Consider the following 66,712-nt stretch of genomic DNA (forward strand, 5'->3'; position numbering starts at 1 on the left):
GTGGTGTCCAATCGATCATCAAGGGAACGAGAGCGAGTTTCAGGTGGCATGGTTCAATGATGAAAGCACCAAATTGGTAGAATAGAGATGCAACTGAGAGAGAAAAGGGGAGAGAATAATTTCTTTATTTCAAGACTAACTGAATACATGCCCCTTGTGTAGTTCCACTTTTCCTTTTATTTCCTATGTAACCACCGACTCTACTAACATTCACATGCTTTATTACTGTTCCTAATTACACGTCATCATCTAATACAAGTCATCTCTAAATCTACGTGGCTTCCTTCTTTCCCTTTCAGCTATGCTTGGTTCTGTTGTTTATTTTCTTTAGTTGCTGTAGCAGTTACCTGTGTTGCTATAGCAGTTTCAACTTCCTTTTCCACCGCTTGATTAGCTTGTGTATCACTTTTTATTTGCTAGAGACTAAAGTGGGCATCGTGAAATTTGTTGAGGACGAAAAAAGATATTTACTCTAATATTTATTTTGAGCTATCGATCTTGGTCTGAGTTAGAAGAAAGGACATAAGGGGAAATTAATATAATTAGAAACCTATGAAAAGACATAATGATGATAAATCTAAATTTTTAAATCATGTATATAATTATAAAATATTCAAAAAAATAGAATAAAAAATGTAATTATGCCTATCTTATTTGAAGAACTAGAGGGAAAAAATTTGATGCTAAGGTCTTTTTCTCTATTGCATTTTTGTAGTTTTTGCGATGAGAACGCAAATGACACATATTTAAAAAATCCTATGCTAAATTTCAAAAATCCCTAACCACAAAATTCACCTATTATGGAAACCATATTTACACTAAAATTTATACTATTGCTCAATTAGATTTTTGGTATGCTCAATTAAATCTTGAATATGACTCATATTTCACATACTTACAAGAGTCTTATTGACGGAATCAGTAGAAACTTGATTGTGTTATAGATCTCTAACTTATCATAGTTTTATTTTTTTTAATAATTTGGAATTGGTAACATTACATCACGTCGGTTTCCTTAATTTAATGAATAGGTACAATTTCTTACTACTGATGCGTTTAATTCTGCCACATATGGCTATAAGGAACCAATATTTGTGTTAGTGAACAACCTTCGTACACAGAAGCACGCTAGTGTCCGCTTCCAACTTAAAGATAGAGAGGACACTTACCTCCCACTGACAAGGATGGAATCAAACTAAATCTTATGATCTTATCTCTGCAACCAACTTTAATTAATTAGGCGAAATCAGTTGCTTAGTTTTTCAACTGCTAAGGGTCAAAAACCAACCCTGTCCCATGAAAAAACTTTCAGAAAAATAGTATAGCGACAACAATGACTCAGATTTGTAGCATATTTGGAAACATGTATAAAGCAAAAGGCAAAAGAGCTCTAAAACTGAACCATTCCACTTTAATGCATCAGATATGGGTGTCTTATAAGAAATTTAAATGTACTGCATGCCCAAATTTACGTTTCTTCAGTGAAAATTTGTTTTTGACTAGTACTTGTAATCGAGCTGGTCATGGAGTGGTGATATTAAATTATGGGAAGAATTATCTTTTTAAGGATTTTTTTTTTTTTTTGTAATAAATTGGTATGTAAAATTATATGTATTTTCTTGATTCTGTTATTTGAGAAAATAGGCTGTCATAATTGCAAGGAACAGCGTAAATATGTATATAACAAAGAATTTGACGGTAAAAGAAAAAAGATTTCTAGAATTTCACTTTCTCACTCAGCCTTGGGAAAGAAAAATAAAGAGAATACAAAGCTAAGAAAAACAAAGTGCTTTCAGAAAGCACGAAAAGGCAGAGGAGTACCACACGGTATTTTTTTCACGATTCTTGTATTATTTAATTTTTGTTTCCTCTTATTTGTATAGATAAATATTGAATAATTATAATAAAAATTATATTATTCAAACAAAACTTTTTAACAATTAAAGGAAGTCCATAAAATTTATTTTATTTTATAGGAATATATCTATTTTCCTCCCTCCTTTCACCTCTGCTTTGTCACGTTATCTTTTAAATATTTGAATTTTATAAAAACATTCGAAGAATTATCATCGAACATTTGGTCCAGAGGTGGACACTGGACACGGAAATCTAGCCTGGCTGGCCAACTTAGAAGAAGCTGTAAGTAAAGTGGACAATGACGTGCAAAATATTCCTAAATATTTTATCATGCAAATACGAATTCTTATAGTAGTATTTATGCACGTCACATCAGGGAAGAAGAAAAATTAATAATACATTTCACATCTTAATTATTCATTAATCAAAGTCATAGCGTGTTGTACTTGTACCCCTCGAATTTGGATTTGGAATTCAAATCATTGTAGAATAACGGGAAGCATTTTGAGGGGGAAAAGGGGCAATTATATATACGAAACTTACATGGTGCACAAATTCCCTAGTTCTAGGTTAATAGTACTCAATGGCGCAAGAGTCCATGCACATATAATTATAGGAAAATACTACTCTCATTTTACATGAGGTAGTTATTTTCTTTTTTCTCATTTCGAAAATCGTACTCTTTTTTTTTTCTTTTTCTTTTTTGCTTTTATATAACGGGCCCTACTTGAATTCTCTCTGTAACATGAGAGAACTATTCTCATGTTACATGAGAGTAATATTACCCATAATTATATATACACCGTTTCATTGTCACAAAGTCAAAAATAGTTCTGACATAAAATACCATATACAACTAGAGCTAGCTGTGCGCAAGTTCAACAATCGACTGCTAAAAATATCACCAGAATACAAATGCAAACACCTGTAATGATTACAATATTGAATTTTGAAATTCATTTTCATGGAATTTTAATTTCCACGTCGGTGGACGAACTATTCTTTTCTCATGCTCACAATAATGTATGAATGATCCCCTTAACTGAGATATTCCATCAAAGTCAATTAAAATTTGACCTCTTAATAATGCCCCACTTAGAGAAATTAGCGTACAATGTTGACAAATCTATATTAGATTTACCTAATGACCAACGAGAAAAACCGACTCAAAAGAGCCACCCATGATGCTCGCGCACACGGCACATGGTGCCTTTGTTTTAATAAGATAAGCACGTGACCTGCAGCAAATGGACATGCAAATGGCAAAGCTAGGTGTATCTATCTCATCTACCTCTCCCTTTGTTTTCTTTGGGGAGGAATATTCTATTCTTTGTTAAAGAGAAATAATTAAACAAGAGAATAAAGTAAAAGGAAATAATAAAAAAATAATAATAATAATAAACAAAAGTGAATGGTAAAGATAAAAAAATGATGAAAGCCCCTCTTAGAAGAGAGACAGGTAATAAGTGGAATTCTCTGTCCTATGCATGCTCACCAAAAAATAGAAAAAAGAATACTACACAACACTCATCACATTCATTGATAGCCCCATCTCACTCAGCCTTCACTAGCCTCCCACCCCACTTCATTTTGTCTACCTTTTTCACCTTTTCTTTTTCCCTAAGCTTTTTAATATATACATCGTAATCATAATCATCATAATTTTTTTCTTTTTTTAAAAAAGTTCCAAAACTCCATTGCCACCTCCAATGCAACGAGGAATTACTCATCGAGGTTAAGCCTCAAACACTTGTAAAACGCGTCGGCCTCGAAAATCTCCAAAAAATAAATAAAAAGATAAACAAAAGAACGATTCGTGTTGACGAGTGAACTCAGTCGAGTCCGCGACTGGGATGAATGTCTTTGAGAAGACCCAACACCTGCTGCATTGTGGGCCTCTTCGCCGGTGACTCGGCCGTACACAAGTACGCGACTCGGAGGCTCTCCACCATCTGACTCACCGAGTCGCCGCCACCGAGTTTGAGCCTCTCGTCCAGCGTCCGCACACCGTGACCCTCCCTCACCAGCTTCCTCACCCAAACCACCGTCTCCGCCGTGCCGGATCTTCCCGTGAGCAGCTCCATCAGAACCACCCCGAAGCAGTACACGTCCGTCTCGGTGGTGCAATTCGGGGCGGCTATCTGCCCGATCTTCCGGAACCCGAAATCGGCGATCCGGGGCTCGAAGTCTTCGGCGAGGAGAACGTTTGACGTCACCAGATGGCCGTGCACGACGGGCCTCGACCCCGCGTGGTGGAGGAAAGCTAGCCCACGCGCTACACCAACGGCAATACGGTGTCGTGTTGGCCAACCCATCTTTTCCGGGGATGAGGCTCGCGAAACGACGCCATTTTGAATCTCCCACGTGTCACCACTCCAATCCTCCACGTTAGTCTCCCCCGTTGGTAGCTCATGTAGCCACCTACCCAAATCCCCGTTTGGCATAAATTCGTAGAATACCAACTTCTCCTTACCTGAAATTTCAAAAAAAAAAAAAAAGAAAAAAGTTCAACTAGTATTTCACCAAATTAATAAATTAAAAATGTTACAGGAGCATTTTAACACTAACCAATAATATCCAAGTGTTATAAATTCAAGTAGTAATGTCTTTTTATATAAGTAAAAAATTAAACACATAATTTAATACAAAATTTTCTTAATTTCCGATAACTGACCAAATCTAGTGGCATATATTTTTTTATGAATAAATACCCTTTGGTCCCTAACAAAAAAACTAACAAATAAATACGGTCCCAACTTTAGTCCTTTACAAAAATAAATTAGTCAACAAATTCAGAGTGGATCATTTTAATCTTTTTGAGGATTTTAGTTCTTTTGAGAGACTAATATAGGTCTTTTTTGAATTTGTAAGGGACCACGATTTCAACTAAATGGGTTCACTTTGAATTTGTTAGGGACTAACTGACTAATTTATTTTTGTAAGGAACTAAAATGAAAACCCTGTTTTTTTTGTTAGCCACCAAAAAGGTATTTACTATTTTTGATTTCTACGTAAGTTGAAGAGTTCTATTTTTCTCATGTTGTAGGAGATAACTACTATAGATACATAATATGGTGGAGTACACCATCCATTAAAAAAAGAAAAAAGAAAAAAACGATGTCACAACTTTTTATGTGTTATCTCATATAAAATAAAACAATGATTTCCCTAAGTTGAAACATAACCTTGCTGAATCAATTAATTTATGGGATTTAGTAATCTCATGTTGTAGGAGAGTGTTATCTCCTACCATAGACACAATTATAGGTGGGGTCCACTCACTTATAAAAAATAAAAAATTACAAATTAAACTACACGGAAATCAATGGGTGTGTAGGAAAAAGATGTTATCTTATGTTGCATAAGAATAATATTTCCCTTAATTTATACATTAAAATAACATGTGAGTAGACTGTTTTCATATTTAATTTTTGCAATTTATGCCCTGTCAAAAATTGAAGACGGGAAAGTACACGCATGACTTTCCACACGTAACCATAGCTAGTGCTAGATTTAGGTGAAAATGGTTCCGCAATAGGTCTACTTTGTACGACTTACAAAAAAAAAAATTAAAATTAAAATTAAAACCCGTGAAAGCCATTTAATGAGGGTAGGTTAAATCAAAGGACACTGGTACGCAAAAATCAGAATTTTGAAACCATTTGAAAAAAATTTAAATGAAAAAAAAAATCCCTCCAATTTAGTATACCTGCAATGCAGTAACCGGAGAGGGGCAACAGATTGGGATGCTTGAGCTTGGAGAGGTCAACGAAGGTGGCAACCGCGTCATCATGATCAACGTCTCTGGCGTTTTCGAGGACCTTGATTGCCACGTGGATATCTCCTGGTAAGACCGCACGATAAACGGGACCACACCTTCCCTCTGCGAGTTGGGAGTCCTTGCCAAAGTGTGACGTGGCGGCGATGAGGTCCATGAAGGTGAGGTTCATCAATGGCTTCTCGAACATGACCACGGGTGCAGAAGATGGTTCCTTTAGGTCAGCCACCCATGATGTCCCTGACTCGGTCTCAAACGCGAACGGTCCTGATTTCTCCAGCTTGATGGTCAATGGAACCGGTTTCGAGATTGCCCATTTGTTCCTTTTCGCCAATCTTCTCTTCTTTCTGTAACCGCAGAATGCACATGTGCACAACACGACAAGTACTAGGGCTGACGCAGAGCACACTGCCGCAATAATTGTTTTGTTTTTGGGTTTTGACTTACGTTTCGGTCTCTTCTTCTCGGTGTGAACGGTTTGTTGTTTTCCCATGTGGGGTTTATGTGTCGGGGTTGAATGAAGGTTTGGGGTTTTGAATGCATCGTAGTTGAAGTTGTTACCGGCATGAACGAATGCTGATTTGCCAAATTTCTTGAACCTGTCTAAGGCAACCGATGCTTTGAAGTTGTTGTGGGAGATGTTCAAGAATTTGATGGCGTTAAGAGAAGGGAAATCAGAAGGGAAACTACCATTCAAAGTGTTGTTTGACAAGTCCAAGTAGGAAAGTGACACAAGGGTAGAAATGGGTTTTACGTTTCCTTTGATGTTGCAGCTAGAGAGATCAAGGTGGTGTAGGTTGGTGAGTTTTTCGAACCCAGAAGGCAAAGTGCCTAGACTGTTGTGTGAAAGGTCGAGGCTTTTCATGTTTGAGAAACCAGAGAGCTGAACCTGATTGGTGAACCTGTTGTGGGATAGATTGAGCGTTTGCAGTGATGAAAAGGAACCATTTTGTGAAGTGGGTTTCAACGCAATGCTCCCTCCAAATCTGTTCTTGGACAGATTCACTACCAATAAGCTTGAGCTTGTCCAAAACCAGTTTGGGACCTGGCCTTGCAGAGAATTCCCAGACAGATCGAGAACCTCTAACTTGGACATGTTCTTCAGGTGCCTCCATGAGATGCTCCCGCTCATGTTTTTTGACGGAAGATCTATCCATTTAATCTGAGCCTCTGAACAGTTGGAACCTTCTGTTTGGAACCAGGAATCGTTGAATCCAGAGACAGATTGAAAGGCCTTTGACACCAGGTCCCTGTCTCCACCGTTGCATGAAGATTCCACAAGAACAACCACCGCCAGGAGAATCAAGAATCTGAAAAAGGGCTTCATTTCTTTAGCTCCACAGTCTCAATATTTGTGTCCTATTATACCTTGATGCCTCCCTAACAAAGAAAGAAAGAAAGAAAAAAGAAAGAAAAAAGAAAGAAATCTATTGTTTTTGGGCGTAGTGGGACAGTTCGAGGTTATAGTGAAGTGGGAAGCAACGGCGTCATGTGTTTTGACGGAGGAGTTAACGGCACGTGACCGTGGTTATGAATGGTGAATGACAATTTAATGGAAGTTGTACAGTGGGTGTTGACTGTTGAACTTACTTCATGAACTAGAAATAAAAGAGCTTTAAGGTGGCCGCTTACTGAATGGTGATGCAGTCAATGCGACTTTTTGTTTTATTTTCAAATGTTTCTTATTTAACGTGATTGCCAGCGGTGAATTTGTGAAATTTACTGGGACCAGTAACTAATGAGGATGTTTGTAATTGAGGGTTGAGGAGGGAGGTGTGAAATAAAATATATATATATATATACATACTATGGTCCTCAACTCAAATAGATTTGAAGGTGACTGGAACTGATGGGGTCCCAGTTCTTTAATTTGGGATTCAGAGTTTTCGAAAGATCATAGAGTAGATGATGTAATGCCACAGTTGATCCTATCGGCATGCAATAAATTATCCAATACCAAACAGCAGTTGACAAAACCTTGTGCTGCTGCTACCAACTATTTCAGAAAGTGCTTCAAATACCCTCACAAGATGAAGGCAGAAAACATCAATCTTAGTAAGGAACTTGCCAATATTGCAATTTTATTTATGCACAATATAGGAAAATAAATAATACTTTAAATATTTACAGTTTAAATGTATAGTTTAAAATAATGCATAATTATATTATTAAAAAAACTATCCCTATCCTTTGTTTATAATTAACTATGACTGTGACCGAAAAAAAACTTGGAAGGGAAATTTGTTGTATTTGGTTACAATTACATAAAAAGAGCTAGTTTAGACAGATAATGAGGTGAGCGAAATTTTAAGTGTAGGTCATAACTTTTAAGTTGTGGCAATTACTTTTTGACATATAACAAGTCTTGAGAAGGAGTTATATGGTTGTAGCTATTTCTATATCCCTAGATGTTTGCAAACAATACTGTTCAAAATTTGTTTTAGCTGTTTACATAGCCATTAGAATGTGTCTCGCAAAATCATCTACTCAAGTTTAGCAAAAGTTGCAGTCTGCAGAATGCAGACTTCAAGGGATGGGCTACAATCTTTTTTTGGGTTAAAAAAGTAGTTGTTCTGATGGCAGAGTCAGAGGAAATTGGCAATGTATTTGTTTAGTTTGTCTGCACGCTATTTTGCTCTTGACAACCACTCCTAGTTCAACAAATGCTCAATATTCAACATGCAAAGTCTCCTATCCTGAGGCTCAGAGATGGGGTTTCCTCTACAAATTAAATGATTCCAGCCCTATCTGTAATTTTGCTTTCAAAAGTCGAGCTTCTTTCTAGGCTAACCTGGAGCATACAATTCCGTATAAGTAGTAGGTTGCATTGTATCTAAGAAGCAGATGATAAAGTGGTTCTTGGATTAGTCAAGGGTGAAGAAAATAGAATAATCATTAGAGAACAATTATAGTTTGATTGCAGCTATTGTGCAATAAAGGGTGCTTCATTTTCCTTTTGACTAAACCAGTTTTACTGGTTTGATCAATGCCTAATCGATTGATTGCTAGAGCTATAAAACAATAACAAAAACAAATTGGAAACTCATTGATTGCTATGGCTGAGTAAACAATACAAACTAGGATTGGCAAATTTGCGGAAGAGTCCAGAACAATTTGGGACATTCCTCTCCATCATCTAATTGCTTGGAAAAAAACAAATCACGTGCAAATAACTAGGACCTTGACTCAATAATGACCATTCAGTCAAGAAAGTAGTTTTTGGGGTGTCCCTCAATTGGTAAGCATTACCTATATTATTTGTTTGCACATGTTATATGCTGAAACAAATATGTCTGCAAGTAAGAAAAAAGCAAAATGCACCCACCCAAAATTAATTCCTACACTATCTCTTGAAGGAAAAATAAATAAGAATAGCTATTTGACCTAAGCCTTTTAGAGTGTTAGGTTGAGTAAAATGTAGTAAGATGATTTTTGTTCAAAATAAATATTCATTAAAAATATAATGTACTAGGAAAAATAAAATAAAAATTACCTTTGAAAAGGAAAAGGACAAAAATGAAACTACCATCTTATTCAATTGTTTAATTTCCTTGCCGTTCAAAATCAAGCCCTCACTTGGAAGCTGGAACTACAAAATCATGGAAATTACATCTCAAATGAATCGATAGAACATATTCTCTTTCAGAAAATGACAAATTACATGAAATGATGCATAATTCAAACTAAGACAAACCGAAAGAGGATATGCATACATACAGGTAAAGTGGTTCAAAATTGTGGTGGTGGATTTGGAAGTTGGCAAGTTGCTTGCTCCACAAATTCCAAATGCTAGTGGCTATCTCACCTGCTCCGGCACGTGGTTTTGGCTTCTCTCTTTTGCCATTATATGCCTATTAATTTTATGTTAATAAACTAAACTACGTTTGGAACAGTTATGGAGAGCAAGTTAAGCGGTCATAGAATCGCCTAATCCACAAACATCCAAACCAGAATTCCAAGAGAATGACAACTCAGATTTGGAATATAGTATTGAACTGAAGGGACTGGGATTTGGGATCATTATAAAATAGTATAACAACTTACACACTTCTACCTGAAAGCGATTCACCAGTGTGGCTCTCACTTGTGGGGAATGTGAAAACTATTTGATTTTTGAGTCTGTATGACTGTATCCACAAAGGCTGTTATGCCCGGACAACTAAAATTGAATTTAGTATGGTGTCATTCCAGCATTTTTTGTTTTCTCATCAGTTTAAGATAGTCGAGCATTGTTTTTGTTCTTTTTTTATAATTGATGGGAATAGGGGTGAAAATAGGTCAGGCTGGTCTACAGGGCCTACGGCCTAACCTATATCAGGTCAGACTTAATCTATTACATATATTCAAATAGAAAGGCCTAGCCTATTTAGAAAGCAAGTGATAGGCTTTTTTTTATATGTCGGGCCTATAAACTTACAGGCCGGTCTATATCATATTATTTATTTTAAATTAAATAAAATAATATTATTCATAATAGTACCAAATGGTGATAGTTTAGTTGGTGCATGTGAACTAAGTAGGTGGTGGAAAGACTTAGGTTCGTTCCCTCACCAATACTATCTTTGAGAGTAGCATAATATCTGTATCAATCTCTACAGTACTATCAGAATCAACATTTAATACTAGAGAAAGAGTTATTGATGCCTATCGTTCTAGCTTGGTTGAAGATTCCATCCAAGCTTTAATATACGAAGGAGATTGGCTACGTAATAGGTATAACTTGAAGAAAAAAAAAGATATTACCTTTTAATCAATTGAAATTATTTTATAATTTAATTATATTCGATTAAATTTTAATAGAAATTTGAATTTTTTTTATGTAGGAGGAACCAACATCTCAGCGTATGAGATTGCCTATATGAATCTATTAAAAGATTTTTTATTTCTTAATCTTTTTATTTCTATTCTTTAGTCTTGTTTTTTGTTTTCTACATTTACAAATTGTTTGCCAACTTATGTAATCTTGGAATTGTATTTGTAGGGGAGAGAAGATGAAGAGTAATTTTTGGCTACTACAAGCATCATGATGTGTTTGTTGGACTCATGTAGTTATTTTAATTTATATAATATATATTTGTTTGTTTGATATGATGAAATATATGTTATTTAATTTGAGCATTTTGCTTTTGAAAATGACTTAAATGTAGATTGTGATGAGTTTTGTTGTGATTCATGGTTCTGTTTAGACGTAGAAATTGTGATTTTTGTTTTAGCAACAAAATTTGAGTACTTTGTGAAGTTAATTCATGGTTCTGCTTAGAAGTAAAAAATTAACATACTAACGAGTTAAGGCAGGCCATTTGTTTCTTTATAAACGAGCCGGCTAACAATTAGACTCGTACTAGGCTCGGGTCAGGTCAAATTTAAAATTTTTTGGCATACACTTGGGTTCTTCGGGGCCAAACTCGGCCCAGCCCAATCCACTTTCACCCCTGGATGGGAACACTAAGGGGGTGAGAGTTTTATATTGAGATACCCATGCAAATGAGATTGGTATTCTAAGTTATCCATGTTTGGTACAAGTTTTTAAAAAATTTATCCAGTAAACTGATTTGACATTATTTTTCGTTTCTTTGAAAATTGTAATGAAAAACACTATTTAAGAATACCACTTCGAAGGTGATATTTGAGATAACCGACAAAATGGAAAAATGAGCGCGAAGTAGATGACGAAAATGACCCTCTTCTAACTCTATTCGTGTATTGTGCAATATTATTTAGTCAAATGTTGCTTTCATAATTTCATCCCATTTTTTCAGCAATATTTAACCTTTAACCAAATAAAGACTCAAGAAATTTAAACCAATTTTTCTTGTAATATTTTGGCCTATCAAACAATTTTTTTTTTTAACTTTCGTAGAAAATACACTTTTACACCATATTCCCAGTAATTATAATTTCCTGGTAAAAAAAATTTTTCTTCTACCAAACGTCCCCTAAATTTTTTTCCTTAACCCCGCCTAACACCATCAAATTACAAATCATTTTTCATGAAGGGAAAAAATATAAAAGTATTCAATTCTTAAGCATTCTATACATTTCATATTTTAATTTAACATATATCTTCAATACTCGTATTAATTAAATTCGTACTTGAATTTTGAAATTATGGCTAGCTGTTTTTTTTTAAAAATTATTTTCATAAAAAGGGTATGACCTTTTTTTAAGTAAATAATGCTAAATAAAGGGTAAGATCGTCTAACAATCTTAGCTCTAAGTACATCAAGTTTTGCTAATTGTTTGGTCTAGAGATAAATCTGCGTACCGTTACTTATTTTTATATTATCCCCATAATTTCATGAGTATCATCCAAGATTTTCTGTTATATATTAACCCTTGAAATTTTGTTGTAATTTTACATTTAAAATGTAAACATCAGTATGTTATTTGTGCAGCAATAATTATGTTATGCCCCGAATAGAATCGATATCTCACTTGACTGAATAATAATTATGGATGTAATAAGCATTAGAGTCGAAAATGTCCATTAGGCTTGTATATACCTGCTAGGAAATGTCATTTCATTTTTACAATCATGTTAAGCTCAATGGAGTTTGATAAAGGTGGTGTCACAAAAGGACCAAACTTTACATAATAGCCCAACAAATTGTGTAAATTGGACTAACGAAATTAAAGTAAAAATAATTTGAGCCGCACCAGTTAATAAATTTAAAATTATCATAATTAATTATTATAATTATTAAGCTTCATTTTTTTAGATTAATGTAAATATTATTATATTATTTCTCTACAAATTTACTGATCGATCGATTTGATTTATTCGAGTACAGGGTATCTCTTTCAATATTATATTTTTCATTTATAGGATTTGCACTCAAAACTTCTAATTAAGAAAAATAATAGATTAATATTACTAGATTTAATATTAATTTTAATTTAAAATATATTTAAGTAAATCTAAAAATATTTAATAATTTTTTAATTGAATTAAATTGAATAAATGAAAATCATTTATTTATTTTAATTATATAAATGAATAAATGAAATGCTAGCCTAGCCCAGTTCGAAAGGTCCATAACACGCATAAAGCAAGGTTATATTAGTAATTTAATATTTATTTTTGTTCAACTCATATAATTACGGAACTCTGATTCAATTTTTTTGTATTGGACATCATTTGGGCCCACTCTTGACCAAAACTTTTAAAAATACATAACACTAGAATAGCATATTCTAGCCATACGCATAAATTAATAGAAATTCATAAAGTAACTAAAACACAAATGTGGTGGCTCAAGATAGCATATTTTAATGGAAATGAGAAACACAAATTGAGATTGCAGTGACTCCTTAATAGCAGTATTTCAGTCATAATTGCAGAAGCGGTAGGCAATTTGAAACTCGTGACTCTTTTGTTTAAGTTTAGAATATAAGAATGCCCTCTGATTGCAATTGAAATAAATCATTCACTGTTAAGGTTGTTGAAAATTGGAATCCATGCCGTGTGTCAACTATGACATCTATAAAGTGATATCCATCCAACCTTAATTCGCAGTATATTCGGTGAATTGTAAAACCTGCAATTCTAATTAGTTAACAAAGATTCATAATTGTTCTTTTAAAAAATATAAATAGTAGTAGTATGCAATTAATTTGCTCGGAATGAAATACCTTTAATTAAGATGTAACCTAGGCGTGCTTCGTGTCTTCAAACGCTGTTGAACCCAGCTAGCTAATTTCACATGTTTTTGTTTTTATAATAGTCTAACCCTAACCTAACCTCTGAGAAGTCTCATACTGGGGATTATATTGTTGATGAATATGGCTGCATAAGATAGTTACGTTGTCAATTATGCTAATAGATTATTGAATTTGATGACAATCCCCAGCAAAAGGCATGAGGTTAGGTTAGACTATTATAAAAACAATGAGAAAAACAAAATGCGTTGCTCTTCAATGGTAATACTCTTTTGGAGGGTACATTCCTCATCTTGCTGTGTATATTAATGTTATTAAAATCGGCTCGGTGATTGATCCGGCCGATGTAGTGGACCAGTGGGTCACTGGTTCAATCAGTGGATCACTGGTTCAACCGCATGACTCGGTAATATATGCAATTTTATAATATATATTAAAAGATTATAAATATACTCAAATATCTAAAAAAAATAATAAATATTTCAAATATTTTAATATAAAAATAAATAAATAACATACTATTTTCCAATAAAGGATCAAATAAAAATATAATGATTGTGATACGAGATTTTAAATTCAGAAAATGACATCTCTAGCTATAAATCAAATCAAAATTTTCTGCATAATGCACAATTAAGATAATATTAGTGTTGTAGGTACATAACTTATGTAAGTCAATAAGCAAAAAAATATTCAAATATGTCTATTATGACTTTTTTTTTTTGAAAAAAAAATTGGATTTTTTTTTAGGATCGGGCCGGGTCACCGGTTTTCATGAAAACTGCCCGGGTCGCACCGGTTCTGATGCATGACCGGTCCGTTGCTTCAACCGGACCGGTTATATGACCGGTTTACCGGTTCTCGGGTTGATCCGGCCTGGTGGGTCCGGCTTTAATAACTATGGTGTATATATAAAAGCTTTGATCCCAACCAGGTTTCTATGTTCTCATTCAACAATTGTCTTAGCTTCATTTTAGCGTACTCATAGTAACAGATTAGGAGAGAAAAATATTTTTCCGGCAACTTGAGGTAAGTTTATCTCCGGCCATCTAAAAAATACGTCGTTTTGTTTATTTATTTCCTTATATTAATTGATTCACGTTTGAATGATTATGATTCCTTTTTCTCTCTCTTCCTTTATCACCATTGATCCATCTTTGTACTGTTATGATTTAGTAGCCAGAAATAAAATTATCTCAAGTCGCTTGAGAAACGTTAAGCCCTAAAAGCTCTTAGCTGATCCGTTGTAATGGTTTTCTACTATATACACGGTCAATTCCACACTGGGCTTTTCGGCTGGTTGGCCTTAGGTAGGGCTGGCAATATGGGCCAGCCCGCCCCGGCCCATCATTGGCCCGCCCCGGCTCGTTTTGATAAAATGGGTTGAATTGAGCAACCCGGCCCGTTTTATGAATGAGTTGGCGGACTACGGGTCAGCCCGCCTAAAATAAAAAAAATACAAAAAGATACAAAAAATTAAATTCTGCATAAAAACACATAAAAAAAATCCGCATAAAATCCTAATGTGCTTATGAAACCAAGAAGACCAGTGTTTAATAATCTACATATAAATTTGCATCTTTCAATCCAAAAATAATAATAAAAAATAAAATCATATCAAGGTAAAACAGAGTAACAAAACAGGTAACAAAGTGTTGTATAAGCAGTCCACAACAATTCGAAAAAGCCATTTGCATGCAGAGAAATCTAAGGTAGGAGCTACATAACAATTGGATAACCTAAAAAAAAAAGGGGCTTGGCGGGCTAGCCCGCCCCGTGGCGGGCTGGTGGGTTGAAAAATTCAACCCAGCCCGCCCTGTTTGGCAGGCGGGGCGGGCTCAGCTCATTTTGCCGGCCCTAGCCTTAGGTATATTGGATCGCATTTATTAGTTATTTATTAATTTTTAATAAATTCAATAAATTATAATCGTTGGATTGACAGAAATCAACGGAGATTAGGTTGGTTTTAAAGGTGGTCAATTTTTTTGATGATAAGTATATCATGTCCCTTATAATAATATAAAATAAAAAAAGAAAATAAAAATTATTATTTATTTGTTGAAAAATGTCTTATTATGTACTAAAAACTATGGGGAAGGATATACTTATCACAAAAAAAATTTACAACCTTTATAACCCACCTAATCACCATTAATTTCCGTCAATCTAACAGTTATAATTTATTCAAAATTATTGGGTCGTATTTATTAATTAATTATTATTTGATAGGTATATTCTGCCCCCTAAACTATTATGTATATTGTTTAGATGTGGAGAAAATCGAATTGAGTGATTTAATTTTAATGAGAGTCAAAGAGCATCCCTTCCTCTCTCTCTCTCTCAAAACCCAAAATTTATTTTCCCTAAAATTAGGAGGTAAGGAGGGAAAAATTATAAGGCATGAGCTAGATGTTTTTTTTTTTTTTTTTTTTTGGTAAACAGATAGATGCTTCTTAAATCATATATCTGGCTGCATTTATATATTATAAAGCACTATTTTTTATATAGATGCTTCATAAATCATATATCTAGCTACATTATTAGGCATGAGGTTTGAGGCCTATAAAGCCCGTGAAAATCCCGTCCTTAATGGGCTGCACATAATGGACTATATTGAATGAATCTTGATTAAAAAAGATTCTCTCGTTATCCCCTACCTAAATTCTCAATTTCTCATTCTCCTGAAAAAAAGGACATGTTTAATAAACTGTGTACTTAAACAATAATAAACAAGAAATTAGTACCAAACAAATATATCTAAAAAAATTATGTCAATTTTTTTAACAAACATGATATCCTCACTTAAAAAATCTTACATAATTCTTCATTTCCTTTTTAAATAACAAAACAAGAAAAATTAAATTCCACCACAGTTTTTGTACTCTCTTTTTTCAAACAAACAAAGTATAATAAAAATAGTGTACGTCTTTTGTGTACAAAATCATTACGCTTTCAATTAAACCGTATGTTTTATCATCTACCAAAAGTTAAAAACAGTATGCTTTTAAAAATGTCGAGCTTTCAAAATATGAGACAAAAACACACACAGCTGAACACATTTTCTTTGTCTATAAATAAATACCTTTAAAAGAATTTACTGACGAAGCAGCTTGTAGTTTTCTGCTTTTTTCATGTCCAGAAACATTTCTCAGTAAAAGACAAAAGTCTTAGAACAGAGAGAAAAAACTATCTAGATCGGAAGAGTATCAAATTCAAAGGATAGTAGACGTCCAAGAAGACACAGCAACTAGCAAAAAGGACAAAAATAGCTGGTAGATGGTTCTTTCGATTTTGTCACACTCACACAAGAATCAACCACTATTAATCAATAAAGTAATTTTATTTCTTTAAAAAGTCTTTGATATGGTTGGTTTAAGGTTTAACAGCTTATTATATAAGCGTCTTTGCCTGTTGTTCCAGGAGGCATGCTCTTTACCTTGACAATATATGTTCCAACCTAGGCTAGCACTTAAAATAACTAATTGATGCTTCTAAATATGCATTATGTGCTCTTGAAATCAATATAAATATAAAATAAGTTATTTAAATTTTATCCACCAGTTCAAAGACTTTCGAAATACCAATACAATTTAATTTAGCATTTTTTTTTTTTGGAGATTATTTAATTTAGCATTTGCATCACACGTGCTTGACTTTTTAAAGAGATACGTTTTCTATTTCAAATTCTTTTCCCTTGATTTCAACAGATTAATAGCAATGTTGTTTTCACAGGTTATAATTTCTATAGTATTATTGCTTTTTTAATACAACCATTTATTGCTGAAATAAAGTGTCTACTATGCATACATTAGGCATACAGTCACTCCAGGATAGAATGGGGTGTTGTTTATTTACATCAGCCCCGCCCATTCATTAAAAATTGGAGTCCAAATCAACTAATAAACTAATTGTTAATTAATACCATATAAAATTTGAATTCAATTTAATATTTTTTTTATTAAGCTCTTTTATTATATTATTGCGTGTGATTTAATCACCACCGACCAAAAGTTGACTTTCTGAATTGCGTTGCACTGTATTCTTCACCTTATTTCCCCGCTTGACCTTCACAAAGCGACCGACTTTGTAGTACTTTCCTTGTGACGCGATTAACATGTTTTGACCATTATTAACATTGATATATGGCGAAACTTTTTTTTTTTTATTTGAGGAAGATTACACTTACAATTAGGGGTGTTAACGGGTCGAGCCGAGCTGATCTTTGGTCTTAAAAAACTAAGTCTGTTATCTTGTTATAAATATAATTATCGGTTTGTGGCCTGACTTATTTATAAAAAATAAAAGTCTGGTTTAGCCTTTAAAAAAAAAATAAGACAACAAAAATTTATTCAAACAAAATATACAATCAACAGCACTAGTAATTCCATAAATATTCATAAATTCAATTTTTATCCAAATAGCATAATATAGAACAAAATCATTTAAAAAGTCTGTTTAACTAATAAAATGAGATGAAATAGATTGAGGAGAAAGAGATGACTATTACAAGTAATATAAAAAATATATAAAAAAATGATATACTAGACCAGCCTAAGAGGCTCTAAGACCGAGCTTTTGAACTGGAGCCTGAGACATTTTTATTAAACGAGCTTTTATACAAGTTCAAACCGGGTACCAACAACCAGTTTTAGACATGTAAGCTCAGGCTTTCATGAGCCGAGCCAAAGCCCCTGAAAGGCCCCCTTGTTCATTTTACAATAAACACTTTCACAATTCTCTATTTTCTTTCATCTCTTTCATCATAGCTTTAATACCTTACATGGTATCAGAGCTCAATAGATCCAAGGAGACCAACAACAACAACTCTGTGCTTAACTCTGTTCATACATTCTCTAATCCTGTCTCCTTCAAGCTGAATGAAGATAATTTCCTGCCATGGAAGCAACAGGCATCGGCTACAATCACTGGTTACAATTTAACAAGATTCATTACTAAAGAATTGCAAGATTTAGCTTCTGCAAGTGCTGAAAATGAAGCTATAGGTACTGCTACAGTTCAAAATTCTCAAAGATCTAGTTCAAAGGATCTTGATACTCAACAAGATCAACTTCTTCTGTCATGGCTCCTATCTTCCATGTCAGAAAGTCTATATACTCGTATGGTGGGATGCACAAGCTTATTCCAAGTTTGGCAAAAACTTGAAGAATTCTTTGCTTCACAAACAAGAGCAAAGATTAAACAACTGAAAATTCAGTTGAAGAATACAAAGAAAGGATGAGATGTTTCCAAATACTTACTTCAGATCAAGAAGATTGTAGATTCTCTTGTTGAAACTGGTTCAAAGATTGATACAGAAGATCATATTGATGCTATACTGGATGGTCTAAATGAAGACTATGATTCATTTGTTACTTCAATGATTTCCAGATTTGATCCCTACACTATGGGAGAAATAGAGGCACTGTTCATGGCTCAGGAGCAAAGACTTGAAAGGCACAAAAGAAATCTTGCAGTAACTATGCAAACTAATATGACACAACTGTAATTCAGGAGACAAAATAATTTTCCAGGAAATTATAGAGGAGGATTCAATCAAAATAGAGGGAGATTTACTGAAACAGAGGAGGAAATAGATTTCAAAGAGGAGGAGGAGGCAGATTCTATGGAAATGGAAATAGGCCATAGTGCCAAGTGTTGGAAAGTATAGCCATATTGGCTGGGAATGTCATCACAGGTATAATCAAAATTTTCAAAGCCCTTTTACTCAAAACAGTAGCAGTAACAACACTGGAAATGGAAGCTTTCAAGCAAATATGGCTGTCACCAACAGTGTTAATTCACATCAACAAGAAGATACAGTTTCATATACTGCTTCAAGTCAGTTTGGTACTTCATCTGACTACTTCTCAGCCACAGATTCCAGCTGGTATCCTAACTCAGGAGCTACCAATCATTTTACACCTGATGCAAATAATCTAGTAAACAAAATAAAATACAATGGTCAGGAAACTGTTCAAGTAGGTAATGGTTCTAACTTGAAAATCAAAAGTATTGGACACTCAATTTTACATTCTACTATCTGTCCTATATCATTTCAATCATCAAATTTACTACATGTTCCTAGCTTATCAAAAAATCTATTAAGTGTTTCCCAATTTGCTAAAGAGCATAATATTTTCTTTGAATTCCATGCTAATGTGTGTTATGTTAAATCTCAGGCTACCAAGGAGATCCTTCTCCAAGGCTAGCTTAAGAATGGACTTTATGTTTTCGATGATGGTCCACAAAACCTCAAAAGAAACACTGCTGAAGTTGTTTCAAGTCATGACACTACTGCTATAGCTCTAAATACTTGTTCAAATATTCCTTGTAATAATACATCTAGAAGTTCTACTCTAGATCTTTGGCATTCGAGATTAGCTCATGCCTCTCTTCAAACTGTAAAGTTGGTTCTTAGGCACTGCAATATACCATTTATAAATAAAACATATTCAAAACTATGTTGTGCTTGTTGTATGGCAAAAATGCATCAACTACATCTACCAAATACCACTACTGTCTACAAAAATCCATTAGAACTTGTTTTATCTGACATCTGGGGTCCTGCACCAGTAGAAAGTACTTCTGGTTCAAAATACTACATCATATTTGTAGATGCCTACTCAAATTACACTTGGATTTATCCCATGCAAAACAAATCACAAACATATGAATTTTTTTCTCAATTCAAAACTATAGCAGAATTACAACTTAACTCAAAGTTAAAAAATCTTCAAACAGATAATGGAAAAGAATACTTAAAACCAGTGTTTAAAAACCCGGCCCGACCATCGACCCGCCTGAGGTCAGGGGTCACGGGGTCACGGGTTCAACCGGGGGGTCAGGGGGTCACTACGCTGACCCGATTTTATATATTAAAAAAATATAAATTCATATATCCTATATGAAAATATTAAAAAACAAATCACCAATCATCAAAGATTCAAAATATACTTAACATAATTCACCAATTATAACCACAAGTCAATATTACACAACCTAATTAAAGTATCAAGATACCAAAGTACAAAACTCATATTCTAATGGGGTCACTACACTGACCCGGTTCTGCCTCTTTTGAGAAGGTATCTGACAAAGGAAAATTTAAAGGAAGTAAGAATGAGTTTTTGTTTTCCATCGGCAACCCGTAAGGATTTCATTTGAAGGGGTAAAATTCTTACCTTTTCTAGAAGATTCACGGCAGTGAGGTGAAGATTGAAAACATTTAGGTCACTAGGAGAGAAGAGAACAATTAGATTTAGGTTTGCAAGTATTTTTATTTATTTTTTAATAAAACAATGTTGTTTCATGGGAATTTTTTTTTTAAAAAAAAACATGCAATGATCCCCTTTGACCCCTCTGACCCGAGAGTCACTGAAACCCGGCCGGGTTTTGGGGGTCGGAGGGGTTGATATGCATATAGGGTCCAACTTGTGACCGCAATCCTCAGAGGGGAGGGGTTAGGGTTGACCCAGGTCAACCCGGGAGGTGGGGCGGCGTTTTAAAACACTGTTTAAAACTATCATCTTTACTAAAACAACAAGAAATTCTTCATAGATTAACCTGTCCATATACCCATCAACAAAATGGGAAACCAAAAAGAAAACATAGACACATAGTTGAAACTGGTTTAGCTCTATTGGCAGCCTCAAACTTACCTACCAAATTTTGGGAAGATGCATTTCTCACAGCTACTTTTGTCATAAACCAATTACCTACACCTACTCTCAACCATAAATCCCCATCTGAAATCCTATTTCACAAAACCCCTGACTACACCTATCTAAAAACATTTGGTTGTGCTTGCTATCCTTACTTAAGACCCTACAACAGACACAAAATTGATTTTAGATCAGCCAAATGCATCTTCATAGGATATAGTCCTAAACATAAAGGTTATAAGTGCCTAAGTCCAACTGGTCAAGTCATAATAGCTAGACATGTTCTATTTGATGAGTCTATTTTTCCCTACAAAGAGTCATCGAATTCTATAGATCCCATATCAATTTCTTCATCTTCACCACCTCATACTATTCCTTTTGTTACTGTTTCTCTTCATCAAACACATATATTTCCTAATTCTCCTATACTGAGTGTTCCTACTGCTGATTTTTCTGTTAGTGCCACTAACTCTACTTGCAGGTCCTCTATTCCCATTAATACTGCATGCAGGTCCATTTCCACTGAAACAAATAGTCATCCACCAAATACAGTCCCACTGATCAACACTCATAATATGACTACTAGAGCTAAAGCTGGTATATTCAAACCTAAAGCTCTCACAACCTCTTTGGAACCTAATTCTGTATCTCAAGCTCTAACTCAGCCACACTGGCTTCAAGCTATGAAAGAAGAATATGAAGCTCTTCTCAGAAATAACACTTGGCAACTAGTCTCTCTCCCTCCTAACAGATTACCTATTGGCTGCAAATGGGTATTTCGTACCAAGTTCAAACCTAATGGCACTGTTTTGAAATATAAAGCTCGACTTGTGGCTAAGGGTTTCCACCAACAAGAAGGCTTTGATTACCAAGAAACTTTCAGTCCGGTTGTTAAATCAGTAACAATCCGGATTGTACTTACTATTGCTCTATCTAAAGGATGGCCAATTCACCAACTTGATGTGAATATTGCATTCCTGAACGAGGATCTTCAGGAAGAAGTGTTCATGCAACAGCCACCTAGCTTTATTCATCATGACAAGATTCTTGTGTGCAAGCTCACTAAAGCCCTCTATGGTCTTAAACAGGCACCACGTGCCTGGTTTGAAAAACTCAGCACTAATCTTCATCATCTTGGGTTTACTACAGCCAAATATGACTCCTCTCTGTTCATTTCCATAACTCAGAACACTATTCTATTTGTTCTGGTTTATGTGGATGATATTCTTATCACTGGCTCTTCCTCTTCAGCTATCAGATCATTAATTCACTCTCTAAACAGTACTTTTACTCTCAAAGATCTTGGACAACTACACTACTTCTTAGGAATTGAAGCTCACAAAACAAAATTGGGTGGCTATCATCTCAATCAATCTAAGTACATCTCAGACCTCTTGAAGAAAGCTAACATGGTTGACTGCAAGTCTATGCCTTCACCTATGACATCCAGTCCTAAACTGTCATCTCATGATGGATCCCCACACCCTGATCCAGCTCAATATCACTCTATTGTTGGAGCTCTTTAGTATGCTACTATTACAAGACCAGACATAGCCTATAGTGTCAACAAAGTGTGTCAGTTCATGCACAACCCATTAAACACACACTGGAAAACAGTAAAACGTATATTACGTTACCTCGGTGGTACGGTGACTCATGGCTTAATAGTGGAACCCTCAAATAATTTTCATCTTACTGCATATTGTGACTTGGATTGGGGCTCAGATCCAGATGATCGCCGCTCCACAAGTGGTTTTTGCATTTTCTTTGGATCTAATCTGGTCACCTGGTCTTCAAAGAAACAACATGTGGTTAGTCGCTCAAGTACAGAGGCAGAGTACAGATGTCTTGCAGCCACCGTTGCTGAAATAACTTGGATCCAATCTCTACTTTCTGAGCTTCATATCAAAGTACCAAACCCACCTGTCATCTACTGTGATAATCTTTCTGCCGTGCTTCTTACTGCAAACCCCATCTTTCACTCACGCACCAAACACTTTGAGCTGGATCTCCATTTCGTTAGAGAGAAGGTTGTCTCAAAACGTGTCTCAGTTCACCATGTCTCAGCGTTGGAGCAAGCTTGCGGGGGGAAGTTAGCCATAGAGGCTCAATGAGTTCAGCCCAATGAATTCAGTTGTAGATCTGATTCTGTTATTCAGCTATAACAAACTTCAATTACACATCACAGTGTATATATAAGACAATAGCTTTACTGTAACAATTTAATTTATTCATTATGCAATAAACACTTTCACAATTCTCTCTTTTCTTTCATCTCTTTCATCATAGCTTTGATACCTTACAAAAAGAACTGCTATCTTACAAGAAAGAGGTGTATACCAAATCTGATTCACCACGGGACAACAAGTTAAACCACTTGCGTCGTAGTTTGGTTTTGGCAAATCAGTTATTTCATAAAATATTGTCTGGGCTTCACGACACTTTTTAAATTTAATTTGTGAAAAATATAGGAGAATGCTATATAGTTACTATTTTATACCTATGATCACATGATGGTAGCTCAGTTAGCATTAGGAAATTGAGTATGTGGGGGTAAGAGTATGTGTTCGATTCTTCTTAGTACTATTTTTGGATGAGGTTTAAAGCCTTAATCGAGAGACCCGCTCCGAATTAGACTAGTCTTGAAACAATGAATTGATTAGAATATTTAAAAAAAAAACTATTTCATAGCTAACTTTCATTTGAATCTTAGCGTCTCTTCATAGCTCTTTATATATTATTTACATGACACCTAATCTTAAAACATGCCATAACTACATAACGTAAAAAAATAAAATACAATTATACATTTAATTCAAATACTTTCCAAGATTTTAGTTAATTTTTACGTTTTTTTTTAATATTCTATTTGATTCATCGTTTTGCAACTAGTTTGATTTGAGGCGTATCTAAGATTAAGACTTTAAATTTATTCCAAATATAATATTGAAGAAAACTTTTACCTTTTTAAAACAGATGATATCATTGACATATATTGTTTTGCGTCAAACGTGAGAGAGAATCACAACTGTATTCTAAGACGCAGAGCCACAGGGGTTATTGTGGCGAATAAACAAAGTAGAGAAGGTTGCAAATTGCAATTGCATTTGAAATTTTCAAACTGAGTTTAATTGCTTACTTGTACATGCAGTGCACCACTACACGTTTTGGTGAACAAGAGGGTACGTTCCTGAGCTTCCAGCTACTTCTTATGTGCACCACTAAACAATAAAAAAGGAAAGATCCGTTGGTTTGTCAAATTAATGATCCAAATTTCATTCCTATCCATCAATATTGATTTAAAAAATAAAGATTAACGAAGATACCGAACTCATAAATAGAAGATTTGAAGAATAAGATATGATACGATTCACCGGTAGTTTACGGACGTTTAAGTTTTAGGTAAATTTTTAAAATTATAAATTGAAAGAAATAATATTTAAGATTATAATAGATGTATGCAGAATTGATTCTGGTAGATTTTTTTCAAAATAAATTGAAAGAGAAATCCTAAAACTATAATAGAAGACATTGCATAATAATTTTAAAAAAGAGATGTTAATAATGACAAGCACCATTTTTAAAGGAGAGTAAACTAAAATATTAAGGCATTCTCAAAAGAGTATATTTTAATTTAATATAGAAAGTGAAGTAGCTCAAATGTGGTGAGGAACAATAAATTTAAAATAAAATTAAGAATAATTATTTTGAGAATATAAGCAACTGATGTTTAATAAAAAATAATAAATTTTAATAAAAATAATAATATGAAAGTAACTAATAATTTAAGAACTTTTAAAAATGTAAAATCGTGTATTTTAAAATGAAAGAGAGTGTAAAAAGAAATTATAATTTAATGTAATTATATCCGAGTGGATGGGTAAAAAGGAAAAAAAATTGTTTTTTTTAATCTAATTTTAGTGTGATTTTTTTGAACAATTCTCTTCAAGTTACTAAATAAGAATATATTCACTGTTAGTTAAATTTAAAATATATCATAGTCTTAGCTTACATGAATTTAAAGATTGTTACACTTTTATATATTCACTTTAAAAATATTTCAGTTGAAATCTTTTTTAATTTTTATTCTGTAATATTATCATGCAAAGCATGTGACTATATTACATGAAACTAAAAAAAAACTATGAGACTAATTAATAAATAAAATATTTTTTCTTATTTGAAATTCATCATGCAAATCTGAAATTCAATGCAGATTTGAAGATTAAATAAATTTGTGTAAATATGTTTAAAGGGGAAGGTTAATAAATAAAAACGTAAAGATCTATCACAAAGATAAAAATTAAACTTTTGTTTTGAACAAATACTTATAAACCAGGTATTGAATCTATTGATAGCGATCAAGAGAGATAAAGGAGAATAAACATAGCTCAAAATATGAGGTGTATTGTTGAATGTATTCTCTAATGTTGAATTTTAATATGATGAGATCATGAGATTAAACTCATGATTTTAAAACGGAGTAATAACTAATAATTAATTCGAATTATTTTTTTGTTTTGTTTTATGAGCTCTGTCTTTAAAATTCAACATTAGAGAATAAGTACAAGATATTTTTCTCATATTTGGAGACAATTTGAAAAATAAAACAACCTAGAGACAACCGAGTGCGCAACTCTTTTATGTAATAAGAAATAAGTCATCTTATATTATACGACAAATAAAATAGAATCTATCAATTTTATTTAAAAAAACAAAAACAAAAAAAGACATATCTTTTTATGTTATTGTAATATCATATATGAATCTCATACAATATACTAGAGTATAATTTCTCTTTGGGTGAATCTCAAAACGCACGGAATTCAATTAAAACTAAAATTGCTTTCCTCCAATTAACGATGCCAGGTGGTAACTTGCTTATGTGAAATAGAAATAGTTGTTGCAAGTTGCAACTTTCAGGTCGATCATTACGTGATTGAGTTAATCATTGAAAACATAAAAAAAATATCAAAACGATTAACAATGCCAATAAATTTTAAAAAAGAAAAAGAAAAAGAAATAAAAAAGTTAGAGAAAATAGCAAACGAGTTAATGGCGGTATATACTTTCCCTTATAAAAGCATCTCTCAATTTAAGCCAAATGCGAATTATTTGTCAACACACATAATAATACAACACAAAACACAAAACACAAAACACAAACACAAACACAAACACACCCTCTCAGATAAAAAAACCTCAAACGAATCAAAACCACACCCTTCTTCTGTCCAAAACAATTTTACCTTCAATGGAGGCCTATCACTAGAAAGCCCCTCCTTTTTTGTTATTGTTGTTGTTGTTTTTGAACAAAGGACAAAACTTTGAGCTCCGAATTCCAAAATTTATTGGCCAATCCATGGCGGACGTTGTTTCCAAGAAGGTAAACACGAACCCCATTAGCAGCAACAAGAAGGAGACACCAAATCTGATACTGGGTCGCTATGAGATTGGGAAGCTCCTTGGCCATGGAACCTTCGCGAAGGTTTACCATGCGAGGAACATCAAAACCGGTGAAGGGGTGGCCATAAAGGTGATCGACAAGGAGAAGATCCTAAAGGGTGGGTTGGTGGCACATATCAAGCGCGAGATCTCGATCCTCCGGCGTGTTCGCCACCCCAACATCGTGCAACTCTTCGAAGTTATGGCCACCAAGACCAAGATCTACTTTGTAATGGAATACGTTCGTGGGGGTGAGCTTTTCAACAAGGTTGCAAAAGGGAGGTTGAAGGAGGAGGTTGCAAGGAAGTACTTTCAGCAGTTGATCTCTGCTGTTGAGTTTTGTCACGCTAGAGGGGTGTTCCATAGGGATCTCAAGCCTGAAAATTTGTTGCTTGATGAGAATGGTAACCTCAAAGTTTCTGATTTTGGGTTGAGTGCGGTGTCTGATCAAATCAGGCAAGATGGGTTGTTCCACACGTTTTGTGGGACTCCTGCTTATGTTGCTCCTGAGGTTTTGGCAAGGAAAGGTTATGATGGTGCAAAGGTTGATCTTTGGTCTTGTGGGGTTGTCTTGTTTGTGTTGATGGCAGGGTATTTGCCATTCCATGACCAGAATGTCATGGCAATGTATAAGAAGATTTACAGAGGTGAATTCAGGTGCCCTAGGTGGTTCTCACCTGACCTCTCTAGGCTCCTCACTAGGCTTCTTGATACCAAGCCCGAGACACGGATGGCTATCCCTGAGATTATGGAGAATAGGTGGTTCAAGAAAGGGTTCAAACAAATTAAGTTTTATGTTGAGGATGATAGGGTTTGTAATGTTGATGATAACCTGTTGGACAATGAAGATGATGCAGCATCCATTGCATCCCTTTCAGATTACTCAGTATCAGAATCTGACTCTGAGGTAGAGATTAGAAGGAGGAATGCTCCATTGCCAAGACCAGCAAGTTTGAATGCTTTTGACATTATATCATTCTCTCCGGGTTTTGATCTTTCTGGATTGTTTGAGGAAAAAGGGGATGAGGCCAGGTTTGTGACTGCAGCCCCAGTTTCCAAGATCATATCAAAATTGGAGGAAATTGGTCACCTGGTTAGATTTAGTGTAAGGAAAAAAGATTGCAGGGTCAGCTTGGAGGGTACTAGAGAAGGTGTAAAAGGGCCGTTGACAATTGCTGCAGAGATATTTGAATTGACACCTTCTTTGGTTGTGGTTGAGGTGAAGAAAAAAGGAGGGGATAGAGCAGAGTATGAGAGATTTTGTAACGATGAATTGAAACCTGGGCTGCTGAATTTGATGAAGGATGAATCTGCAACTTCTTCTGGCTTGCAGACACCTACTGAGCCTTCCCTAATACGTGTGCTTTCTGAACCTGGGCACAGCATAGCTTCGGATATTGAATCTTCACTCTATGAACCTGCAGATATTGAACCTCCACTCTTTACAGTTACACCTTCTGAGATTTGAAGAGTGAGATAGAGTAGAGAAAAGGGTATGTCTTTTGTTTCTTTTATTTATAGATTGTGTATGGTAATTCGTAATTCCCCCCCCCCCCCCCCCCCCCCCCCCCGGATTGTCCTGCTTTTAGGGTTGCTCCTTGACTGGAGCATTATATGCTACTACTGTATTTTAATGTCATTTTGCTATACCAAGAAGGCTAATTCAACGGAGTATATATTTCTACATTTCTTTTGCTCTTTATAGCGAGTAATGAGAAAATAGCCAAACAGTTTACTGCTAATCCATGAAACATTGCACTAGCTTTGGCTTGAGTGCTACATATATCTATGAAATGAATCAATTTGAAATTGGAATCGTTTGGTTATTTTGTTTACTCTGAATAGTAAAATTCAGAAATATAATAAAGAATGATTTAAAAATATATAATATCATAATAGTTATCTGTACCTAGTCTGAACGTTTTTCAAGTTATTCTTTGTTTTCCCGAACGTTTGAAACTGAAAGTCTCTGTTCTAGTATTTTCAAGTCTTTATTCCTGAATAATCTGAGGTTTGAAAGTTCTAAGTTCTTAGGTGGTGTTTGGTTGAGGTGAAATTTCTTTTGCTAGGGAAATGCAAATATTAGGGATCTGCGGGGAAAATGAGTTAGATAGGAAAGTTTTAAAAAAGTTGTTTGGTTGGGCAAAATTTTACCAGAAAAGTTGAATAAAATTCCTGAATATGTGTTTGGTTGAAGATAAAATATTGATGGGAAAATAACCATTTTGTACCACAAACCAAAATTTAGCCGGTTTTCTCATAGAAATACCACCGAATCGGAGGGCATCTCAACAGTGTTTTAACCAGTTTTCCTCGATTGCTAGACAAAGTGGATTGACGGACAAAACTACCGAATGCTTCAACCAAACGTGGGTTCATGACATTCCCACATGCAGATCGCTAGGAAAATTTTCGGTTCTCCCGAAACAAACACAACCTTAGTGTTTTCTTTTCTTATCATGTTAATTTGAATGACTTTTCATATTCATATTAATTTGAATTTTGAAACACTTTTGAACAAGATTGAGTTGGATTCTTCATAGTCGTTTCCATTTCTAAATTTTGAATAGTTGTGTGATACTAACAATTATGTAGAGTGAGAGAAATTCTTAAATGCAAGCATCAGAATCTCTTGCTATGTATTATTAAATGTGTGCTATATCAGTTTTATGGATCTCCTTTTATCATATTTTTTTAGGAATGGATCATCTCTGATGATGTGTTAATTAATATGATATGGTCATGTTGGGAAATTATAACCATACAAATGTGGATCAATGATAATAAAAGAAGAAAAAGAAAAAGAATATAAGAATAGATAATTATAAAATTATCACCATCGATTCTTATTTGTATGATTATGATTTCTCCGCATGACATGGTTATATTAATTAAAATACATGGTTATATTAATTAAAATACGAGAGCATGCAACTGATGTTAAAACACATTAAATGCTCCAGTAGAACCTAAAAGTCTCGCTTGGAAGAAACCATTCCAATAGATTATATCAAGAAAGAAGACATGTTTATCTATTAATATATCCACCTGCTACTAATTTTGTAAATTCTTTTGGTTTCTGCACGAAAACTGCAAAAATGTGTTTGTAAACCTATCGAAGAAAAAATGTTCATAAACTAGTTTGGTTATATATTAATTAACAGGTTGTATTTGGGAAATGTCGTTTAATGCTTGCGTAGTAACTATCTTTTGGACCAATCTAAAAGCTAAGGATATGGTTAAGCTGTAAGTATCATAATGTAAAGATATATGTTAGCAGTGCACAGGAAGCCCCCACTGACTCGCCATTTAAGTATCTATAACATAATCACAGGAAAACTGCTTTCTAAAACAGAACATGGCTGAGGGAAATTATTATTATTTTTTATTAATCTGAGAATCCTCCTAGTACCACTTGAGAATAAAGTTCAGTTTTAAGGCTCTGTGATTTTGGTTGTTATAAATCTAAAGTAGTTAACGCTTTCAATATGATTTAAATGCGAGCAGGTTAGTCAAGGTTTGAATTTATTTGGTACTGATAGTTCAGGTGCAACTTAAGAGGTTGAACCTTAACGATGAGAACAAATTAGGACTATTCAACCCAACGTGAAAATGGGTTACTTTCATTGCTTCCCATTTGGGTAAATCCAAAAAGTGTTGCCTGCTCTCGTGTATTCCGTTGACTTGCATTGCATTATATGTTGGTTATATCAATATTCTATGAGGCTAATTGAAAAATAAAATCACGGACTCATATACCTCAAAGTCTATAAAAATGGGAAAAATTCAGCAGTGCTTATCTGAATGGATGACTTTGGCTCAACACATGCTTTCTTTTCAATGCCAAAAATATATGCCTCTCAGTGCGTTGATAATTGCCTATCACAATTCCAAAAATATCACAATGGTTCAGCAAGAATGCTTTTCTTCAACACACTTCCAAGCGTGGGCCACTGATATATGGGATTGAGACGGTACAGTAGCCAAAGTGTCACTGTTGAAAAAAAAAAAACATCAAAATATCACACCAACAGTAAATTTTACCAAAATATCACGTGGCATATTTCGCTACACTGTGTAGCGAAATATATGTGCAAATAATTCGTTACACGGTGTAGCGAAATATGCCGCGTCAGAATGCACAGAACCAAAAATGCCACGTGTCAGATAGGGAGAATTTCGCTACACAGTGTAGCAAAATTCTCCCTGTCTGACACATGACATTTTTGGTTCTGACGTGGCATATTTCGCTACACCGTGTAGCAAAATATTTGCACACATATTTTGCTATACAGTGTAACGAAATATGCCACATGGCATTTTTGTAAAATTTACTGTTGGCGTGACATTTTGATGTTTTTTTTTACAACCCTGGCACTTTGGCCACTGTCCCGGATTGAGACAGCTACTTATGATATCTCTGGGTGTTGTAAGTTACACGTTGCTACGAGATTGCTGAATATTTATTGTTTATCAATTTTTACAATAAACATTTTTCAATTATGAAAGGATCTGTTTATAATTTTTTTTTACAAATTATATTAATTATGACAGGTCATATATTCTTGATTAAAGTATGACCGGTCATCAGTGGCGGACGCAGAAACTTTAATAAGAGGGGGCGAAAATAAAAAATACTATATCATTGTAACGGACCATGTAGCAGACCCTACTGCTAAGCCCAGCCCAACTCGTGGCATAGAAGGGAAGCCCAAACGCAAGCATCAATTACCCAACTATCTGAAAGACTATGATACAAGCTAAAGCCATGCTGGGCTTTTAAATAACACTGGTGTTACAATGTCACATTAAGGCTTTATTTTCATGTTTGTGTTTTTACATTTAAACTGATAGCCCAATAGTAATAGGGCACTATATGTTGCATCAAGAGTGAGTAATAGTTAAGCAGAATTAATCATCTCTCTTCTACTCTTTCTCTCTCTTTCGATTTCTCTCTTTCTCTCTCTGATTCTTATCTCTTACTTCTGTCAACCGCATCTGAGTGCTACATTTGGTGCTCTCGTTGCTTACTCTACCTCCATTTTCCAATGGCTGAGAACACACGCTTGAGGGAAATCACTTAACGATTGGATGTATTGGACCAACAGACCCATCGTTTAGACGTCTTAGAACAGCAGCTCCGCTCTGCGGAATTGGTACGTGAACAACAACATTTGAACCTCCAAGAGTCCAACACCAATCTCTAGGAATCCCAAGCTCAAATTCAACAAGCTCTGCAGCGCATCCTGGACGGTAAGCACATTGGGAGTTTTGCTACGTCAGGTATCCTGGGTTCTGGACCAGGCTCTAAATCTACCGCTAGCACCTCATATCTCACTAAACAACGTCCATTTAAGCTCCTTTTCCCCATATTTTCTTCCGGTGATCCCACTTCTTGGATTTTTGCTGTTGAAAATTATTGTCAATATTACCACATAGGTAATGAAGAACGTTTATTAATTGTTTCCTTTCATTTGGACGACCCTGCTGCTTGTCGGTTTAGAGGTCTTAGTGACGAAGGTTTACTTCCCACTTGGGCTTCTTTTCTTACTGCCATCCATCGCCGTTTTGGTCCTTCCGAGTTTGAGGAACCAATTGGTACTTTGGCTAAGTTACACCAATTGGGGTCGGTTATTGATTACCAAGCTGCTTTTGAAGCAGTTGCATCTAAAGTACCTGGTTTATCAGCCACCATGAAACGTGGCCTTTTCATTTCGGGCCTCAAACCCCGTATTCGGCGTTCGGTACTCACACAGCGCCCAACAGATTGGCATGAGGCATTGACCCTAGCTAAGGTTTTTGAGGATCAACTTAATGAGGACAAATCAGCTCGTCCTTGGATCCCTCGACACCTTACTCCCACAAACACCTACCCCATCATATCACCTACATTAATCTCCCAGCCCAAACCCTCAGACATTGTACCTGCCCCTATCCCTTCTCCAACCCGAGCCTTACCCGCCATTCCAATTCGCCGCTTATCTCCCGCGGAGATGCTGGTCAGGAGAGAAAAGAACCTATGCTTTAATTGTGATGAAAAATTTGTCTACGGTCATAAATGCAAGGGACGCGCCACCCTATTGCTTTTGGAGGGCATAGAGGAGGATGAGCCTCCTGACCCTAATGAATCACCCACGGATACGGACCAACTAGGGGAGGACCATGTAGCAGCTCCCGAGATCAGTGCAAATCCAGGGTTGATGGTGGCAATACAAATCCAGGTCCTTTCGGCTGGCAGGCACCATTTTGGGCCAATCAGTGCAAATCCTTATTGATGGTGGCAGTACCCACAATTTCATCACACCAAGGGTTGCTACTCATTTACATTTAACCATGTTGGCGGTTCCCCAATTTAAGGTGCAAGTGGACAATGGGGATTCATTAATTTGCTTTACCATGTGCCAGACTGTTCCTTTGACCATTCAAGGTCACCACTTTCCTTTGGATTTGTTTGCCTTGGAACTTAAAGGTGCTGATATTGTTTTAGGTGTTCAATGGCTAGCCACCTTAGGCCCTGTTGTTACTGATTATCATAATATGACCATGGGTTTTACACACCAAGGAACTTCTATTACTCTTCACGGTGACACTTGCGTAGCATCTTTAATCACTTCATCTCAACTACACAAATTATTCTCCCAGCAGTCACTCGACGCTTGTCTCATGTGCTTATCTGCGGACACCTTACCCACAACCCATCTCCTAGAAACACCCCCTAACCTCCAGCCTTTATTAGATCAATTTGCTGATGTGTTTGCGGACCCTACTTCTCTACCCCCTGATAGACCCACCAACCACATGATTCCCTTATTCCCATATACAAAGCCCGTCCAAGTTAGACCATACCGCTACCCACATTTCCAGAAAAACGAGATTGAGAAATTAGTTGCTGAGATGTTACACAGCGGTGTCATCCGTCCAAGTCACTCCGCTTTTAGCTCACCAGTCCTTTTGGTGAAGAAGAAAGATGGCACATGGCGCTTTTGTGTCGATTATCGTGCCTTAAATGCAGTGACTGTGTGTGATAAATTTCCCATACCTACAATCGATGAATTGTTGGACGAATTACACGGGGCAACCATATTTTCCAAGTTAGATCTCCGTTCGGGCTATCATCAAATCAGGATGCATCCCAGAGACATACATAAAATAGGGTTTCGGACGCATCATGGCCATTATGAATTTTTGGTCATGCCGTTTGGATTGTCGAATGCCCCTTCGACCTTCCAGGCAACCATGAATCAGGTCTTTTCTGAATTTTTACGCAAGTTTGTAGTCATATTTTTTGATGACATTTTGGTTTATAGCTCTTGTCTACAGGATCACATTCATCATCTTACACATGTTTTATTGATTTTACGCAATAATTCTTTATTTGCAAAGCTCTCCAAGTGCCTTTTTGGCCAAACATCCATTCAATTCTTGGGCCACATTATTTCGGGTAAGGGGGTAGCACCTGACCCTAGCAAAACGGTGGCAATCAAGGAGTGGCCCACTCCACAATCAGCTACTCATGTGAGAGCCTTTTTAGGCCTATCTGGGTATTATCGTCGGTTTATCCGCAATTATGCCTCTATTGCAGCACCGCTAACCGATTTGCTCACCAAAGAAGGATTTCGATGGTCACCAGCTGCTGAAGAGGCCTTCTGCAAGCTTAAAGAGGCATTGACTGCCTCCCCAATTTTAGCCTTACCCAATTTTAAAGATTCTTTTATTGTGGAAACTGACGCGTCTGGCATTGGTGTAGGGGCGGTTTTGCTGCAACACAACCACCCAATTGCTTTCTACAGCCGCAAATTAGCACCTACTATGCGAACCAAGTCCACATATATCCGCGAGATGTTTGCCATCACATCAGCTGTGGCCAAATGGAGGCAGTACCTGTTGGAGGTACCTTTCATCATTCGCACAGATCACAAGAGTCTGCATAACCTCATGAATCAGGTTATTCAAACTCCGGAGCAACAAGCGTTTTTGTCAAAGCTACTGGGCTTTGATTACTCCATTGTTTTTAAGGCTGGCAAAGCCAACGTGGTGGCCGACGCCCTTTCCAGACATCCAGAAGGGCTTGTTGACAGCCGCACAGCCCAATTGACTGCGTTTACAGGTCCAATTACAGATTACAAACCCGTTTTGTTACGGGAATTACAAGAGGATTCCTACTGTGCTACCATTTTACAGGGTTTACAAACTGACCCTATTAAATGGAACCTATGGAGACAGAAAGACGGTTTGCTATTCTTCCGCAACCGCATCGTCCTTCCAGCGACGTCCTCCATTATTCCTCACTTGTTGCATGATCTCCACTCGTCCGTCCAAGGAGGCCATTCCGGGTTCATGGGTACTCTGCAACGTATCAGCCACAACTTCACCTGGAGAGGCATGCGAAAAACAATACGTGAGTTTGTTGCTCACTGTGAAATATGCCAAAAAATAAAACCCCCTAACCATGCTCCATATGGGTTATTACAACCCCTTACCCCACCAGCAGACTCTTGGACTGATTTAAGTATGGATTTTATTACACACCTGCCACCATCTCATGGCTTCACTGCCATTTTAGTCATTGTCGACCGCTTCTCCAAGGGTGCGCACTTTGCTGCTTTGCCACCACGATATACTGCTTCTCCTGAAGATTGCTCTTGGGAAGATGCAAACCTCCTTTGTCATAATGACCACCCTCCCTTACTACCCTTCGACAGTCAGCAAGCACACTCCCCACAAACTGATCCTATACCCACACCCACTCACATAACACAACACCACTTCCCACACCCACTTAATGCCCCACCAACAAAACACAACCCTCCAGACAACTTTCCCGTGTCCCAACATCTACCCACTCAACCACTCTCTGCACCCCATTTAATTACCCATCCCATCAATCCCTCTCTTCCTATTGGACCGCTTATTCCACCTTTACTAACTAGTGGATTGCCAGCTCACATCCTTGAGGACAAGGATATTTTTCAATAGCAAGGGGCTGTAACGGACCATGTAGCAGACCCTACTGCTAAGCCCAGCCCAACTCGTGGCATAGAAGGGAAGCCCAAACGCAAGCATCAATTACCCAGCTATCTGAAAGACTATGATACAAGCTAAAGCCATGCTGGGCTTTTAAATAACACTGGTGTTACAATGTCACATTAAGGCTTTATTTTCATGTTTGTGTTTTTACATTTAAACTGATATCCCAATAGTAATAGGGCACTATATGTTGCATCAAGAGTGAGTAATAGTTAAGCAGAATTAATCATCTCTCTTCTACTCTTTCTCTTTCTCTCTCTGATTCTTATCTCTTACTTCTGTCAACCGCATCTGAGTGCTACAATCATAAAAATATTTGAAATACAATACAAAATTAATATACAAAAAATTGAAAGAAATCTATTACAGAAATTAATATCACTTCACTTACTCTTACTCTATGTGTTTTCATATTGTTAAACTCATCTATAATTGAATCCGTGCTAAAACTCAACAATTTTTTTTCAATATATGTAATTAAAGAATCATCAAGACAATTGGTCTTCCATTCTATTTCGAACCCTGGTCTTGATTATCTTCATAGCTGAGAAAGATCTTTCAGTAGTTGCTGTAGAAACTGAAAGAGTGAGTACAAATCTAATCACTCTATTAATAAGAGGGTAAATGATGGACTTTCCAGTTCTTGCTAGCCCTTGACATAATTCAGATGTAGTTGATAAATTAATCAAATATGGGTGTTTAGGAATGTCAAGCTCAAAATGTTGTAACTCCATTTTCGAAAGGTGAAGTCAGGAAAATGATGATGGAGAGGGGAATTAAGAGAAACCCATTTTTGTTACAATACCTATACCCAAAAAAATCGAAAGGTGGAAGTTGGACAGAACACAACTCTGGAAATTGATTCTGCCCGACTCTAGAATTTACACAGCCAAAATCGAAAGGCTGAAGAAGGAGGTTGCCTGGTTGCCATTGGTGATGGACAGAACACGGAAAGAAGGATATTCTCAAGGATGATCTGGTTGCCTGGTTGTCGTTCTGAGAGTCTGCAAGAGTGTAGGCAGAAACATGGGGAACTGAAGGCAAAAACGTGTATAACACAGTAGTTTCAGCGTCACATTTTTTTACACATATTATAATTATTATTTTTTCCAAATTTTAGGGGGTGCGGGAGCCCACCTTAGCCCCCTAGTGGGTTCGCCCCTGCCGGTCATACTTAGTGTAGTTTGCAAGAGTTTGTAACTAAAAAATTTAAAAATATAACCAACCTTTCCCTTTCCAAATATAGGTAATAATTAATATAATTAATGTCTTTCTGATTTTCTAGAAACTAACAAATAATATAAAATAATTTTTTCTCTGAAATAATTGATATTTTAAAACGTATAGAATATATTTTTATAAGATCACTAGGAGTTTTAAGAATAAATTAATCACCCTTTAAGGAAATCCTTTGCCTTCTAATAAGATTTGATGGTACTCCAAAAATGTTAGGTACAAAGCTTTGTTTGTTGCAGGCTCAAATTATTTTACAGTTGGGGGTATTTATCAAAAGACCTTTTGAATTCACATAATTCCTTGAAGACCGGAATTTAATTTAGGAGAGGGATTATTGGAATATAGAGGACAAAACAGCTATTAGATTATTGAGCTGTGGTAAGTGGATAAAGAGTGGTTATCATAAAGGGCGAATCAAAATTGAACTTAAAATAAGGAGAAAAGATATCTTAAGTAAAACCTATCCTCCCAGGATTTGCTGCTGAAAATTTAGAAGGGTTATTTTCTGTTTGTGCATTTCTTTAATGGTTTGCATTTGTCACTTAACATAACACAACAAACTTCCTTACACACACAATATTTTGTGGGGTTCACATGTTTTTTGAAAAAAAAAAAAACTACGACACACAAAATGAATCTCTATAACATTACACAATCATCTTTCTTACAATATAACTCTTATAAAACTCTTTCTTTAAAGTCTTAATGAAAAAGCCCTACACTAATCACAATCCCTTTACGACAAATAAATCTTGCACTGTAGGACACAGAATTTTAATACCGATCCATCAATGTGGGACACGAGTTAGAAAAAAGTGAACGTATCAAGCCAAAACTAATAAATGATAAATGTGAATAAATGAATTTTTAACATCGAAATGGGCATCCAACGAACGGATAAGTTAGATATCTTGAAATATGAAAATATTAAGCGATTAAGGATTTGGGTACGTTATATTAAATTTTGTGTTAAATTTTTACTTATATTAAAAAAGAATTCTTTTTTCTGTAATTACTGTAGATAAGTTATCTGCAGTAAGTTCAATACAACGTTGTTTTGGAACAAAAATTATGGTATTTTTGTAATTTTAATTTATTTCAGTTATTATAGTCTTTATAATTATAATTTTTTAATATTTCAATTCCAAAACGACGTCGTTTTGGAAGTAAATGCAGATAACTTATCTGCATTAACTGCAGAAATATTTTTTTATTAAAAAAAATATGCTTTTGAAGTGAATTCATATTTAAAATAAATTAAATATTAAAATAGTATTTTTTTTATTTTAAAACTATAATATACTTTAAATCAAATTAAAGATAAATATATAATTACTTGTTCACCTTTCACTTTACAGGGCTATGTTTCCGAATGTAATGGAGAGATATTTGGTAGAAGGAAAATTTTTAAAAAAGTGAAATTGAGAATTCAATTTATCCACGTTTGACACGAGGATTAAAATTTTTTCTCTCGAATATCATATTTTCAGAATTCATATTTATAAAGAAAAATTTTATCTTAAAATACCATCAAATGGGTGGTATTTTGAAAATTACATGTGATGAGAATTTTGATAAATTTTTTGGGACATAATTAACCTCACTCCACATTTCTAACAATATTTTATAATCAATCAAATATACCATCAATAAAAATAACCCAATATTTTCATTAATATTTTAGCCTACCAAATAATTTTTTGTTAACATTTTCAGAAAACTTATTTTTCAACCATATTTCCGGAATCATAATTTTTGGATAAAAAAGTTTCTCCAATTGCTTGGCTTGAGCTGAAGTGTAGGCTGTTGAAAGATCCATCTTGACCAAATGCCAAAATGAAATATAAATCTAGAGACGTATGAGAGAAACATGTTGATATTTGAAAAAAAGATAATACAAAAATTCTATAATTTTTTTTATTAAAAAAAAAATCAAATCTTGTTCTATTACTTATTATTATTTACGTTTCCAAAATTTTCAGTGAAAACTGAAAATACAGAGTCACTAAATGAATTTCTTATTTACAAGAAAGAAGTTTTATGATGCTTGTAATTACTATACATTAACTTACCAGTTACCACTCGTATTATGTATGAAATAAAATAAAGTTTTAATTTTAGTTTTTTAAGTGTATTATCTACATGATAATTAATATAAATTAAAAAATTGTAATTGAAATTTTAAAATTAAATAATTATGTCCCCATTTATTAATATACTAAATATTTGAATTAATTTTAAAGTTAAAAATAAGAATAATCAATTCTGATAAGTAATTAAATCAATTGAATAAAGCAATAATTAATTCAATTTGGCAATTGATAAGAAAACAATTAAGTGTTGGCTTAGATTACCAAAAAAATAAAATAAGTGTTGGCTTTAAGAAGGGTAGGTACCAAAAAATATTACTTGCCGAATGTTAGGCCACCAATGAGAGTCAATAACAAGGGTAGGTACCTTCATAAAGACACTTGCGTGTTTCAATTGACACCTTTATCTTTTGTTGTATTTGGTTGGGGTTTAGGAATGAATTCAATCCGAAAGATACTTTAAATATACTCTTAATCAGGTGATAACAATTTTCATTTGAAAACAAAAGTAGGCTTAACCATTAACATAATAATCAGCTTAGCAAGTAGTTAGAATGAGTGAAAACGATTGATAGTTTCCACTTCCATTTTTTACCCATAAGAAGTTTTTTTTTTTTATATACTTTTTAGAGGAAGAAAATTTATATTACAGACAGACAGAGCATTGAAAACAAATTTGCCTTATGTATAGGACATTTAGATAGAAGAATGCATGGAAGAGCAACTTCTATCCAAGAAAAAAGAAGCTTATAAATATTTTTTGATGCTACTATTGTTGCCCCTCATATCCTTGCCAAGCCCAAACTATTTCATTTAGACAAGGCTTGAAGTACTGGTCCCAGACTTTCCTATATTCCACTGTGTCTCCAGCAATTTTCCTCACCTCAACAATATGAAAGGAACATGTAACTTCAAAAATTTCAGCTTCTATACTGAGTTGGCTTTTTAGCCCTGTCTTGCTTCCTTCCAAACTAATAATTCCATTTTTCTTCATGACCTTAAATCTACCATCTATCTGTGCTATCTCTTCAAGTTTTGACACTACCATTGAAGGTGGTTTTTTGGTAGTGAATCTTGCTTCCTGTCTTTCACTCTTATCTTTCTCAAAAAGACCAGAAAGATCAAGTCCTGAAGAGAGTGATATGAGATCAAATGCATTGAAACAATATGGCTTCATGGGGCTTTCTTCTTCATTTAATGTTGAGCTATCACCATCTGAATTTGATGAAGCAAATGCAGCCTGAACATCCAAGATAATCTCAGCATTTTTTGTAGGGGATAAGGGTGGTGCTTCAATCTGCTCATACCCCTTTCTAAACCAATTGCTCTGCATGATCTTGGTCATATTAATTCTTGTCCTTGGATTGGAATCAAGGATTCTATAGAGAAGCCTTTTCACATCTGAACGAAACCATTGTGGGAACTTGAAATCTGCTTGGGAAATCTTCCTATACATTACCATTAGATTTTTATCATTGAAAGGAAGATAACCTGCCAATAGAACATAGAGAATGACCCCACAAGACCAAATATCAGCTTTGGCTCCATCATAGCCTTTCTTCTTGATAACCTCAGGGGCCACATAAGCTGGAGTACCACAAGTTGTGTGAAGAAGGCCATCATTGTTCCTTGTTTCCACCAATACACTCAAACCAAAGTCTGAAACTTTGAGGTCCCCATTTTCATCAAGGAGAAGGTTCTCAGGTTTGAGGTCACGGTGATAAACCCCTCTAGTGTGGCAATAACCAACAGCATCAATCAACTGTTGGAAATATTTTCTTGCCACATCTTCACTCATCTTCCCTCGGGACACTTTGTCAAAAAGCTCACCACCTTTCACGTATTCCATTGCAAAATATATCTTTGTTTTGCTTGCCATGACCTCATAGAGCTGCACAATGTTGGGGTGTCTCACAAGGCGCATGATTGAGATTTCACGCTTAATTTGCTCCATCAAACCAACCCTCATGATCATCTCTTTGTTGAATACTTTGATGGCAACGCTCTGTCCTGTCTTCAAGTTCCTTCCATGGTAAACCTTGGCGAAGTTTCCTTGGCCAAGCATACGGCCAAGTTCATACCTTTGCATCAGAATTGTTGCTTTGTTATCCATTTCTTCTCCTATGCACACAAGATTCCCTTCCTCTTATGCTCTACATTTTCTTAATGGGCACTTTGAAAACCGAGAGGAGCAAGTAAAACATGAAGGCTTGGGAAGTTGAGCCATGGAACCTCGTGCCCTTTGGCAGGGTTGAGGGCTAATCTTCTTGGAATGGAAACAAAGATAAAGGCTTGCCATAAACGAACGGTTATCCCTTGGGAGAGGAATTTAAGCTAACAGAACACCAAATCAAGACCCAATTGTGTAAAAATAGTCAAGTTTAGATAAATACCCGCAATGGCTGTTATTGTGTGTAGAAGTAGAAATCTATGCGATTGAATATCATTGTTATTCCGTTTGACTGCCCCCTCTTAAGTTTAGCAAATAATATATAGGGTTTATAATTCTCGTTCAAAATGAGAATTAAAATTTTTCTACACACCCTTCGATTTTCGTGCTCACATGAGTCCTACATATAATTTTTTCTAATATATGGGTCCCACATGCTTTTTATTTCTACAACATGAGAATTGAATTCTCATTCAACATGAGCTTAAGTATATGGCTATTATTGTGTTTGTGATCTAGTTTTAGATGCTTGTGCAGTTTAGGGACATGACAGAATTTACTAAAAAAAAAAATTACTCTTTGAAAGCAACAAGTTGCGGACAATAGAGCAAGTTTATCACTTCAACATATAGTTACTAGTTTTTTTTTTCTACTCTTCTTACCTTCCACTGATAGTCCCATTCTTTCTTCTTCAAATGGCAAACTTGAAAACTCAGTAGTTTCAGATCGTACCTCCAAACCCACCTCAAAACATAGGCCACATAATTGGAGTTTAAGTATATAATCATAGATCCTAGGTTTGTTCAACTGTTAACGAATAATGTGTTTTTCATGTCCTCGTTTAGAGGACTGCCCTCCTAGGATCCAGCTAAAGCACAATTAACAGCTCGACGTAATCACTGAGATGTCACACATTCAATTCTAGTAGTAAATTTTTTTTTATAAATCATATGTATCCTCTACGAGAGGCAATCCTGTTCGAGACAAGTCTAAAATAAAAATTTTAAATCTCTCCCAAAGATGATATTGCTGAGGGTCGAACACATGCTCTCACCTCCACCTGTTCATCTTCCATGCGTCAACTAAGATACCATCATTTTTAGTAGTAGTTTTAAGTTGACGGAGGGATAACATTAAACCCTATTTGAAACACAACTATGAAATTGAAATATTGAGTGTAAGGTTAGGGAATAGGATCACACTACATTTTGATTAAAAGATGAGCGGCATTAAAAATTTGAGAGTATAATATAGCCTTCGTGTATTTAATGTGTTGCCTTAAATTCTTCACATCAACATCATTTAACGGTAAGGAAACTTATGACGGGAGATAAAATTGTGCCAAGCACCACAAAAAAACATGGTTTTAGCCTTCTTTTATTTCTTCCCAAAAATCTCTCTTTTATTAAGGGTTACCTGTTAGTATTACAGCATTATCAGGAAAACTAGATCAGAGTTAGCCATAACAAAAAACCCTTATTGAGCTTGTTATGATTGTTCAACCAAATTGCAAATTTATTAATAAAATATATTGATGCAAAAATTATGATGCTGATATAAATGCCACCGGGGTCCATATCGGCACAACCACAAAGCCTATGTACACGTAGCTAACAATCCACTAGCACAATGATATCAACTATTGTCTGTAGGTTTGCATTAAGTGCCAACAAAAAATTATACCGCAGACTCGTACATTGTTAAAAGACACCAAACATTACAATCAACCTCTTCCTAAACCGCCTCTGAAGGGGAATGGAATATGTTAAAGCAATGCAACTTAAATCAGGAATAACCTTATTGGATATTCCATGAGTTACTCAGGTAACCTATCAGCTCAAGTACAAAAAAAAATTCAACTGGGTCCCTCAGGGCTATGCAATATATCAGTATATTATGAACCATCAAAGTTGAATGCTAAAGAAATTCCTGTTACGTGCTTAGACAGCTTCACTAATCACACCCCCTCACAGAAAAAAAAAACAAACAAAAAAACTCAATCCCTGCCTGTTAACCAATTTGCTATAAGTGCACGTCTCATATTCTCAATTCTTAAGCAACACTGTGCTTCAGGTCTTGTCGCTCTCACTAAAGGATTTGTACTCAGTATTTACTGCTGCTGCTCATATATCTGCATATAAGTTTCTGAAAGTGCAACCAAATGAGGAAGTGTTTCCGACACATGTAAATCCTGCATCTCATACCTAAAAATAAATCAAGGCGTTAGCCCTGGTCAGTGGTCATTATTAAACATCCATTCACATTGATGCATTTCTATCTTATCAAGAAATAGAATTTACCATAGTTCTTCTGATTTGCGTTGCACAAATACCCTATAGAATCCTTCACCAGGTTTGCCATCATGAACAACATTGGCAATTAAATCATATTTAGATCGCAATCTCTCATTTTCTTTTGGTGTTGGCAAGGGAATGTAATCCTTCAATTCCAGGTTCTTCACAGGAAAGTTGACTGAAACAAATATTGACTGGTTAGGGCGAACTTAGAAATAAGCATGCTGATATCAACTTGATTAAATTACAGCTAATTTCAACATATATTCTCACCTAATGTAGGATTCTTTTCAACAAAAAAATTATTCTTAGTAAATCGACGCATGTGTAGAATCAGATACTTGGGCAATCTGGTAACGCGATACTGCATCCTTGCTGTATGAGGACGGACCACCTCAGTGACAGTCTCACCATCAAACTTCTTTAGTATGTTGAAGAGTGGAACCTAGAAACCAAAACTTATTAGCAGGCAAGAGCGGAGAGAATGACAGCACTTTCAAAATAAAAGCTAAACTCACATCAGTCCATGAAGACTGAAAAAACAAAACTAGGAAGTGCATGACTAGAATTGCAAAATGAACTAATTATCCTTGCTTCAGTGGAAATTCTAACATTTTTTCTAAAGCTTTTACCTCATGGCATTTTCCAGGCAGAGGATTTAAACAAAATATCTACTGAGACAATGCTAATGTCACAGGGATTTGGAAAAATATTGTGGATGTGCATTTTAAATTCATAAATATTGAGCAATGAGAATGTAAAAATGTGATTACTCCCACATAAGAGATAGCACTGGTTCCAGGGAAAGTCATCAACCCCATGGTATTTATGGAAATTTGAAATGAATACATCAACAAACCCTATAAGAAAATAGAAATTTTAACTGCAAACAGATGCACAGGTATTCTGTGACAGAAATTTTAGTGTACAAAATTGCCTCCAAGTAGTTTGTCTCCCCAGTTATTTTACAGAGTTTAACAAAATGCTTGGGAGGCATCTTTCCACATGAGAACGCCAATGGCTACGACATTGCTATATCCTTATAGTGGAGTTGCTAACGGGAAGTAGGGAGCTCAAGTTGATAAGAATCAGACGAAGTGGAGATCAACCAAACAAAGATACTCCCATGTCAAGGCATTTTATTGGATACTAAGTCACTACCCATCTTGGAACATGTTTACTCATGGATGCGTACTGCAAACTTCCACTTCACTTTAAAAGCAACAAAGAATACATTTATGATAGCAAATAACGAGATAAATATTTTTATACAGGCTAAACCAAAATGCATTAAATGATGGAGAAGAACGTTTATTTTATTGAAATTGGCTGCTAATTCCACAAAATGTTGGAAAAATGTGATTCATATTACTCTCTACACTCCCTCATACAAGTTATGGACAATATTCCTTTCCTTAAAAGTGTCAGGAATTTGCTTGTGTCATGGACCACAAAATGTCTTATGTTCACTTTTTAACAGGAACGTTTTCTTCTAAACAATCAATTAATTGCCAAATTAGAAAGATTATCATCAAGACAAATAGGAATAGATAATTCACAATTGAACAGCTATTAGTAACTCTCAGAATGAGTTAAAGAGGATAATACTCATCGTCAATGCTTTAGATCAGTCATTCATGTCACTAAATTAAATATATAGTGTATGAAACAATGAATATGTGCTAATAGGTGAGATAGTAAAATAGCAGCCAAGATGTACCATTTAGCATACAAAACAACCATAATCAAAATATCTACTTGAAAAGTTAGGATAAGACATGATGAGAAAACAAGAGAAAAGTTCACTACAAAGGATGCATGATACATAAGCATAATCTGCATGCATCATAAACTACTTGTTTTTGTTTTTAGATAATGGTTATATTATAAGTGACATTAAGTTACCATTCTTTGTGTCATAGCATCTTTACGGACATTTATATCCACAATTGTCATAAATTTATAAATGTCTCTCAGATATAACAGTTACAGCCAAAAATAACAAGATCCAAGCTTCAGATTTGGATCATCTCAATGTAAATTATATGGACTACAGCATTTCATTTGCAGCAAGTAACATTAAGTGAAGTAGTACCTGAGGTATTATATTTTTCTCCATGACATCCTTGAAAAGTGGTGGTGGCGGCAAGTCCAACCCTAACATCAGAAATGGCATTTTCGAAGTTTCTTTGACAAATGCATATCTCTCAGTTCCCCCATCTGAAAGTTTATCAGTGTTGTTTTGGTTCTCATTGTTTTCTTTCTTATCAGTGATTACTTTGTTAGGAATCTCTTTTACAACCTCAAGTTCGCCCTGCAAGCACAGTAAATTAAACAACAGATACAACTTAAGTGGATAGTTGCAGCCAGTAACAATATATCAACCAAAAGAAAAGAGAAGAAACTTAGAGTGGATACGAAAGAACCTGAAAACACTCATAAATTATGCTGATATTCTTCTTTGAAGATTTAAGATCTGCATGTAGCGTGTTAAGAAGCCACGACATGAACTCAACTGGGTCAGATTGTGCCCCTATCCGAAAACGTTTTTTACTGGCTTTCATCACTGCTTGCAGAAACTCATGTGGACTGACCTGTTGACACAGGACTTGAAATATAAGCCGCCAAATTATAAAAATAATAGATTTTCAATGACTGTGTCAGAAACAAACCTGTCCTTTAAAGTTCCGTGCATGCCAGATCTTCCTAGTGAGTTCACCAAATCGATGAACAAGTGGGGATTTGCAGTGTTGGTAGTTTTCAGGGATAAGGAAAAAATTCCTCAAGGGGGTAACTCTCATTAAGGATTGAATTGTTACATTCACAAAATCAGTCTCCTTGATATTATTAAGTCCCACCTGAAAAAATCATCGTATAATGGGTAAATATAAGCCATTATACATCTACCAATCAAATATATGTAAAATTCCATTTTTATGAGCAAGAAGAAGAAATATACCATTCCAGGAAGGTAACTCGAACCATCAAGTGCTCTAGACCACTGCTTATTTTTGTCAAGTTGTTCAACTTCTTTTCCAGTAAACCTGCAGATATAGAACCATATGAATACATTTAGATGTATTCTAAAAAAAGAATTCTATGTAATGACAAGGTAAAGTGAGGATGGAATCACAAACGATAACCATTTAATAGAGAGAGAAAAAAAACTTAATTAATGGTAGAACTTTAAAGATTTCAATGCAATTCTGAATTAGGGAAAAACTGAGGTTTGATCTATGAAGTTGAAAGCAAGTGACCAATGAGCATCAAACAGCAAACATGTTACAAGCAGTTTGGCACATTTACAGGCAGAACAAAAAAAAAGGGCATAACGAAGCTAAGTAGGGAACTGAATACATTGAGCAATAAATTATGACATGCATGCAATGCAATGACCAAACACAGCACCTATAAAATTAAATGTTCGAGTCAATTTAATATACAATGAAAAGAAAGATTAACTTTAATGACCGAATAAACAACCATAAAATGATTATTCCTCATGTGAAACATTTTTTTTGGGTACATAAAATGGGATTGCAATGTTTGCCTGAACAGCAGGGGTGACACCCTACCTACCAGTCCTAGATAACTTTTCGACTCACCACCAGCCCTACCTACCACAGAGTGGATGGGATATGTTTAACACGGCCGAGGATCCAGTTTCATGCCTATTGAAAAAGTGTCCAAGTCAAGGGTCCAACTCCAACCCAAGAACCCACAAACTTTCAGGAAGGTGACTACTTCAACCACAACCATTGGTGAAAACACTTATTTGATTTTGCAAGGTCCATACCTTGAATTTTAAACTTCCAGAATGGATAAAAATCTCTCTCTCTCTCTCTCTCCCTCCCTCTCTTTCTCTTTTAGGATACAAATGGATATAACTCTCTAAACAGGCAATAGCAGATGACATATATTAAACAAAAGATGAAAATGTTAAAGGAGTCACCAGCCAATAATATTAGAAATGGAAATATGTTCCTAAAATTTTTTCTACAACAACAGCAAGCATAGCCAAAATAAACAAATTAGACCGACCTTGGGTTTAAGACATGCCGAATGTCATCTAATGAAGGATCATTAATTTCATAACCATCTGGAAGACAGTAGACTTTTTCAGTCCGGAGATTGATATAAACATGGTGTCCTGCTTCCAGGCTATGTGTATAGGCATGAGACTTCTTCCCCCTCCCTTGGTAATACTTCCCGCAAACCAAGCAAGCATACACATTTAAATTTGACAGAGAAACAGAACAGAACTTCTCAAAGTCAAAATCCAAAACCTGCACACACAACATCATCACAATGCAAATATGTACGCAAAGAAACAAAATTAATGTCCACAATGCACGAGATGATAAGTCAAATACCTGTCTATTAACAGTATCAAGATAAGGACAGTCCTTTCGAACCTCAACCTGGCGACTGTTTCTTCCACCAAATAGTTGTTCACGTGAATCATCACTATCATCATCCTCTTCATATCCATGCCCATTATGCTGGGACCCATCATTCCTCCGCTCACCAATAGTACCCCTTCCCCTTCTATAATAATCTTCTTCCTCATCAATGTCAGCATAATTATTGGCCAACCCAGAAAGAGGATTTGCAACAGAGACAGGAGGAGGAGAGGGGGAAGAATCCTCATCCAGCCTTTGCCTTTTCGACTCAAAATCAAGCCCTTCCTCCTCTACCTTATTACCACCACTTTCCCTTTCCCTTTTTGATGCCATGATCTCCCCTCAACCACTTTCTAATCAATACCAGAGGAAAATAAAGACACTAAGATTCAAATCACCTTCAAATAAAAAAATAAAAATCAGATAGATGAACGAAATGACAACAAAAAGGTTAATTTTTCTAATTTCTAACAAAAGGGTCTAAAAGGGATGGTTAAACAAGCAAAAATATGTCTTGGCTACAAACAGATGAATAATACTCAAAATGCTAAGATAAATGCATTGTTAGGAGTATGAATACCTGGTCGTTGACACACTAACCATTAATCAAGATTAGGCTTGTGAGCGCCAAGGATACACTGAGCTGCGACCTTCACTGAAGAGAGAGAAAGAGAATCAAACACTTGTTGTTATGGTTTGGGTTTGGGAGAAGAAATAGTGAACCCTGAAGTGAGCCAGAGACATTGATGAGGAAGACGATAGAATGAGAAGAAGTAATTGTGTAAATGGGCCACCTTATGGGCCTCGTCAATGTTACGTTCTTGGGCTTCATAAAGGAACCAGCTATTAAGCCCATACACCAACCCAATTTTAGCCAAGCTGCTAAATGTTCATAGTTTTCATTTTTTTTAAAAGATAACGAGAAAAAAAGAGGTTGTTGCCCCAAAAATAATACAATTTTGAAATGGCACATGGCCTAACAAATATATTAACCGAAAACAAGAAAATAACGAATAATTTTAAAAAAAATAGGAAGAGAAAAAATATTTTTAACAAGTATGCTTAAATTCGTAATGTGGGACTTCGATTTAGACTAATGAATATTTGGTACATTACATGATATTTAGTTAAAAATTTAAAAAACATGAATTAAAACAAAGAATAAGTTTGAAACTGAAAATAAATACACTTTAATTTATTTATTTATTTTTATAAAATAAAGCCGTTTTAATTTTGAGGTATGGCCTGATATAAAATGCTGTGCATTGTTATAAAAAAAAATGCTCTGCATTGACAATGGACCAATATTATAAAAGCCGGACCGATCTGGCCGGGTCGACCCGGAAACTGGTGAACTGATCATGTAACCGGTCTGATTTTCATATTGGACCGGTCATGTTACAGAACCGGTGCGACCCGGCCGATTTTCGCAAAAATCGATGATCCAGTCGGTTCAACCGGTGACCTGGCCTGGTTTGCAAAAAAAAAAAAAATTAATTTATTCTCATCAATTGATTTCTTCCTTTTTTTAACTTTCAAACACAAATGATTTGTTTTTTTTTTGAAATATTTGAGCGATTTGTAACTTATTAATTTACATGGATTATGTACTTACAACACTAATATTATCTTGGTTATGTAATATGTAGGAAATTTTGATTTGATTTATAGTTAGAAATGTCGTTTACTAAACCTGAAATATTAGTATAACAAATATTATATGTTTGATTACTTTTTTGTTGGACAATGATATGTAATTTATTTTTTTCGGGAGATGTTATAGGTATTACTTACTACCAATAAATTATACTACTCTAATTTATTAAGTCATACTTATTAATTAATTATTAATTTCTAATAAATTATAACCATTGGATTGGTAAAAATCAACAGTTAAGATTTGGTAGTAAGAGGTAGTAAGTAAAAGAGGTAGCAAATATAACCTTTCTCTTATTTTTCATATTAAAATATTTAAAATTGGTGTATTTTTTTACAGGTATTTAAGTATATTTATAATTTTTTTAATATAAATTATAAATTTATATATATTTATCGGATCATGCAATTGAACCAATAACCCACTAGTTAAACCAATAACCCAATACCTCGACCGGTTCGAGCCGAGTTTAATAACATTGCAATGCACAATATAAAAATATCTACACAGAGAGAATACGTTTTTTATGCTTCGTTGCTTGGATAAACCGATTATACTTTTATCAGTTACACTCCCTTGCACATATCCATATGCAAGCAAAGGGATATGTAACTTTGGTTGCATTTTATGTAGATGAGTTATAGGGAGATTGACCATTTTGTTACGTTTAGACAAAAAAAATTATCAGACTGTCATGTCAACAGTAAATTTTGTCAAAATGTCACGCGGCATAATTCGTTACACAGTGTAGCGAAATATGCTACGTCAGAACCAAAAATACCATATGTCAAATTTTGCAAAATTCGCTACATAAGGTAGCGAATTTTGCAAAATTTGACATGTGGCATTTTTAGTTCTGTACGTTCTGACGTGGCATATTTCGCTACACTGTGTAGCGAATTACTTGCATGCATAATTCGCTACACTGTGTAGCAAATTATACCGCATGACATTTTGACAAAATTTACTGTTGACGTGACAGTCTGGTAATTTTTTTGTCCAAACGTGACACTTTAATCACTGTTCCTGAGTTATATTATCCATGAGTTATATATCACCAAAAGAAAAGGGATATTGGCGCGGCGCATCGTAGCGTTCATATCCAACTTAACCTTATTTATTGAGTTTTGTCCATGTGACTCCAAATCAATGTTGAACCGAAAATGAGGCATGTCTTTTAAAAACGGAAGCTATAATAAGAATCCCCTATAGCATATTAGCATCCCTTGAAGGGTGAAACTGTACGAAGAATATGTTTGTTACGTATAAAACTCATTTTAGTCTTAAAAAAGGTCGATTGTTGTGACGAACAATCTCCTTCGTTGATGATTTACAAATATCAGTTTGAAATATAAATTATTTTGAGGTTTATGCTACGCTTTATTTAAAAATGTCACAACTTCCAATCTCTTTTAAAATTTTGTTAAAAAGATATACTTTCTTAATAACTTGATACACAAGCGAAATTACTATTATTTTATTTTGAACTGTATGTATCATTATATAATATGAAGTAATTAATTCTCTTATATATAGTTTTTCAAGCACTTGACGGTAAATATTCAAAAATCTTACTGCGTGTTTGGTACACGACTTTTTTAAGAAATCATGGGAAAGCTGAGACAGACAAATATGGTCACCATGTTTGGTACCTGATTTCATGAAAATTTCCTGGATTACAATTCATTCCAGGAAAATGTCTTCTTTGTTAATTCTGGCACAGAAAGCGAAATCAGATTTCCAAATAAAATAAAGAATTCTTGGCCTCCCGGGAAAGAGAAAACCAAAGTGGAAAAGAGGAAGACCAAAAATAACTCTATGAGCCTGTTTGGATCCTCTTATTTTTAAGCTAGAAGCTACTTATAAGTCAAAGCTAAAAAAAAAGCTAAAAGCTATTTGAAAATTACATAAAAATTTTAGCTTAAAAATTACTTAAAAGCACATATTTCAAGAAAATTATCTCTCTCTATCTTTATCACTCTTCATTTTAAAAAAAAGCACACAATTTAAGAAAAACAGATAAGAGCTTAAAAAAAAGCTCCTCTTAGGAGCTTTTAGTTTTCAGCTTTTTTCTTCACTATAAAAAAAAGAGCTTTTCATTATAAGAGTTTTTCTCAAAACTTGTTTGACCTAGCTTATGCTTATAAGTAGCTTCTAGCTTAAAAAAGAGAGGATCCAAACAAGCACTATGTTTTGAATGAAAGTGTAAAAGTGAGGTTATTTTGGTAAAATAACCTCACATTGTAAAATAACCTCACATTTTCACTATTGTTTCATAACCAACCAAACATAACTTAATAAAATTAATTTAATTTTTTTGGAAAAATTTGAGTCTATCAAATAACTTTTTAATAACATTCCAGTAAAATATATTTCTCCTATAACTTAATAACTTTTTGTTCCACACCAAAAAAAAAAAAAAGTTCTTAAATTGTTGTAGGTGGTAATAGTAGATAAGTAAGAAAAAAAGTAAAATATCAGAATGTGGACGACAATAAAAACAAAAATAGGATTGCAGAACAGTGACCCCTGCGTTCGTTTCAAGAGAAAGCATCCTAATCACACTCCACGTTGAATCTGAAATTACTCCCGCAGCGACACGTTTGTTGCCAACGCACATAAAAATGCTTTAGCCTTCAGGTGTTGGTGATTTAATTCCGGAAGCAATTCTTTCATCAACATGTGTCTACTAAGAAGTAAGAACAATTCAATAAAAAATAAAATAAAATTTAAGACAGTATTAAAATAACATAACAATAACTCTATTATATTTTTTTTATCATTATTATTTTTAAAACATATTAAATTTTCGATCGACTAAGGTAGTGACGGCCTTTCAATAGAGTCAAAGGTTCAAAATGGAACATCCAAAGGAAAGCTGCAACATAGGGTCAGGTCCCTTGTCTGTGTGTGCGCAAAGCGTCAAAGAGTTCTTGAAACGCACTAGTAGGCAATTGCTGCGCGTAAGCCATGCACCAATTAAGCTTCCACACTATTTCCTACCGTGTCTTTCCCTCCTTTTTCCATCTGTTCATGTTCCCCTCACCTCCTTCAACCTTAAAATACACATAAAAAACACACACACAACACAAAACACAAAACACAACACAAGAGTTGTTTCTTCTCTAAACAAACCCCATAATCACATTCTGTCCTGTCCTGTGAGAATGAAGAACCCTGTGGTGGAGAGTTTCTCTGAGTTTTACGAGAAGTGGGTTTGGAAGCTAGAGGAGATACTGAATCAGCTTCTTGAGGTACTGTCAAAGAAGAAAACAGAGATTCAGGTGATTAACGAACAAGAGTTGCAAAAACTCGTGTCCAGAGTCACATCACATTTGAAGGAATATTACACTGTGAAATGGGCTTCAGCACATGAAGACGTTCTTGTTTTCTTCTCACCAACTTGGTTGAGTCCTTTGGAGAATGCTTACCTGTGGGTGACAGGTTGGAAGCCCTCAACGGCTTTCAGGCTACTCGAATCTCTGAAGAAGGCGGAAAAAGAAGGGGGGAAAGCGTTTGAGATGACGGAGGAGCAAGAGAGGAAGATAGAGGAGCTGAGAATGAAGATAAGGATGGAGGAGGAGAAGGTGGAGAGGGAGATGGAGAGGCAGCAGGTGGCTATGGCTGATAGGAAGATGGTGGAGATGGCAAAGATTTCAAGCAGAGGAAGGAATAACGGTGATGTGGTGGCATCATCATCGCAGGTTGCTTTGAAAGGAGTATTTGGTGGCTTGGAGAAGGTTATGAAGGCTTCTGATTGTGTGAGACTCAAGACACTTAAAGGGGTGTTGGATTTGCTTACTCCAATGCAGTGTGTCCAGTTCTTGGCTGCAAATATTGCTATGCACCTTCGGCTCAGGCAATGGGGGAAGAACAGAGACGTGGCTGTGAACGAGGAAAATATTATAATGGGAAAAACATCTATCCTTTTAAAGGATATAAGCTGATATCTTTTTAAATCCTAATCTTGATTTTTGTTCATCAACTGTTATAATTTATTGGGTCAAACTTAATGGGTCAAAATTATTATTAATTAATTAATAATTTTGATCCAATAAATTATAACTGTTGATGGACGGAAATCAACGGTTAAGATCTAAAAGGATATAAACTTATATCTTTTAAAATGACTGATTTTATTCCAAAAAAAAGAAATATGTACACATTTTTAGGCTTTAGGCTTAATTAATTTAAGGTGTTCTTTCTCTGTTTCATCGTTAGGACAAAACAAAATGTTGTTTAGTTTATTTGCAGTAGTACTCTGTTGGCTTTAAATTTAGTTGCCTAAAAGTTCCTTGTTTTTATTTTTGGTATAACATGCTTCTCCGTTCACTTTATCTTCGGAGTACGGTGAAAGTGAATTAAATGGGTGTATTAAACTTTTTTATTGGAGGAAGGATGAGACTAATCTTCCTTCGAGAAGAGTAGTACGTCCTTTGACTCCCAAAGTTCTTTGTTTTAATGTAAATTAATTATCTCCAAAAAAAATGTGAATTAATGTATGATATGATTTCTTTCCCCGTAAAACATGGAATGATAGTAGTTATTTATACCAAAGGGTACTTCGCGCATGAAAACTGAACAATTGAGGGTGAAAGTTAAGTAGATGGAGTGAAAATATGTATTCAATTATTTTCAGTATCATTTTTGAAAGGGGATCAAAGCTTTAATATTAGATCTACCCGAATAGAATTAGTCATAAAACGATGAATTATTTTAAACAAAATAGTTATTTATGCTTTGAAGTAATGAAATTTTGTCTCTCACATTAAATTAATATGTATATTTTTTCCCACTCTTTTGATTAGTTTCATCAAAGAAAAAACATTATTTTATTATTTCTTATTTGATAAAATTAATCTCTATAATAAATAAAGGGAAAATATTTTTTCATGTTGCATGAGAATTTAATTATCATGTTGTGACCTTTCGATTAGCGTGCAAAGCTTTTTTTTTTAAATGTGGAATCCGCCACTAGTTGAGTCACAACATAAAAATTCAATTCTCATGCAACACGAGAAAATCAAACTCCAATGAATAAATAAAATGAGAAAAAATTGTGCCACTCGCTGAAACAATTTCCTTTTCTTTTCCGTCTTTTTCGCTGAGGAATTGTGAATCGTACAATTTTCAGTGAAACTCGTACAAAACTAATTCACCCATATCCTTTGTTTATTTTAAGGATAAATTGTGTGTCATTTTAAAAGAGGTAAAATTGTGTCTTTTTGAAAAAGAGAAAGAAATAGATAAAGGGAGAAAGAGAGTTAACAAAAAAATAAAGATATGAATTCCACTTTTTCGTGAGAGTGAAAAGATATAAGTTATGTCATTTTAAAGAAGGACAAACACATCTTAACGACCGAAAACAAAACACATCAACGTAACAACAACATAGCCCTTCCTTTACTTCCAAATCAACTTTTAACTCTATCAAACAAAGGCTTGAAAGAATCATATCATAAGTTGGTGGTGTCGGTGCATTACATCATCATGTGTAAGATGGTAAGATACACGTTTCAGGGCGCAAACATAAACCATCAGAAACGTAACAGAACAGAACCAGGTTTTATTCAGTTTCCAGAGTTTAAAAAAGAAAAAAGGAAAAAAAAAAGTCCCTGTCATGCTTCCGCATATGAGATTCACGAGAAAGCGACGGTTTAAAAGGGTTTCCCAAGGAAATGACGCTGTCATATGGATGTCATTCAGTGCAACTATAACCCCAACCACAACTTTTTCTCATTTCCTCCACTCTTTTATTATTGCTACTTCACCCATAGTTTTGTTGAGTGGTTTTGGAGGTTTAAAAAAATATAATTGACTCTATATTGAAGAGTGAATTCAACTTGCTTAATAATTGAGTATTGATATATGCACATACCAACCTTTTTCAATACAATTTTGGTCACCCTCATCCATTATTCTCTTCATTTCGGCATTTTCATCAAGGATGCATATTTTTCAACTTTTGAGTTGTGAGGGGCCCTTTTTTTTTTCCCAAGAAACATTAACCTTGATAATTCAATAGACCTATATAGAAGTTGCATGTTCATTGGGACCGATATCCCAACACCATGTTAGAATTTTTACATCCCGAACTTGAACAAAAATACAATTTACAACACCCCTCTTGCAAAACAACACAACACACTTTCACAGCTGGTACATGAATGGCCGATGTATTTAATGATGAAGACTTAGAAAAGAACAAGATAATGAAGGAAGAAAAGAATTTGGGCAGCAAATTATCATAACTTCCACTCTGGTAGCTTGATAGAGGTTAGAGAGAGACTTTGGCTTTAAAACACAGAAAAGAGAGTTAGATAGAACTTTAAGTGGCCTCCACTGACAAGATCTCTAGTTCAGCCCACCAGAGTGGAGAAAGTCTTGGGACAGCTTGCTCAGGTGACACACCAAGCACTTCCCTCAATTTGGAAGTTATGTCCCTCATTGTAGGTCTTAACCTTGGATCAGGTTGGATACAATCTTGTATCACCTCACAGATGACATCAAGTTCATTGTCCTTGAAAGACTGCAGGGTGGGATCTATCATATAGCTGATTTTTCTCTTGTCATTTAAGTAATCAGCAGCCTAGAAAAATTTGATGAGAATTTGTTTATTAAACAGTCAAGTAACAACGAAGTAGTTGCACTTAAAAAGTTAAAACTGAAAGGCCAAAGAAGATGTGTTTCAAACTTACCCAGTTCACAAGGTTGCCTTGTTCTTCAGAGTAAGGCAATTTCCCAGAAATGATTTCAAGCAACAATATTCCAAAGTCATAGACATTGGTTTCAAGATTAGCATGTGGTGGCAATTCAGATTTCTTTGAATCACCTCCGGTTTTCTTAGCTCGAGATACGTTTCCAAAAGTGATCTCTGCAATCTGAAAGAACAATGGAATGGAGAGATGCATTACATGGTGGCTAACAAATAATGAAAGCAAACAAGAAGAGAGAAGAGAAATGTGTACCTTAGCGGCAAAATCATCTGTTAAAAAGATCATACTTGAACTAAAGTTGCTATGAGCTACTGGTGTATTCAGATCATGGTGCATGTACTGAAGACAATAAGCAATGCCCATGATAATCCTCACCCTTTCACTCCAATCAAGACGTTCAATTTCCTTAACTGGAGAAAGAAGAAACAAAATTTACAGAACTTAGCCTTTTAGTTACAAGAACCCAGATTTGCTCTGTGCTAGGTAACAACAAAAACAAAGAGTAGTACCATGAAGATACTCAAATAGGTTTCCATTTGGAGCATACTCAAACACCAACATCCTTGTGAATGGCTCTTCTTCCTCACAGTACCCAATAAGATTAATAAAGTTCTTATGGTTTATGCGGGACAAAGTATCAATCTGAAGCATACAAGAAACAAAATTAGCAAAAGAAAAGTTTGAGAATTGTGAGCCCCTCTCCAAATTACACTGGGGCTGTTAATTCAATCCTTTTCTGTCTAATGACTTTGGAAGGAGAAAACCTTTTTCCGATAGTTCATCTCCATTTTCTTTGACCAATCTTGGGAAGAAGTAACCAGAGTGGACACAACAGCAATCTCCACTCCACTGGACAGTGTTCCTTTGTATAAGGTGCACAGTTCATAACTGGAAATGATATTGCTGAAGTCCTCACAGGCAGTCTCTAGTTCTGATCGATTCAACTTGGGGACCCCTATTTCATAAGAAGACGTGACATGACACTCATGTCAACATAGTAAGCTAACAGTAATTTATTCTTTTTGGTACACTGGAAATCGAAACTCATTAGACTTTAAACTTGTCATCAACCAAGATACCAACATACACATGATATTAATTGAAAGTCATTGATTGAGCTAATAACTCAAATAAGAAAACAGGTGTCAAGAACGTGGTGAAATCAATATTTCATCTGGCAGATGCACATTTTAGCCATGAAATAAGTTTCACAAGCACAGCCATATTTTACATATATGAACAAAAAAAACCCACACCAATTGATAAGAAAAAGAAGCAGAACATAATTGTTCAATAGCGTGTTCCACTGTGTTAAACTTAATACTTATAGATTGCATTCACTTATTGGAATTATTACCTGTTATAAATGCTTTCTGCAACTGTCCACTTATTCCTGTCCTCCAGGGGCTTATTACTTTTGCTGCTCGTTTTCGCCAAATGCAAAGTAGGACTATGATAACAATGACCAACACAGTCACAACTGCAATTATAATTATATACCTCCACAACTTTCCAGAATCACTATTAGCTGAATGTTGTTGACTCGCTTGATTTCCATCAGAAGCATGGGAAGGTGAAGGTGGAGGTGGAGGTGACTGATTTTGTTTCTTATTGGCATCTGGCACGGCAGGGAAAGCTCCACTACTCAGTGTAGTTGGAACAGAACTAAACTCTATAGTAGGTCCACTGTAAGGTGCTGCTGCCAGGTTACTGGACTGATCAAGTAGCTTACGACGTGCAGAATTGACAAGATTAGGTGCATTCTGAGCAATTTCTGGCTCATTAGAACCTACATGATGCAAGATATGTTTTGAATGTCAATCAGAAGAAAATATTTCAATTGCTCAACAGGCCATGATTTAGTGAAGATTTTCCACTCACTAGGCAGAAGGTCACAGCAATTCTCTTCAAGATCATGAGGAGCATGAGTTCCTAGATTGAACCTACAAAAAAGAGTAGAAAAATTTAGTAAGTTGAACATGATGAAAGAGGAAAATATATGTGCATTTTGAGATTAAGATGGGGCTAAAAGTTGTCTACACACAGTGGCAGCGCAAAGGCATTGAGGTATTTCATAAGTGCTGTTTTAATTAAAGTTGATGTGTTGTTCCATTGCTTGAAGTTGCTCTGCCATACACTGCACATGCCATCCATTAAAAGTTCAGACAGTTACAAACTAATGATCATCTACATAATTTGTTAACAATAAAAGATGCAACAAATTAAGACAAGCACACAATCCAATGGGATGAGACAGTCGAACAGTTAGGTTCTGCAAAAGTGACTTCCTTCTACATTTAAGTGAAACAGATGGAAGGAAAGCATGCAATTGAACTACTAAGGTAACTTGGTCAGGGAGAAAAAAATGAAGATATGTTTACCAGTGACCAAACTTTCTATTGATACAAGCAACTAAAGTTGTCAGAGTTGATGAACAATTGTCAACAAGTAGCGATTTATATGGAAATCTGAATTTTCCTTGATCTTGAGAATTACCGCCTTCAATTTTATTGTCACAAAGCAACCTAGGGTGAAATAAAATTTCATTGAAGAACACTCAGAAATGTAACAAAAAAGACACATAAAATATTAACTTACAAGTGTTTTAGTAATAACAACCTGCCAATTTCTGCTGGAATGCTTCCTGACAAGTTATTCTCCCTTAAATCCAATAACTCCAGGTTGGCTAGATCTCCAAGTTCTTTGGGAATGGCACCAGAAAAGTTATTTTTGCTTAACACACTATTTCAAGGAAACAGAGCAAGCATATCCGAATCAGAAAAGTGGTAAAGTATAAACTACTAACGTACTTCTACTACTAAAACATGGCATATAAAGTACTGCATTTTAGTAGAAAAATATAAACTTCATGGGAAAATGCCTCTAACTCTAATTTAGCCTCTAATAAATGGAGTAATATCAATATGGGGTAATAGCATATAGGGAACTAAGCTAATCAAACAGAAAGGCTTCATAATAATCTGTCCTACAAAAGACGAGTAACCCTCTTGAACTTCAGATGTTTTCAAATTACATATTATTATGATACTAACATAGTAAACTAATCCAGGAGAGCAAAGTAACTGTATTTTTTTGGAGTTGAAAACATAAAAAAAGGTAGCTACCTAAGTTTTAGGATGATTGGAGAGAGAAAGATGGTATAATGCAGGCTTGGAGAATTAATTCGCCACAACCACTTGTAACTTGCAAGTATCAAAATTTGGTAACTATAGCACAGTTGATCGTGCCAAAATCATCCCTTCATGATCTAGTTAATAGGAGGGACAAAAAATAGTGGCAACACATTCTGGTTTTCTACTATAAACTCAGTTTTTTGTCAACCAAAAAAAACTTGGTTTCTTGACATCAACGTTGTCAATGTAATTAGATTCATGCAGGACAAAAAAATATTCCTTCTGTCTAAAAGCATAGCAGAGTCCAAAGCCGAATGATTATTTTAGTTTAAGAACAGGTAATGGGAAGGACATCACATGATGAAAGGAGAATAGGAATCTGCCAGCACAACGCATAATCTATCTTCCGGGGATAATTACAAGTATTTTTCGTGCATATCATGATTATTATCAGTACTTCAGAAACATGCCTGTATGTCAGATACATAGATAGCTCTCAGATTATCATATTCTTATCGGATGATAACCAATGAGAGCTTTCATTGTTTCCAGTTTATATTGATCAAAATCAGGATAAGTTGGTGTTATAACGAACATCAGGAATGTGAATATAATTTGGGAGTCCCCTTAATGAACCAACAAGCATAAGAAAAACTTTGATATCAAATGAAAAGAAAAACTAAGTTATAGCAAACAATACAAGGGAAAGCCGTGAAGATTTCTTACAGAGATTTTAAGTGACTAAGCTTCCCAAGCTCAGGAGCCAATGTCCCTTCCAAAGATAGGCCACTTAGGTCCCTGCAAGAAGGTAACAGGAAGGCATAAAATTCAGCACTGAATTCTGCACCACATTAATCACAATTGTAACTTCCTCTAAACATCAAGAAATAAAGGTTTATGCCCTCCCTAAAAGAAAAAATACTGCATCATTGGAATACTCTAAAGAAAGGAAAGGAATTACCAAAGGAACTTACAGTATTTGCACTTTACCATCGACACAATGAACACCCAACCACTTGCAGGGGTCACAATCATTTGGGTTCCAATTTGCCAAAGCATCATAAGGATCAGAAGTTATTCTAGCCCGGAACTCCAACAAAGCCAATCCTGCATTTTCCATTCCAGATGGAACCAAAAGAAAAAACCTCTAAGATACAAGAAATAGATTACATGCTTCCCTAGGAATGGAAAGTTAAAAGAGCAATCCATGAATACCACCTTCATCATTAAGCGACCAACACTCTCGGATTCCCCACACAGAAATCAAGGAAACATAAATTCTAAGCAAAAATCCAAATGTGTTCCATCTCATTCCCATTTCTTTGTGAATCCAATGTCAGTGTGATCGAGGCAGTATCTATATTCCCTGACAGCCAGAACGCTGTATTATATAATATCCAAAATCGCCAGATTTTTGCTGTACAGAGAAGAGAAACCCTTCAATCTATTCCGATGAAACTGAAGAAACTCACTAACTAGGCAAAACTTTTATTACAATGGCAAACATGAAAATTGAAGCTCTTGGGTCCGAAGATCAGATCAGGGTCCCTCATTTTTTATAAGGTTATCTCTTTGTTACAACCTTCTGCTTAACAAAGGCATAACCTGGCTCAACTCAATATCTTCCTCTCAACTATCCTCAGCAATATAGGTAGAGCTGAAACAAATTGCACCCACAATAAGAAAAATTAACAAAATGAATGTATTTCATTAAGATTGAGAAAGATGAAAACCAAACAACATCATGACAATGAGATTAAAAAAAAAGAAAAGGGAATAACCCAATCAGCAAGCAAGCATTCTGGTGTCCACGTGAACAATAAAAAAGCAAAAAAAGTAGGCGTGTGTGCGTGCGTAGGAAAGCATTAAGCATTGATAGAGACCGTGAATTACCATACCATGCAGAAGGGACAAAAGGGTGCAAGAAAGGAACAATCTTTCTTGCAGTTATTTGCTTGAATTAAGTAAACAATGCAGATTAAGGGTAGAGGGGGGTGATAGGTGGGGACAATTTGAGACCCAGGCAAAAAAGGCAGCAAAAGTTTGAAATTAACAAATTTTCAATTTTTTTTTTTCTCTCCCTTTTTTTATTTTAATAATGGTGTGTTTCTATTGCTGCCTTTTTCAGGATGATCTCAGAGGACCCTCTCTTCGACCATCTTCATCATGAGGCTCTTTCTTCCTTTCTCTCTCTGGTTTCTATGTCTATGTCTTTCTGGTTTCTCTCTCTCTCTGTGTCTTCCTAATTGTTGTTTTTTTTTTTTTTTCTCTTTCTTTCTTTGTTTCTCTGTCTTGTTTCTCAGTTTCTCTCTCTTCCCCCCTCTTCCCTCTCTCTCATCACCCCCACCATCAGCCACAGCCAGCCACCCAAAAATTTCCGTTTTTGCATTTTTAATTATTAATTATTTTAATTTATTTTTTTCAATGTTTCTAAAATTCTCTTCGAGGAGTTGTAGGTCCCGTTGGCCCCCACTTCCGACAATGTAGGACGCGCTTTTGTTTTGTTACTAGGTAAGTCTCCCCTGGTTCGTGGCACCACAACATCCATTGCTTTATAAAACTGCATTTTCCAGCTCTTTTTTTCTGTTTCATGATTTGGTTAGATTGTCTACGTGATTCCCACACAGCCAACCCTACCACTCTTTTTTTTCTTTTTCTAAAGCAACACTTTCTGTAAAGATAATTACTAAAATATACGTTAACATAATCATACTACTTATTTTATTTTTAATTGCAATAATCAATACTTTAAAGCCGTCACTGAAGTTGCCAAGGTACTATACTAGTGTGTACTGTGTCGCTATGATGCATCCACACGGGAACATGATATTTCAATAGGTTAATTTAAAAAAAAATGTTAGATTTTGATATTTTAGAATATGTTTTAATATTAAATAATATTTTTAATTTACGTAATGTATATTATATTAATAATTTTTAAAAAATAAATTAAATATATAATATCCATAAATTTTATAAAGAAACATAAGATATCACGAATATTTATATTAAACTGAATAAAATGATAACCGTAATTCAATAAATCTAATAGTTGAAACTAAAAATGCAACACAATATAACTTTTGAAATTCTTTTTAGTCTCTACAACATATGCCAGAGTATCGAAATATCAAAAAGTATCAAATACCACACTTAAAATCTTTTAAAATATCGGTAGTTCATACATGTGTAGCACACTTGCCCCTATATTTTTATTTGAGAAGTCAATTAGAAATGTCATATCAGTATCACCCTACGATTAATGGACTCCAACTTAGAATTTTTTTTCGAAATTTAGAACCAATGATGTGGAAATTTTTTGTACGGGTTACTTTGCTGCAGTTTATTTTTGCTGCTCTATGGATCAGACTTGTGAAGATGGAGTTTAGCAAAAGTTCTAACTAAAATCCGTTTAACTAGATGGAGTTTTATATATATCTATATATATATATATATATATATATATATATATATAAATTAGGATATTTTTACTACCCATTTTTTCTACTATTATTTCACTACCACTCTAATCACCATTGGATTAGAGAAAAAGTTAGATAAAAAGAGAGAAAAAAAAACTTTTGAATCCAATGGTGATTCAAGTGATAGTAAAATGGTAGTAGAAAAAATAAATAGTAAGAATATCTTACTTCTATATATATATATATATATAGGTCAAGATTCTCAACAATATGTTTACCTTATCAGTTCGTGGACTAGCTTATTGAACTTTTAACAAATTTAGATATGACTAGTTTATAAGCTCCTTCAACCCATTTTAAGTGTAAATTAGTCTATTCTTCCCTCTATTTGCTTGATTTTCCACATACTCGCTCTATTATTTTTTTTCTTGGGAAAATCTCTATTTTCAAAACCTAGACTTAAGTTAAAACCAGTTTACTCATTTTGTTAGGAATATCTTACTTAAATTACGAAAACCCCAAATTACTCGTTCTTCATTATGAACATGGTAATCAATTATTAGCATGGAAGCATGTTTCTAAACTGCTGAGAAAAAAACTTGATAATTGATTATAGAACCTGAAATTGAATACTTCGTTCAAAATGTAGATACGAAACTCTGTGAAATCCCTTTGTATTATTCCAAGTTCCAACTACAATCAATCAAATATTAGTAAAATTTGTGTATCAGAAAAAAATTAGTAGAATTATCTAAAAAAACGATTAGTTGAATTTGACTTCTCGATAGATGAGCACTTAAGGGCCCGACTAGTGCTTCCACGGTTCACATTCGTACATATTAATTGATTTATAAACATATCGTCTTTCTTGACAGCGAAATATTACTTAACTTGGGTTCAAGAAGAAAAGCCAATATAGATTATGGATAAAACTCCTGCAAAATACGTTTATTTGTAAAGTATATAAGTAATGTTATATTCATTCTTAATTTAAAATATATAGGGGTCTTAATTTACTAAAACTCAAGTTTAGATATACATTATAGACAAGTAAGTTTCAAAAGACTTTTTTTCATATGTCATTCACAATCTTCGTTCTAGGAGCAAAATCATACCAGGAAATGCAATTTAATTCAATTGACGAAGATTCTTTATTAGTTGAGAGAAAAGGTACTGAAAAAATATAACTGAATATTCATCTTCATTCAAGTGAGTAAAAAGTACAAGGGAACGTTCTACTTATAACAAGGAAAAATAACAGAATGCTAAAAAAGGTGCTCAGCACATGCATGAGCCAGCCTGGTACCAAAGAGCACCAGATTAGTTACAACAGCAAAGTTAAAAATAAGAAAATAACAAATAAAGGAAAATACAATATTAATAGCCCCCCTCAAGATGGAGAGTATATGTTTAAAACTCCCATCTTGGACAACAGAGCAGAAAACTTAGAAGGAAGAAGAGGCTTAGTGAATAAATCAGCAAGTTGCTTGGAGGAAGAAACTGGGAAAGTCTTCAAATGACCCTTAAGGATGTGCTCTCGAACGAGGTGACAATCAATTTCAATATGCTTCGTGCGTTCATGGAAAACCGGATTGGCAGCCAGATGAAGAGCAGAAAGATTGTCACAAAAAAGATGAGCAGGTCCATGATGAAGAATACAAAAATCCCGAAGCAGAGAAAACAGCCATAGCAACTCACAGGTGACATGTGCCATTGAACGATACTCGGCCTCTGTAGAAGAACGAGATACAGTTGACTGCTTTTTAGACTTCCAAGAAACAAGGGAATCACCAATGAAGACACAGTAGCCGGAAATGGACCGACGGCTATCCGGGCAAGAAGCCCAATCAGAATCACAAAAAGCATTGAGCTGTATAGAAGAGGTAGAAGAAAAGAACAGGCCTTGTCCAACAGTGAGCTTAATGTAACCAAGTAACCGGTGTGCAGCTTGAAGATGAGGCACACGTGGAGAGGCCATGAACTGACTTAGATGAGTCACGGCATAAGAAAGGTCAGGTCTTGTAATTGTGAGGTAAATCAGTCTTCCAATCAGCCTTCGATAGATGGAAGGATCTGAAAGAAGCTCACCAGTATTGATGGAAAGTTTGAGACCAGCATCCATTGGAGTAGTCCTTGGCTTGCATCCCAGTTGGCCAGAATCCTTAAGAATTTGCAAGGCATAATGACGTTGGCAAACAGAAATGCCTGTTGTATTGCGAGCCACTTCAAGACCCAAAAAATATTTCAAACAACCAAGATTTTTTAATTGGAACCTGCTGTTAAGAAGCTCAGTAACCTGTTGCACTTCATTAGAATTGTTAGAGGCAACTATTATGTCATCTACATAAACTAAAATAGCAGTAAATGAAGTTGATGTAGAATGAACAAATAGAGAGTGATCAGATTGAGACTGAATAAAACCAAGGTCCAGTAAAGTAGAAGAAAACTTCGCAAACCATTGGCGGGAAGCTTGGCGAAGACCATATAAAGATTTATGGAGCCTGCAAACAGCATTGGGAGGCATAGAAGTGAGCTTCGAAGAATAACCAGGAGGAATGGTCATGTAAACCTCCTCAAGCAAATCCCCGTGGAGGAATGCATTATTTACATCAAGCTGAACAAGAGTCCAATTATGGACAGCAGCAAGAGCAAGTAAAACCCGCACAGTCGTCAGTTTTGCAACTGGAGAAAAAGTATCCAAAAAATCCACACCTTCCTGTTGGGTATACCCCTTAGCTACTAAACGAGCCTTATACCTTTCCAAAGAGCCATCCGAATTATATTTCACTTTGTAAACCCAGCGGCAGCCAACAGCATTCATGCCAGGAGGAAGAGAAACTACTGTCCAAGTGTGGTTATGCTCAAGGGCTGATAATTCAGAATTCATAGCAAGCTGCCATTCTGGTAATTGAGAAGCCTCAGAATAAGAAGAGGGTTCAAAGTGACCAGAAATGGAGTTAACAAAAGTTGTATGAGAGGGAGACAGCCGATTGTAAGAAACAGAACCAGAAATGGGATGATTGGTAGAGCAAACATAATCATTAAGATGAGAGGGGGCAGTGTGGGTGCGTTGAGGCCGCAAGGGGGCAGGAGCAGCCTCGGTTGGGGACACTGCAGTAATAGGATGAGGTAAAGCTGGCCAAAAATTGTCAGGGGAAGAAGGCAAAGAAGAATTAATTTTAAAGGGGAAAATGGTCTCAAAAAAGGTAACATCACGAGAGATAAAAACAGTATTGGACTGAAGGTCAAGGAGTTTATAGCCTTTGTAGCCAGGTGGGTAGCCAAGGAAAACAGCGGGTAAGGCACGGGGAGAGAATTTGTGTCTATTTTTGGGAAGTGTAGAGCTGTAACAAAGACAGCCAAATACCCGGAGATGAGTATAGGAAGGGGGTTTATGGCAAAGGAGTTCAAAAGGGGTTTTGAAAGCCAGCAAGGGGGATGGAGTTCTGTTGATAAGATATGCAGCAGTAAGAACGCAATCCTGCCAAAAAGGTAGAGGAACATTGGATTGAAAATGTAAGGAGCGAGCAACATTAAGCAAATGTTGATGCTTTCGCTCAACCACAGAGTTCTGCTGTGGGCGATCCACACATGAGTGGAAAACCTGAATGCCCTTTGAAGAGTAAAAAGAGGGTAAATTGAGCTCAGGGGCATTATCACACCGTATGGACTGAATGGAAAGACCATACTGAGTGTGGATAAGATTGTAGAAGGAAGGAAAAATAGAAGAAAAATCAGATTTTCTTCGAAGAAAATAAATCCAGGTAAACCTAGTTGAATCATCAACTAAGGTTAAAAAATACCTAGAACCTTCAACCGAGTGAGTGGAGAAGGGACCCCAAATATCACAATGCACAAGCATAAACGGAGAAGCAGAGAGTTTGGGGTCTAATAAAAAAGGGAGACGTTTCTGCTTAGCAAGGGGACAAACAGCACAATGATGTGAAACAGGCAAATAATCAGAAAAACCCAAAGCATTTTTCATTGAATTTAAAACAGAAACAGATAAGTGACCCATTCTGGAATGCCATAGAACAGGATCCTTTACAGTAATAGAAGAACATAGGGGAGGGGGAAAAGTAGAAACAGAAGAACACTGGGGATGGGGAACATCAGTTTTGGGAAGAGAGGTACAATCTAAAATATAGAGATCACCGCATCTC

At 35.2% G+C, this 66,712-nt stretch overlaps 6 protein-coding genes across 18 annotated transcripts; 2 read left to right on the forward strand and 4 right to left on the reverse strand.

Moving 5' to 3' along the window:
* Nucleotides 1-3,272: 3,272 nt before the first annotated feature.
* Nucleotides 3,273-7,008, reverse strand: LOC133288906 (calmodulin-binding receptor kinase CaMRLK). The gene is made up of 2 exons (XM_061486741.1): nucleotides 5,567-7,008; nucleotides 3,273-4,330 (listed from the first exon to the last, which is right to left on the reverse strand). The coding sequence occupies exons 1-2, from the start codon at nucleotides 6,960-6,962 to the stop codon at nucleotides 3,690-3,692; spliced, it is 2,037 nt and encodes a 678-aa protein (XP_061342725.1). The 5' UTR covers nucleotides 6,963-7,008; the 3' UTR covers nucleotides 3,273-3,689.
* A 19,084-nt stretch (nucleotides 7,009-26,092) lies between these two features.
* Nucleotides 26,093-27,943, forward strand: LOC133288890 (CBL-interacting serine/threonine-protein kinase 12-like). 12 transcript variants are annotated; one of them, XM_061486713.1, is made up of 2 exons: nucleotides 26,093-27,253; nucleotides 27,308-27,943. In XM_061486713.1, exons 1-2 carry the CDS (start codon nucleotides 26,318-26,320, stop codon nucleotides 27,866-27,868), a joined length of 1,497 nt encoding a protein of 498 aa, XP_061342697.1. In that variant the 5' UTR covers nucleotides 26,093-26,317; the 3' UTR covers nucleotides 27,869-27,943. The 12 variants fall into 12 exon arrangements, with proteins under 12 accessions (XP_061342697.1, XP_061342700.1, XP_061342701.1 ...); XM_061486716.1 differs by having other exon boundaries at nucleotides 26,093-27,234; nucleotides 27,322-27,943; XM_061486717.1 differs by having other exon boundaries at nucleotides 26,093-27,234; nucleotides 27,325-27,943.
* An 11,579-nt stretch (nucleotides 27,944-39,522) lies between these two features.
* On the reverse strand, nucleotides 39,523-40,881 carry LOC133288865 (CBL-interacting protein kinase 5-like). Its single transcript, XM_061486687.1, has one exon. It carries the CDS (start codon nucleotides 40,864-40,866, stop codon nucleotides 39,523-39,525), a length of 1,344 nt encoding a protein of 447 aa, XP_061342671.1. The 5' UTR covers nucleotides 40,867-40,881.
* A 1,650-nt stretch (nucleotides 40,882-42,531) lies between these two features.
* On the reverse strand, nucleotides 42,532-48,354 carry LOC133288863 (uncharacterized). 2 transcript variants are annotated; one of them, XM_061486686.1, is made up of 10 exons: nucleotides 48,201-48,354; nucleotides 47,591-47,973; nucleotides 47,259-47,503; nucleotides 46,177-46,261; nucleotides 45,890-46,075; nucleotides 45,644-45,811; nucleotides 45,313-45,531; nucleotides 43,491-43,662; nucleotides 43,224-43,395; nucleotides 42,532-43,127 (listed from the first exon to the last, which is right to left on the reverse strand). In XM_061486686.1, the coding sequence occupies exons 2-10, from the start codon at nucleotides 47,951-47,953 to the stop codon at nucleotides 43,034-43,036; spliced, it is 1,704 nt and encodes a 567-aa protein (XP_061342670.1). In that variant the 5' UTR covers nucleotides 47,954-47,973; nucleotides 48,201-48,354; the 3' UTR covers nucleotides 42,532-43,033. The 2 variants fall into 2 exon arrangements, with proteins under 2 accessions (XP_061342670.1, XP_061342669.1); XM_061486685.1 differs by having other exon boundaries at nucleotides 42,534-43,127; nucleotides 47,591-48,018.
* A 4,090-nt stretch (nucleotides 48,355-52,444) lies between these two features.
* LOC133288887 (protein DOG1-like 4) lies at nucleotides 52,445-53,224 on the forward strand. Its single transcript, XM_061486708.1, has one exon. It carries the CDS (start codon nucleotides 52,445-52,447, stop codon nucleotides 53,222-53,224), a length of 780 nt encoding a protein of 259 aa, XP_061342692.1.
* Nucleotides 53,225-55,523: 2,299 nt separating this feature from the next.
* Nucleotides 55,524-60,445, reverse strand: LOC133288924 (protein MALE DISCOVERER 2-like). The gene is made up of 13 exons (XM_061486766.1): nucleotides 60,346-60,445; nucleotides 60,102-60,234; nucleotides 59,854-59,925; nucleotides 58,592-58,735; nucleotides 58,375-58,518; nucleotides 58,038-58,130; nucleotides 57,875-57,936; nucleotides 57,351-57,782; nucleotides 56,758-56,948; nucleotides 56,503-56,635; nucleotides 56,246-56,403; nucleotides 55,976-56,158; nucleotides 55,524-55,866 (listed from the first exon to the last, which is right to left on the reverse strand). The coding sequence occupies exons 1-13, from the start codon at nucleotides 60,443-60,445 to the stop codon at nucleotides 55,606-55,608; spliced, it is 2,106 nt and encodes a 701-aa protein (XP_061342750.1). The 3' UTR covers nucleotides 55,524-55,605.
* Nucleotides 60,446-66,712: the final 6,267 nt, after the last annotated feature.

The sequence above is a fragment of the Gastrolobium bilobum genome, unplaced genomic scaffold (genome assembly GCF_033153095.1).
Source record: "Gastrolobium bilobum isolate Gb01-03AN ecotype WA unplaced genomic scaffold, APGP_CSIRO_Gbil_v1 utg714, whole genome shotgun sequence".
In the NCBI taxonomy this organism is placed as follows: domain Eukaryota; kingdom Viridiplantae; phylum Streptophyta; class Magnoliopsida; order Fabales; family Fabaceae; genus Gastrolobium; species Gastrolobium bilobum.

What these genes read in the sequence shown, in the direction of transcription:
- LOC133288906 (XM_061486741.1), bottom strand. Translation starts at nt 6,962, where the DNA reads ATGAAGCCCTTTTTCAGATTCTTGATTCTCCTGGCGGTGGTTGTTCTT. An exon ending in CTCCGGTTACTGCATTGCAG is followed by an intron (nt 4,331 to 5,566) that starts GTATACTAAATT and finishes TTGAAATTTCAG; the next exon opens with GTAAGGAGAAGTTGGTATTC.
- LOC133288924 (XM_061486766.1), bottom strand. Translation starts at nt 60,445, where the DNA reads ATGGGAATGAGATGGAACACATTTGGATTTTTGCTTAGAATTTATGTT. An exon ending in TTGTTATTACTAAAACACTT is followed by an intron (nt 58,519 to 58,591) that starts GTAAGTTAATAT and finishes ATTTCACCCTAG; the next exon opens with GTTGCTTTGTGACAATAAAA. An exon ending in CAGATGATTTTGCCGCTAAG is followed by an intron (nt 56,159 to 56,245) that starts GTACACATTTCT and finishes TTGTTCTTTCAG; the next exon opens with ATTGCAGAGATCACTTTTGG.
- LOC133288865 (XM_061486687.1), bottom strand. Translation starts at nt 40,866, where the DNA reads ATGGATAACAAAGCAACAATTCTGATGCAAAGGTATGAACTTGGCCGT.
- LOC133288890 (XM_061486711.1), top strand. Translation starts at nt 26,318, where the DNA reads ATGGCGGACGTTGTTTCCAAGAAGGTAAACACGAACCCCATTAGCAGC.
- LOC133288863 (XM_061486686.1), bottom strand. Translation starts at nt 47,953, where the DNA reads ATGGCATCAAAAAGGGAAAGGGAAAGTGGTGGTAATAAGGTAGAGGAG. An exon ending in CGGCATGTCTTAAACCCAAG is followed by an intron (nt 46,262 to 47,258) that starts GTCGGTCTAATT and finishes CTATATCTGCAG; the next exon opens with GTTTACTGGAAAAGAAGTTG. An exon ending in CGCAAATCAGAAGAACTATG is followed by an intron (nt 43,128 to 43,223) that starts GTAAATTCTATT and finishes ATTTATTTTTAG; the next exon opens with GTATGAGATGCAGGATTTAC.
- LOC133288887 (XM_061486708.1), top strand. Translation starts at nt 52,445, where the DNA reads ATGAAGAACCCTGTGGTGGAGAGTTTCTCTGAGTTTTACGAGAAGTGG.